The 72,089-nt window shown below is 37.7% G+C and overlaps 2 protein-coding genes, 1 long non-coding RNA gene and 1 pseudogene across 6 annotated transcripts in view; 3 read left to right on the forward strand and 1 right to left on the reverse strand.

The window, feature by feature from the left end:
* The first annotated feature begins 9,769 nt into the window (after window positions 1-9,769).
* On the forward strand, window positions 9,770-28,160 carry LOC110607311. Of its 4 annotated transcripts, none has more exons than XR_006352267.1 (4): window positions 9,770-10,053; window positions 10,163-10,249; window positions 11,264-11,313; window positions 28,139-28,160. It is a non-coding gene; the product is annotated as an uncharacterized LOC110607311 (long non-coding RNA). The 4 variants fall into 4 exon arrangements; XR_006352266.1 differs by lacking the exon at window positions 28,139-28,160 and adding an exon at window positions 12,963-13,023; XR_006352265.1 differs by lacking the exon at window positions 28,139-28,160 and having other exon boundaries at window positions 11,264-11,676.
* Window positions 28,161-33,686: 5,526 nt separating this feature from the next.
* On the reverse strand, window positions 33,687-33,884 carry LOC122724785 (annotated as a pseudogene).
* Window positions 33,885-50,896: 17,012 nt separating this feature from the next.
* On the forward strand, window positions 50,897-60,154 carry LOC110607314 (cyclase-like protein 2). The gene is made up of 7 exons (XM_021746401.2): window positions 50,897-51,412; window positions 51,583-51,627; window positions 52,136-52,208; window positions 52,606-52,703; window positions 59,117-59,187; window positions 59,598-59,735; window positions 59,921-60,154. The coding sequence occupies exons 1-6, from the start codon at window positions 51,001-51,003 to the stop codon at window positions 59,721-59,723; spliced, it is 825 nt and encodes a 274-aa protein (XP_021602093.1). The 5' UTR covers window positions 50,897-51,000; the 3' UTR covers window positions 59,724-59,735; window positions 59,921-60,154.
* A 1,735-nt stretch (window positions 60,155-61,889) lies between these two features.
* The window catches only part of LOC110607309 (DNA-directed RNA polymerases II, IV and V subunit 3), a 10,264-nt gene continuing 64 nt past the window's right edge, over window positions 61,890-72,089 (forward strand). Inside the window, exons 1-3 of the mRNA XM_021746396.2 lie at window positions 61,890-62,384; window positions 62,457-62,694; window positions 71,649-72,089. The exon at window positions 71,649-72,089 is cut by the window's right edge and continues 64 nt beyond it. Coding sequence (XP_021602088.1) covers window positions 61,939-62,384; window positions 62,457-62,694; window positions 71,649-71,921 — 957 coding nt within the window. The 5' untranslated portion in view covers window positions 61,890-61,938 and the 3' untranslated portion in view covers window positions 71,922-72,089. The remainder of the gene's footprint in view (window positions 62,385-62,456; window positions 62,695-71,648) is intronic.

Below are 72,089 nucleotides of genomic sequence, written 5' to 3' on the forward strand. Positions count from 1 at the left end.
ATCCGCGTGTTTGAACACTATAACCAAACAATAGATAATAATATGAAATATTTTTTTTCTAACCAATGATCAACTGCAAAATACCTCAATTTGATTACCTTCAGCTGAAAGTTTTTTTTTTTGTTTCTTCAATTTCAATTGCATTATTTATTAATTTTCTTTTAAGTTTATTTTTTTGGCTTGCCCAAGGCAAAATTACTTTCATCAAAAAACTCTCTTCTTCTCACTTTTTGTATTAAACTACTTTTCCATTCCAAATTGGTCATCTAAATTAAACAGAATTAAGCTCTCTGTGGGATCGATAATCAATTACCCTATCTACAAGTTCTTATCAATTAAGAAAAGGAAAGTAAATTTTAAATTGACGGATTCGGCACCCGTCAGGTTTGCTCCTACTTTATATTTTGTATCTAATTTTTGTATAAGAACTTTGTATATTAATTTTAGTTTTATAGTTGTGTCGCTTTTCCAATCTGTTACTTTTATCACTCTTTTCTTAAACTTTAATTTTTCTACTTTACACACCTTGGTAGGAAAAAAACAATAGAACATTTATTCTGTAACCATTTCTACTTTTATATTCATCGATAAAAATAACACCTAAAAGAGGATTAAATTTTATTCAGCGAGTCATTTGCTAAGAATGTTAATTTGCATAGCAAACAACAACGCTCATTTGCTAAGAATAATTTCATGCATACTACTGATTATACTTTCTTATATACTTTACATTTTTTTTTAAATGGCAAATATCAAAATAAACATTAGTATTGAAATCGATGATTCCCTTAGAGGTATAGATTTTAATTAGTCATTAAATTTTAACAAATCACTTAATTCACATTATAACCAAATTTTTAAAAGTAAGTTATTACGCTGGAGAAATGCCTTGATCCGCTGCATTATCCATTAACAGCGCAAGCACAAGTAGAAAACATTGATATTGCAACCAAATATCTACATCTACATTATTTGTGATGGATTATATCGATGGAGATTTAATAGATATCCTTGTAAGAATTGATTCAACTATGGCAAATATTAATGGAAAGGAAATTCTTTCTACTGATTGTGATTCAAATGCACCGTGTGTCTACACTGATTGGTCCACTACTGGTCTAAAATGAGTGAGTGCATCTCCTTATTATTTTTATTTTTTTAATTTCTTTTGTAATTTTTTTCCTTTTTAATAGGGCACAATTGTCAGCGGCTTGATATTGGACACCCACAACATGTTTGTGTGCATTACGGAGCTTCATTTTGAGAGGTTGAGCGCTTAAATAATAATTTTAGAAATAAGGAATTAGTTTATCCTCTTTGTTATAAGAAAGGAAGAATTAAGTTACCATTACTATAGATCCTCCTTCGTATTTGGCCGACTTTATGAATCCGCAATCAAGTCCAACAAATGGAAAGTTTAAGGAGAACATTCATCTATATAATTCGTTGTTTGCTTTTACCTATATGGGCGAAAAAATAGATCATGATATTAATAAAACTAATGGCCCCTATGTTTTTAAAATAAGTGGTCAATTTATCATGCTATTGGATCTTTATTGCATGTTAAACCGAAAAAACTGAGATTTGCTCAGTTATATGTATATGATACTGAGAATGAGCTACAAAATAGATTATCGTTGTTTTCTGATTATTCTCCTCTTGACCAAAACATAGTTCAAAATATGTTCAATTCTAATAATGCAGTAGTCAAGTCATTTAGAATGGCAAGGGATAGATTTTCTGAGAGTAATTTATTGTATATTAAGTTGAAGTTAAGTGGTAAATGGTCTAGTGACAACTCATAATATGTAAGACCAATTCCTTTCAAAATTATCGAATTAGTTGTTGAAGACTTTGGTATGTACGATAAAAATCGTGACATCTTAGTTGAACACAGGGACGGAAAATTAAAAAGAATAAATATATTGTACCCTAGCTTAATGTCTATGCAATATCTTATTTTATTCCCATATGGAAAAGATGAATATAGAGTGGACATTGAATATGTTAGTGTCGGTTCTACAAAATGAACAAAGAGCTCATATGTAACTATGCAATAATATCATGCTTACCGATTGCAGCAAAGGTCATTGGAGGCAACTACATTATTTGAATATAGGTCAATTATTCCAACAATTTGTTGTCGATGCATTTGTATGTGTGGTGTAACGACTCGAAAACCGGACCGCTACCGGCACTAGGATTCAGATCAACTTAAGGTCGCCGGAACCCGTAGTAAGCCTACTATACATCCTGTGTACCTGATAAAATCCCATACATGATCATACATTTTCATAAAAAATAAAAATTAAACTTTTCATATACTAAGCTCGACCTGTGCATGCATCATAAACTGTATACATAAAACCCACACTAGAGCCCTCATCAAATGCTTTAGTATGGTAAACATCACATGCCTCAAGCTTGGTTCAACATAACTTATCATAAAAACTTTTCCATATAATCATGTTCATAGGGATTTACAAAAACATAAACTAGGGCAAAGCACAAAACTAAACCATTACATAGTACATGTCCACTACTAAACTATTACATAAGATTATACCAGCCTCTAGCCGACTTTCCGAGCTATCTCTGATCCTGCAAGCCTGGGGTTAGGGGAAAGGGATAAGCTACAAGAGCCTAGTGAATAGAACATAAAAATAGTTTAATAAACATGTGCTCTCATTAAATGCATCACAACACAAATAATACACATCAAGGATGGACTTGTCACCAGTAACCCTCTACATATCCAAATAATGCTCGGCCCTCGACGGAGCTCCTCAGGACTTCCTCTTAAACATAACATAACATATCCAACTGTGTCAGGGGCGTAGAATGGGCCTCGACCTGGACTTTCTCTTACATCGTGCCAGGGGCGTAGAATGGGCCTCGACCTGAACTTTCGTATCATATCATATCATATCGAGGGCTAGTGGGTCATCCAATATCCATCCACATTAACAGTAAATTATGCAATGCATCATATTCGTGAATTCTAATGCAACAGCCTATTACATAACATGGGATTCATGATGCATGTACATGCTTAAAAGTTTGATTACTTTAAAAATAATAGATCAATTTAGTTCTACTCACCTCTGGCTGACGCTCGACTGACAAAGACGCAGCTGGCTCACTGAAGGCCTCTACGGTCTCTCTAGTCCGATCCTACACAGGTGGACTCAAATGAAGAACCAACACAACTATTACAAGACTCTAAACATCTCCCCAAAAACCCTCTAAAACATCACAAAACATGCATAAGAAACAAGCAAAGGAAGGCTGGGTAGGGGACTTTTGGCGGTAGGTTCGGCGGCCGAAGATCTACACAGATCCGAAAGACAGCAACCTTTGGGGGCAGTTTCGGCGGCCTAAACCCCCCACAGATTCGAAAGTTCATTCTTTCGAGGGCAGGTTAGGAGGTCAAAGACTGCCTCCACAGGCATGTTTGACGGCCGAACTTTGTTTCGGCGGCCGAACCTGGGTTCTCCAGAATGGCAGAACCCGATTCTGCCTCAAGATCACAGCTACCCAACTCTCCAAAAACTCAAAATCAAACCCTCAAAACATGCATACACACTCATCAAGCATAAGGGGCATAAAACTAGTCTAAACCCTAAAGAAACAACAACTAAAACATCACATAAGCATACATTGAACAAAAACCCAACTCAAAGCCTGATCTAACCATATCATGCATTATAAACCCTTAAACCTCTTAAAACTTACTTAAAACATAATCAAAAGCAAGGATCCACACTTACCTGTTGAAGATCTAAGGTAGATGTAGCTCAAACTTGGAGATGAGGAGGAAAACGGTCTCCGGAGGTCTCCAAGCTTTAAAACTTTGGATTCAAGCTTAAAACTTCAAAAATAAACGAAAGCTCATGAAAATTTGAAAAGCTCATGAAAATTTGAAGGAAAACATAAAATCATCAAAGGGAGGGCAAGAACTCACCTTTGCCCAAAAATAGAGAGAGAAAACTCTCCCATTTTCAGATTGGAGGCCTCTTATAGGTGGCTGGCCAGACCACCTTCGGGGGCCGAAAGAGCTCCCGCAGCAGCACCATGTTCGGCAGCCGAACCTGGGCTTGCCCCTCAAAACATTTTTTGTTTCATTTTAAAACTTTAACTCAAAACCAATCAATAAAATCATAAAAAAAAAAAAACATTTTGTAAAAACATATTTTACCCTACTAAGAGGTTCCGGTATCCGAGATTTCGGATTCCAATGGGGATTCCGCCGGAAAGTTGGAATTCCGACACTGGAGTCTAGCCGGGTATTACATGTGGAAGAAGAACGTCTAGATTTTATTCGACATAATCAATAGTAGTTCCAATCTAAAATTTATTTTGAAATTAAGGAGGCATTTCTTAGAGGAGATTATGATGGAAACAATATTGGTAAGTCTGCTATTTTACCTTCGACTTACATAGGAGGTCCTAGATATATGTTATAATATTACCATAATGCGATGGCTATATGTAAATTTTAGACATTCAGATTTATTTATTATTTTTATATGTAATCCTATTTGGATCGAAATAAAATGCATGTTAAGTAAGATTTTTTGCCAACATCCAGAAGTTAGATCTCATATTGTTACTTGAGTTTTGAGGCTAAACTTGATTGTTTAGTGATTGATATAAAAAATATAGCTATTTTGGTCATATCGTAGCTATTTTATATACAATTGAATTTCAAAAACGAGGTTTACTACATGTGTATTGTTTAGTTTGATTAGAAAAAGATAATAAAATTAAAACGTCTGTAGAGCTCGATTCCATTATATATGCTGAATTACCATGTCAAAAATATGATCGTATTGGTTTTGATATAGTTTCTAACTTTATGATTCATGGACCATGCAGTGAAATGAACCAACGTTCTCCGTGTATGTATAAAGGTGGTTGTTCCAAATTTTATCCCAAAAAATTTGCACCTGAGACAATAATTGATAAAAACATATTTACAATATATAGATGAAGAAATACTAGATCATTTGTAGAGAAGAAAGGTCATAAAATAAATAACAGGTTCGTTGTTCCATATAATATAAATTTAATTGTTAAGTATGTAGTACATATAAATGTTGAATTGTATCGTATTACTACTTTGCTTAAATATTTATTTTAATATATTAACAAAGGATATGATAGAATAAGACAGTTATACAAACTAATAATGAAAATGCTGCAGAGAAATCTTCCACTTAAGTTACATATGAAATTAAAAATTATTTAGATTGTCGGTATATTTTGCCTTGCGAAACTGTATAGAGATTATTCAAATTTTCAATTCACTATAGAGAGCCAGCTGTTGAACATTTATTTGTTCATTTACCTCTTAAATTTACAATTTTTTAATAGACAAAATCAAAACTTAAAACCTATTGTTAATACACCAGATTTAAAAAGAAAAACTATGTTAACGTAATAGATGTATGCTAATTCTATATTTGAAAATGCTAGATTATTAACTTATATTTAATTTCCATTGTAATGGGTATGGAATTGAAAAGATAAAATTTGGACTAGACTAAAACAAGGACGTTGTACAATAGAATGCCTTATGTCCATCCAAATGCAAATGAGTTTTATTATTTGAGAATATTATTGAATGTTATGAAAGGGGCAACAAATTTTGATGAAATAAAAAAAGTGAATGGTATTGTTCATCTAACATATCAGATGCATTACAAGAGGCTACACTTTAAACTACTTCATTTCAGTTGAGACATCTATTTGTAACTATAATTATTTTCTATGAAGTTTCTCTTTGGAGATTTTTTTATGACGACATTAAATATAGTATAAAAAATTTGTTAGGCATTCCTAAAAGCATGATTTCATAAAGACATTTGAAAAATCATGTTCTATTTGAATTAGAAAAATATTTTAATAAAAATTTAACTTCATTATCAGATTATGACTTACCGCAACTAGACCCTTTTTTATTTCCTAATATTAATAATAGACTTTTACTTGAAGAACTAAATTATGATACAGAGAAATTGAAAATTGATCACGATCGAATGATTGCTACTCTTAATTTAGAACAAAAGACAATCTAATATGACGTTTGGGCATCTGTAAATAATAATGATGGCCAACTTTTTTTTGTTTATGGTAATAAAGGGACTAGAAAAAATATACTTATATGAATAATTCTATCATGGCTTATATCAGAAGGGCGTATTGTTTTAATAGTCGCTTCTTTAGGTATTTTCGCTTCGCTTTTATTTGAAGGTCGTACAGCACACTCAAAATTTTAAAATTCCTATAGAAATAGATGAAAACTCAACATGTGATATCAAAAAATGCACTCAATTGGCTACACTTATAAGAGAAATTTTCCTTATAATATGGGATGAAGCATCTATGAGCCATATACATCGTTTTGAAGTTGTTGATAAATCATTAAGAGATATCTTAGCAAATGATTCGATTGAAAATGACAAACCCCTTTGGTGGAAAAATTGTATTGTTTGGTGGAGATTTTAGACAAATATTGAATGTAGTTGTTAATAGAACTAAAGAAGACACTTTGAATGCATCAATAACTAAATCTCATCTTTGGAAATATTTTAAAATTCATCAACTGAAAATAAACATGCGCCTTTCAGAAGAAAATTTTATTATGAATATAAATGGTTGTATGCAAAATTTAGCTACTTGGATTTTATCTATTGGAGATGATATAGCTAAAACTGTTAGTATGCCTTATATAAATGATGAAAATAATTGAATAAAAATACAAGAAGAATTGCTAATTAAAAATGATGGTGATCCTTTTACCGACATTATTTATGCAGTTTATCCGAACTTCTCGAAAAAGTATGGTGATCCTTTGTATTTAAAATAGAGAACAATCGTTACGCCAAAAAAATGAAATAGCATATGAAATTAATTAAAAAATGCTTTCCATGGTGTCATTTGAAGAAAAAACTTATTATAGTTTTGATTCTATTTGTAAAACATCAGCTAACTTAGATGGGCTAGAAATTTTGTATTCTGATGAATTTTTAAATACTTTAGAATTTAATTGTTTTCCTCAGCATGAATTAAATTTAAAAATTAATGCTCCGATAATGTTGCTTAGAAATTTAAACTCTAGTATAAGCCTGTGTAATGGAACTAGATTAATAATTACTGATTTAAGAAGTCGTGTTATTACAGTTATAATTATTACAGGTTCATTTGCATATAATAAAGTTTACATTTCAAAAATAATTTTATCAATAACTAATAGAAAATGGCCATTTATATTGAGGAGAAGATAATTCCCTATTAAAGTTTATTATTGTATGGCTATTAATAAAAACCAAGGTCAAATTTTAAATTAAGTTGGCATTTTTTAAATGAAAATATGTTTTATCATGGTCAATTACATATTGCTTTATCTAGAATAACTTCAAAAAAAGAAATCAAAATAAGATTACCATGTGACTTTGCTAAGGAAAAAAGTATAAATAATATTTATGCAAAAAACATTATATACAAAGAAATTTTTGATGAGTTATTTACTTCTTTTCCATAATAGCTAACATTTTTTTCTTTTGATCACAGAATAATGTCATAAGTATTGTTAACTCCCATCAATCAAAACAACAAAAATATTCGAATTAAAATAAGAATCGCAAGAACATAGGACTTTTATAGCCCCTATACTTATTTGTTCAATTTTGATCTTCTAATGATTGATGAAAAGATATGAACTTAAAAACATTTTCTTTTTTACTCATTATCTCATTACGTTATATAATGTTTAACTTTTACAAGGCGACACAATGCAAGGATTCGTCAAAAAGCAAAACATTGATATTTTTAAACCTTTGCTAGCTAAAGGCAATGCGATGCGTATTACATATTTGGTTTTGTTGTGTTGTCGTCTCAAAGAAATTATAAACTTACCCATCATCTTTTCCGCATAAAATTGATGCGAAATGCATCCATTAAGAAAATAGACTCAGTTAAAACGATCATACCATTTGATCGATTTACTTTTTTAGAATTTGAAAAAATTGGTAAAGTATGTGATAATGATACATTTCTAATAGGTTTAATCTACTGTTTAGTTTATCAATGAATAATAAACTCATCATTTTTTTTATTATTTTTAAAAATAAATTGTGAATACTTATTTATTTCATGTAAATAGATATTTTTAGAAAAATTATTTTTATTGTACATATCCAAACCATTCGCATAGATAGTAAGATCGGTTGAAAAAGAGAGATTAAACTAAAGAATGCAAAGTATAATAATAAAATTATTTAATATTTTCTTACTATTTTATCATCTTTACTTTACTTTTACATTTTGCTTTTTATATAGACAAGAAAAGATGAGTGTTACGCTGTAGGAAAAAATTGGAATTGATTTCCTAGCATCCGAGGTTTTTGAAGAGGAGCAAAATGGTTCTATCATTGCAGCATTCATTGCGATGTCAGTTAAATCTTTTAGATGTATTTAAAAATTTTAATTGCATTTAAATATCTAGAAACTTCTTATAAAATTAATAAATTATTCTTTTTTTTTTGTAGATGATGTTAATATTAATAGCACTTTATCCACAAAAATTCACATTTATCCTAAATCACAGAAGTGGTTGATTTCATAAAAAAGTAATACATCAAATTAGTGTGCTATTATATGGATATATGTTATTCAAATTTTTATTGAATATATTTTTTTTTATGATTTTTCATTGTAGCCTACCTAAAAATATAACAAAGATTGAAAAAGCATGAGCAATTGAAGAACCTCCAATTAATATAGAAGCAGAGAAAAATGCTAATAGAAGAACTATTGAAGAATTGCTTTCATTAAATATTCATACTGAGAAGGTATTTATATATTTTTATTTTCTATCCTTTTAAAAATAATTTGAATATTGATTAATTTATTTTATAAAAAGGTATTAAGTTCACATGCAAGGAACAATAAAAAATATAGATCCAACAACTAGTTAGTGGTATAAAGTCTGTCCTTATTGCAAGAGTAGCACAAAGAATTATATTGATACTATTTGGTGTAACAATAAATGTGAGATGTTGAAGCAATCTCAATGCCTTAGTATTTTATTTTCACTGATTATAGTTTTTTTAAGTTAAAAAAATAATTAAAAATGTTACTTATGTATTCGTTACTATGTAGGTATAAACTAAGTATTGTTGTTTAAGATACAACGAGAATTGCTACATTTATTATATTTGGAAGGCTTGCTATAGATCTCATTGGAGTTCCTGCATCTACATTAATTAATAGCATAAGCAACAGAGCATCAATTTTATCAATTGTGACAAAATATATAATACTGAGAAAATATTTCAAATCGTTTTGAGCTACCGAGTAAAAAGCACCTCTGAAATTATTTTTAGAGTAACTCAAATTTTTTTACTCATGATGATGCATCAATCAGCTTTTAGTCAGTGGTTACTCATTCTCAGTCTTAGAGTCTTGTTTTTGTTCAAACCCATTCCTAAAAAAAAAAAAAAAAAATTGAAAGAACATATTCATAAAATGTTAGACATGTTTGATATTGAAGATTCTATGTAACATCCCAAAAATAAATTAAAAATAAATAAATAAATGAAAAAGAAGAATTAAAAAGAAAAGAGAAAAGAAAAGAAAAGAAGAAAAGAAAAGAAAAAAAAAATTAATTTTTAATTTAAAGCCAAGTGGCACAACCAAAAAAAAAAAATAATAATAAATAAAATAAAATAAAACAAAAAAAAAAGAAAAGAAAAGAAAGAAAGAAAAAAAAAAGAAAAGAAAAGAAAGAAAGAAAATAAAGAAAAGAAAAGGGAAGAGGAAACCCATTCTCCATTTGTTTTCTTCTTCTCCCGTGAACCCAAAACAAAATTCCCAATTCTTCATCTTTTCTCTTCTACACCAAATTTCTTCAAAATTCCACCTCTAATCAACTTTCCATCTTCTCCCAACATATTTTCAAAGAAGAATTTGAAGAAAAGAAGGGAAATCAAAGAGAAAATTCAAGGTTGAGGGAGAGTGAATAGTAACCAAGGGTTTGAAAATTTAAAGGTATGTTAGGGGTTTTGATGTAGAAGTGTCTCTTATCATTTTTATGTATAATATCTATGAGAAATATTATATTAATTTGATTTATTGGTTTATTTTTTTCATGAGGAAGAAGTGGAAAGGAAAAGTGGAAGTTCCAAAGGGAAAGAAAAGGAAGAGTAGAGAATTAAAGCTTGTAGAATATTTTGGAAATTCTAAGGTTTGTGCTCAACTCTATTTTAATAAATTCAAGAAATTGATATTTATGTTCTCTTTGAAATTTTACTACCCTAGTAGAAATAGACAAGTGATTAAGAGATTAATTATATTAGTATAATCAAGGTTGAGAAATAATAGATAGAACATTTTAAAATTAATATGTAATTTCACCAAAAGCTAAGTTATGGATATAATGGAATGATTCTATTTTCTTTGATAGAAAAATAGTTTGGATAGATATAGTGACAATAAAAAAAAAAAAAAAAAAAAAAAGAAGAGATATTAGATTAGATGAAAAAAAAAAGAAATTAAAGGAATAAGAAAAATGAGACATAGTGTAAATCTGATGTGGAAGAATAATAAGAATAATATAAGATAAAAATAGGAATTAAAAAGAAAAATGAAATAAGGTATATTGTGATAAATAAAAAAAAATATTAGATTAGAAAAAATAATAATAATAATAATAAAAAGAATAATAGGTAATTAACAAGTTTTGTCCCCCTGTTTAAATGTATGAATTATTTAAAGTCTGGCCCTAATAAGTTTGGTGGGAATTGTGAGTTAGTTTAAGGGTGTGGCATGCCATATATATTTTGCAGTACTGCACTACAGTTACACTGACTCTTGGGATACAATGAGGTATCCTACAGTTATAGAATCGGCTTTTGAGCCATACAGTTATTTGGCACTTTGTGCTCTACAGTTACAGTTTTCTTATCTGACTTAACAGTCCCATTTAAATTTATAGGGGCCAACCGAAACATAATAAAGAAATAAAAGTATTAAGAGAAAATAAAACCTTTTACATGATTATGAAATGAAAATACGTATATATGTGAAATAAGAGTATGATTTGGATTTATATCAAATTATTTGTTATATAGTTTATTGTCATTTGTTTGGATTACTGTTATTCCATGAATTTTGATTTAAATATTTTATTTATAAAAAAAAAATTGAGCACCGCTAAGCAATTTGCTTAGCGCGTAGGAATTTATTTTTCCTCGCGCAGGTTGTGGATCCAGGTAGCAGCAGATCAAGATCTGCATCAACCCAATCAGAGTTACATCATTAACTACATTGGGGTTTAATTTGTAAAGTTTATATACAGTTACTTTTGGAAATCATGGCATGTACATAAAGTTCTAGAGATAAAGTTGAATATGGTTTGAAATGGATATAGTTAAATATTTTATTTTAATTTTGGTGTAAATGTGGATGATTAGTATAAGTTTCTGTGTTGAGATTAATGAAATGTTATGAAGTGTTTTGATCATTGAAATTGTGTTGATGTTGAAAGAAGTTTAGGGGTTAAGGTTGAAATTAATAGAAGTGTGATATTACTTTTCACAGGTGGAATTAAGTCCATATTTTAGGGAAAACTCTGCCGGATTTTTGGTTTTAAAAAAAAAAAAAAACCATAATGTACATGATAGAAAGGAAAAATAAGCGAATTATTACAGAATGTAATGTCTCCGGCTCAGTTAATCAAATAACCGGGTAGGGGGTGTTACATTCTGTAATACCCGGCTAGACTCCGGTATCGGAATTCCTACCGTCCGGTGGAATCTCGGATGTCGGAAGCCTCTAGTAGGGTAAAATCATGTTTTTGTAAAATGTTTTCATGTTTTAATGGTTTTAAGTATGAAATTAAATGAGTGTTTGCATGAAAAGTCCTTGGAGGAAAACCCACGTTCGGCCGCCGAAAGTCAAGTTCGGCCGCCGAACATGCATGCGTTTTGGAGGCACGTTAGGCCCCCGAAAGCATGAGTGAGGGAAGTCCAGGTTCGGCCGCCGAAACTCAAGTTCGGCCGCCGAACATGGCATGCATGCGGAAGCACTTTCGGCCCCCGAACGTGGCCTGGCCAGCCACCTATAAAAGGGTCACTTGGCCGAAATGGGCGAGCTTTCTCCCATTTTCGGCCACAGCTAGCTTCCGACCTCCCTCTTCCAAATCTAGTGTTCTTCCTTCAAATCCCCACCATTTTTCTTGAGTTTTAAGCTTGCATTGAAGGTTTTGAACGTTTGAAACAAGTTTTTGGAGCTTTGGGAACTCAGGAGCTCATTTTCGTAGATCTCCAAGTTTAGGTCGTCTCCCTCTCGATCTTCAAGAGGTAAGAGCCGATCTTAAGCTCCTTATGTGTTTTAAGTAAGATTTTATGAGTTCTTTGGGTAGAAATGCATGTTAGGATATATGTTGAGTTATGGGTTAATATTGATGTTTTGGACAATGTGTGTTGATTGTGTGTGTTTGAAGTGTTGTAGTTGGGGTATATGATTGTTTGAGACCCCTAGGAACTTGTATGCATGTCCTAGTTGAGCTTTATGCATGATTTGAGGTTTTGGGAGGCAAGAGGCTCATGTGAGCCAAGTTTCTGCCCTTTTGGGAGAAACCAGGTTTGGCAGCCGAAGGAACTTTCGGCCGCCGAACCCCCCTTGTGGAGGCAGCATTCGGCTGCCGAAGCTTGCCCCCGAAAGAAGACTTTCGGATCTGTCTGGGACTTTCGGCCGCCGAAGGTGCCGCCGAAAGTGCCTGACTTTCGGCTCTGGAGGGACTTTCGGCCGCCGAACCTGCCGCCGAAAGTGCCCTGTTCAGCCATTTCTTGCATGTTTTTATGTGATGTTTTCATGATGTTTTAGGGGGTTTTTGGGGGATGTTTTAGAGTCATGTTCAAGTATGTTTGGTCCCTCATTTGAGTCCACCTGTGTAGGTTCGGACCCGAGGAACCGAGGACCCCAGCAGTGAGTTCAGCTGCTTCGGTGTTGTCAGAGTCTGCCAGAGGTGAGTGGAACTAAACTTAATCTTTTAAAATTAAATGTTTTATCATGTTTCATGCATCATGATTATGCAATAGGGTGATTGCATTAGTTTCACGAATATGCCGCATTGCATCATGTGTTGTTGATGTGGGTGAATGTTGGATGACCCAATTAGTCCATGACAGGAAGACCAGGACCCCATTCTACGGCCTGGCACGAAAATGAAAGACCAGGACCCCATTCTACGGCCTGGCACGATTGTGGACTCGAAGACCAGGAGCCCAGAGGAGGCCCTGGAATAATGGTAAGTAATGTATGTATGACAGGAAGACCAGGACCCCATGCTACGGCCTGGCACCATGTTAGCTTGGACTAATTGGTGACAAGTTCACCCAACCCTTATGTGAATTGTCTGTGTTATGATGCATTTCATAGAGTATAGTGTTAATGTGTTTTAATAGCTCTACTCACTGGGCTTTTAGCTCACCCCTCTCCCTTTACCCCCAGGCTTGCAGGTACAGGATAGAGCAGGAGTCCGGATAGAGTAATGAAGTTTTGTTTATGTAATAGCTAGTAATGGACATGATCATATTGTAATGTAAAGTCTTAATCAGTATAGTTATGTAATGAGATGAGGTATATGGATGTTAGTGGTGTGCTTGACCATAGATTGTTGTATCCCTTTTAATACATGATCTTAGAGATTCTTATGATGTTTATGTAACCAACTCAGCATATGTTATGTCACCCATTGGGGACACTGATGAGATCCCACAGAGGGATCAATGTTATGTAAATGTTTATGCACAGGTTGAGTTTGGTTAATGTTCATGGAAAGAAAAGTTTTAATTTTTATGTATGTTGTTGATCATGTATGGGATTAAGCAGGTTTTCAGGATGTATGTCAGGCTTGCTACGGGTCCCGGCGGCCTTAAGTTGACCCGGATCCTAGCGCCGGTAGCGGTCCGATTTTCGGGTCGTTACAGAATGGTATCAGAGCCCTAGGTTCATATGGTCGGACCTAGAGTGTCGGGCTCATAGATGTCATAGAAGGTCAAGCACAATAGGAAAAGATCATGTCCACTAGGATAGGATGTGGAGTCCTGTCTTGCATGATGATGTGAAATGCCATGATAATATGCATGTGCATTAATGATATGCTATGATATGTGATGCATGTGATGCGGGTTCATGTGTGCCCACATGAACCATATGATGCTAATGTTGCTTGTGATGTGCACTGTTTTTCAGAAAACAGGATGAGAGGAACTCGTCGATCAGCAAGATTGACTGGAGTACCACCCGAGGATGAGGGCATGAGCGCCCGTCCTCCAGCATTGCCTAGGGCAATGTCTAGTAGGTCTAACCGAGAAAGAGCAGCAAGAGACCCTAGAAGGTCTTTGGATCTGGGTAGAAGCAGATCAGTCAGAGGAACAGTTCAGGGAGGAATGTCTGAGAGCATGGGGGATGAGATGGATGTAGAGCAGAGGAGGGATGGCAGTCTGGGAGTTAGCATGTCAGAGGAAGGTATGGGAGAGTCCCAAGGAGGCACTCAGGCCTCGGGATTTGTACAGCCACCTCACTACCCACATTTCTCGCAACATCCCGGGTATTCGATGGGAGGTACATCGGATTACCCTAGTTTCACCCCTTATCCCACACAGATGCCATACCCACCATACTACCCACCATACTCTCAGTACCCAATGTATCCACCTCCACCCTACTATCCAAATCCAGAAAACCCTACCTCAGAAAATGTTGCACCACCTCCACCACCTGCAGAACCAGCAGCCCCAGTTGTTCAGCCACCTAGACCTAGCTCAGCCAGTGGGAGCAAGGTTAAGATGACCGACTACATGAAATTGGGTGCTCCTCAGTATGAAAAAGGGGATGACCCATTTGTGTATCTTGAAAGGGTTAAAGTAATCACAAATGAGATTGGGGCTGATGACAGTAGAGCCATTCAGATGGCCGGGTTCACGCTTAAGTGCAAGAAGGCGCGGGAGTGGTTCAAGAATTATGTGAACCCGAGAGTGGACAGCATGACTTGGGAAGAGTTTGCAAATGAGTTTGCAGGATGGGCTTTTCCCGATAGTTCAAGGGAGCTGAAGATGATAGAGTTTGAACAGTTGAGGCAGACGGATGAAATGAGTGTGGAGGAGTACACCGACAGATTTATGGAGCTGTTGCCTTTTTCTGGACAGAGTCTGGACACAGATTCAAAGAGGTCAAGGAGGTATGTCATGAAACTTCATTCCAGGTATTCCTCCTTGATCCAGTCAGTGGATAGGGAGAGCTTCCATGCCATAGTGGATATGGCCAGGAAAATGGAGGCCAGTGCCATCGTTCAGGGGACAGTTAAGCAGTCAGTGGCACAGTCTTCCGGTTCTAAAACTCCGGGTGGGGGAAGATTAGATCCCTCTACCCTGAGTGCAGCAGCTTCAGGCAGTAAGAGATGGGGTAAGCCCAAGGGTAAGAAGAACAAGTTCTGGAATAAAGTCAAGTCCAGTCTGGGATTTGGGAGTGGCTCAAGCTCTGGTGCGGATAATGCAGTTTGTGCGAGGTGTGGTAAGCCACACAGGGGAGTATGTCGGTTTGGGACGAATGCCTGTTTCAGATGTGGTCAGGAGGGACATATGGCTCGAGATTGTTCAAGAGCAGTCCCGATGGCTCAGTCCCAGCAGACAGCTTCAGGCAGTGTGGCGCAGCCAGCAGCTCCAGCCATGACTCAGGCCAGTGGCAGAGGCAGAGGGAGAGGGGCAACCTCTTCTTCAGCGGGTTTCAGAGGTGAAGGTCCATAGCTCCGGCGCGGATCTTCACAATGACACAGCAGGAGGCAGATGCATCTAACACCGTGGTGGCAGGTAACTTAATCATTGGTTGTTCAGATGTGTATGCCTTGATGGACCCTGGTGCATCTCATTCTTTTATCGCTCCGAGAGCCGTGGGGAGGTTGGGTCTGATGACTTCCGGGTTAGAGTGTCCTCTCTGGGTCAGTGGACCCAAGTGTGATCCATCTGTGGCAGAGTCAGTCTGCCAGTGTAGTCCTGTGTTTGTTGAGGGAAGATGCTTGTCCGCCGACCTAGTGGTTCTAGATTTGATAGATTTTGACGTCATTCTAGGGATGGACTGGTTATCTACCCATGGTGCTACCTTGGACTGCAGGGACAAGGTAGTCAGGTTCAGAGGTCAGGATGGGTCTGAGGTTGTCTTCAGAGGAGACAGGAGGGGTACACCTAGAGGTCTGATATCAGCTCTTCAGGCTCGTAGGTTGCTCAGGAGGGGATGTCAGGGGTATTTGGCTCATGTGAGAGAGCTTAGCAGTCAGGTCAGAGAGCCCGCCTCGGTGCCAGTGGTTAGAGAGTTCTTAGATGTGTTCCCAGACGAGCTGCCAGGTCTACCACCTGCTAGGGAGATAGAGTTCGAGATAGAACTGATGCCTGGAACCCGACCGATCTCTATCCCTCCCTACAGGATGGCGCCAGCAGAATTGAAAGAGTTGAAGGAGCAGTTGCAGGAGCTGGTAGACAAGGGCTTCATCCGACCGAGTACCTCACCCTGGGGTGCTCCAGTTTTGTTTGTGAGAAAGAAGGATGGATCCCTTAGACTTTGTATCGACTACAGACAGTTGAACAAAGTCACTACCAAGAACAAGTACCCATTGCCAAGGATCGACGATCTATTCGACCAGCTAACAGGAGCGGATTGTTTCTCCAAAATAGATCTGAGGTCCGGGTATCATCAGTTGAGGATCAGGGAAGAGGACGTACCAAAGATAGTTTTCAGGACCAGATATGGGCATTTTGAGTTCCTTGTGATGCCGTTCGGGTTAACTAATGCCCCTGCAGCATTCATGGATCTCATGAACAGAGTATTTAGCCAGTACCTGGATCACTTCGTTATTGTCTTCATAGATGATATCTTGGTGTATTCTAGGAATGCAGAGGAGCATGCCCATCATCTGAGGTTGGTTCTACGGACCTTGAGGGAACATGGCTTGTATGCCAAGTTCTCCAAGTGTGAGTTCTGGCTAAGGAGCATTTCGTTCTTGGGACATGTAGTATCAGAGAATGGGATTGAGGTGGACCCCAAGAAGACAGAAACTGTGGCTAACTGGCCTAGACCCACTTCAGTGACAGAGATCAGGAGTTTCTTGGGTTTGGCAGGTTACTACAGGAGGTTCGTTCAGGACTTCTCAAAATAGCAGCTCCTCTGACCAGACTAACCAGGAAGAATCAGAAGTTTCTGTGGACCGACCAGTGCGAAGAGAGTTTTGAAGAGCTTAAGAAGAGGTTGACTTCAGCACCAGTGTTAGCTCTGCCATCTAGTGATGAGGACTTTACAGTCTTTTGTGATGCGTCCCGTGTGGGACTGGGTTGTGTGCTTATGCAGAATGAGAGGGTGATTGCTTATGCTTCTAGGCAGCTGAAGAAGCATGAGTTGAATTACCCCACACATGACCTTGAGATGGCAGCAGTAATCTTTGCACTCAAGATGTGGAGGCACTACCTCTATGGGGTTAAATGTGAGATCTTTACAGATCATAAGAGCCTGCAATACATCCTGAGTCAAAGAGATTTGAATTTGAGACAGAGGAGATGGGTAGAGCTGCTGAGTGACTATGATTGCAAGATTCAGTATCATCCGGGTAAGGCGAATGTCGTGGCAGACGCCCTAAGCCGGAAGTCACTAGGCAGTCTATCCCACATCACGGCAGAGAGGAGACCAGTGGTGAAGGAGTTTTACAAGCTCATTGAGGAAGGTCTACAGTTGGAGTTGTCTGGTACAGGTGCCTTGGTTGCTCAGATGAAAGTGACACCCGTGTTTCTGGAGCAGGTGGCTCAGAAACAGCATGAGGACCCAGAGTTAGTGAAGATTGCCAGGACTGTTCAGTCAGGCAAGGACAGTGAGTTCAGATTCGACAATAAGGGGATCCTCCGCTATGGGAGTCGATTGTGTGTACCAGATGACATAGGGCTAAAAGGAGACATTATGAGAGAGGCTCATAATGCAAGATACAGCATTCACCCCGGAGCCACCAAGATGTATCAAGATCTGAAGAAAGTTTATTGGTGGCCAGCTATGAAGAGAGAAGTGGCACAGTTTGTGTCAGCCTGCGAAGTATGTCAGAGGGTGAAGCTGGAACATCAGAAGCCGGCTGGAATGCTTAACCCGCTACCTATTCCAGAGTGGAAATGGGAGAATATAGCTATGGACTTCGTAGTGGGGTTACCGGCGACGTCCAACAGATTGGACTCCATATGGGTGATTGTGGACAGACTCACCAAATCTGCTCACTTCATCCCTGTCAGGAGTGGCTATTCTGTGGACAAGTTGGCGCAGGTGTACGTTGATGAGATAGTCAGACTGCATGGGGTTCCTGTTTCTATAGTGTCAGATAGAGGGCCCCAGTTCACCTCCAGGTTTTGGCGGAGTCTGCAGAATGCCATGGGTACTAGGTTGGATTTCAGCACTGCCTTCCATCCACAGACAGACGGACAGTCAGAGAGGACCATCCAGACCATAGAAGATATGCTGAGAATGTGTGTGCTGGACTTTGGCGGTTCTTGGAGGCAGCATCTACCTTTGGTGGAGTTTGCCTACAATAACAGCCATCATGCTAGCATCGGGATGGCTCCATATGAAGCTTTATATGGAAGGAAGTGCAGGTCACCTGTTTGCTGGGAAGAAGTTGGAGAAAAGGCCTTGGCAGGGCCTGAGCTAGTAGAGATCACCAGCAGGGTGGTACCCTTAATCAGAGAAAGAATCAAGACTGCTGCAAGCAGACAGAAGAGTTATGCAGACATCCGCAGAAGGCTAGTAGAGTTTCAGGAGGGGGATCTGGTATTGCTTAAGGTGTCTCCAATGAAAGGAGTGGTTCGGTTCGGGAAGAAAGGTAAGCTGGCTCCGCGGTACATCGGACCCTTTGAAGTCTTGCAAAAGATTGGGAATGTATCGTACAAGCTGGATTTACCTGCTTCAATGGAGAGAATCCATCCGGTTTTCCATGTTTCTATGTTGAGAAAATTCGTGTCAGATCCGGGCAAGGTTCTTAGTGAGCCTGATGTGGAGATCCAAGAGGATCTCACCTATGTTGAGCAGCCAGTACGGATCCTAGACACCCAGATCAGGAAGCTGAGAAACAAGGAAATCCCGATGGTGAAAGTCCTGTGGAACCACCACAATATGGAAGAATGCACTTGGGAGACACGGGAGTCTATGCTCCGGCAATATCCTCATCTCTTTTAAGGTTAGTCTCTATGTGTTTATGTGTATGTTATGTTGTTTGCTATGCATGTGCTAGTTGAGGAACATTCGGGGACGAATGTTCTTAAGGGGGGAGAATGTAATACCCGGCTAGACTCCGGTATCGGAATTCCTACCGTCCGGTGGAATCTCGGATGTCGGAGACCTCTAGAAGGGTAGAATCATGTTTTATAAAAATGTTTTAATGTTTTTATGTTTTAAGTATGAAATTAAATGAGTTTTTGCATGAAAAGTCCTTGGAGGAAAACCCAGGTTCGGCCGCCGAAAGTCAAGTTCGGCCGCCGAACATGCATGCGTTTTGGAGGCACGTTAGGCCCCCGAAAGCATGAGTGAGGGAAGTCCAGGTTCGGCCGCCGAAACTCAAGTTCGGCCGCCGAACATGGCATGCATGCGGAAGCACTTTCGGCCCCCGAACGTGGCCTGGCCAGCCACCTATAAAAGGGTCACTTGGCCGAAATGGGCGAGCTTTCTCCCATTTTCGGCCACAGCAAGCTTCCGACCTCCCTTTCCAAATCTAGTGTTCTTCCTTCAAATCCCCACCATTTTTCTTGAGTTTTAAGCTTGCATTGAAGGTTTTGAACTTTTGAAACAAGTTTTGGAGCTTTGGGAACTCAGGAGCTCATTTTCGTGGATCTCCAAGTTTAGGTCGTCTCCCTCTCGATCTTCAAGAGGTAAGAGCCGATCTTAAGCTCCTTATGTGTTTTAAGTAAGATTTTATGAGTTCTTTGGGTAGAAATGCATGTTAGGTTATATGTTGAGTTATGGGTTAATATTGATGTTTTGAACAATGTGTGTTGATTGTGTGTGTTTGAAGTGTTGTAGTTGGGGTATATGACTGTTTGAGACCCCTAGGAACTTGTATGCATGTTTTAGTTGAGATTTATGCATGATTTGAGGTTTTGGGAGGCAAGAGGTTCATGTGAACCAAGTTTCTGCCCTTCTGGCAGAAACCAGGTTCGGCCGCCGAAGGAGTTTCGGCCGCCGAACCCCCTTGTGGAGGCAGCATTCGGCTGCCGAAGCTTGCCCCCGAAAGAAGACTTTCGGATCTGTCTGGGAGTTTCGGCCGCCGAAGGTGCCGCCGAACCTGCCTGACTTTCGGCTCTGGAGGGACTTTCGGCCGCCGAACCTGCCGCCGAAAGTGCCCTGTTCAGCCATTTCTTGCATGTTTTTATGTGATGTTTTCATGATGTTTTAGGGGGTTTTTGGGGGATGTTTTAGAGTCATGTTCAAGTATGTTTGGTCCCTCATTTGAGTCCACCTGTGTAGGTTCGGACCCGAGGAACCGAGGACCCCAGCAGTGAGTTCAGCTGCTTCGGTGTTGTCAGAGTCTGCCAGAGGTGAGTGGAACTAAACTTAATCTTTTAAAATTAAATGTTTTATCATGTTTCATGCATCATGATTATGCAATAGGGTGATTGCATTAGTTTCACGAATATGCCGCATTGCATCATGTGTTGTTGATGTGGGTGAATGTTGGATGACCCAATTAGTCCATGACAGGAAGACCAGGACCCCATTCTACGGCCTGGCACGAAAATGAAAGACCAGGACCCCATTCTACGGCCTGGCACGATTGTGGACTCGAAGACCAGGAGCCCAGAGGAGGCCCTGGAATAATGGTAAGTAATGTATGTATGACAGGAAGACCAGGACCCCATGCTACGGCCTGGCACCATGTTAGCTTGGACTAATTGGTGACAAGTTCACCCAACCCTTATGTGAATTGTCTGTGTTATGATGCATTTCATAGAGTATAGTGTTAATGTGTTTTAATAGCTCTACTCACTGGGCTTTTAGCTCACCCCTCTCCCTTTACCCCCAGGCTTGCAGGTACAGGATAGAGCAGGAGTCCGGATAGAGTAATGAAGTTTTGTTTATGTAATAGCTAGTAATGGACATGATCATATTGTAATGTAAAGTCTTAATCAGTATAGTTATGTAATGAGATGAGGTATATGGATGTTAGTGGTGTGCTTGACCATAGATTGTTGTATCCCTTTTAATACATGATCTTAGAGATTCTTATGATGTTTATGTAACCAACTCAGCATATGTTATGTCACCCATTGGGGACACTGATGAGATCCCACAGAGGGATCAATGTTATGTAAATGTTTATGCACAGGTTGAGTTTGGTTAATGTTCATGGAAAGAAAAGTTTTAATTTTTATGTATGTTGTTGATCATGTATGGGATTAAGCAGGTTTTCAGGATGTATGTCAGGCTTGCTACGGGTCCCGGCGGCCTTAAGTTGACCCGGATCCTAGCGCCGGTAGCGGTCCGATTTTCGGGTCGTTACAGAATGGTATCAGAGCCCTAGGTTCATATGGTCGGACCTAGAGTGTCGGGCTCATAGATGTCATAGAAGGTCAAGCACAATAGGAAAAGATCATGTCCACTAGGATAGGATGTGGAGTCCTGTCTTGCATGATGATGTGAAATGCCATGATAATATGCATGTGCATTAATGATATGCTATGATATGTGATGCATGTGATGCGGGTTCATGTGTGCCCACATGAACCATATGATGCTAATGTTGCTTGTGATGTGCACTGTTTTTCAGAAAACAGGATGAGAGGAACTCGTCGATCAGCAAGATTGACTGGAGTACCACCCGAGGATGAGGGCATGAGCGCCCGTCCTCCAGCATTGCCTAGGGCAATGTCTAGTAGGTCTAACCGAGAAAGAGCAGCAAGAGACCCTAGAAGGTCTTTGGATCTGGGTAGAAGCAGATCAGTCAGAGGAACAGTTCAGGGAGGAATGTCTGAGAGCATGGGGGATGAGATGGATGTAGAGCAGAGGAGGGATGGCAGTCTGGGAGTTAGCATGTCAGAGGAAGGTATGGGAGAGTCCCAAGGAGGCACTCAGGCCTCGGGATTTGTACAGCCACCTCACTACCCACATTTCTCGCAACATCCCGGGTATTCGATGGGAGGTACATCGGATTACCCTAGTTTCACCCCTTATCCCACACAGATGCCATACCCACCATACTACCCACCATACTCTCAGTACCCAATGTATCCACCTCCACCCTACTATCCAAATCCAGAAAACCCTACCTCAGAAAATGTTGCACCACCTCCACCACCTGCAGAACCAGCAGCCCCAGTTGTTCAGCCACCTAGACCTAGCTCAGCCAGTGGGAGCAAGGTTAAGATGACCGACTACATGAAATTGGGTGCTCCTCAGTATGAAAAAGGGGATGACCCATTTGTGTATCTTGAAAGGGTTAAAGTAATCACAAATGAGATTGGGGCTGATGACAGTAGAGCCATTCAGATGGCCGGGTTCACGCTTAAGTGCAAGAAGGCGCGGGAGTGGTTCAAGAATTATGTGAACCCGAGAGTGGACAGCATGACTTGGGAAGAGTTTGCAAATGAGTTTGCAGGATGGGCTTTTCCCGATAGTTCAAGGGAGCTGAAGATGATAGAGTTTGAACAGTTGAGGCAGACGGATGAAATGAGTGTGGAGGAGTACACCGACAGATTTATGGAGCTGTTGCCTTTTTCTGGACAGAGTCTGGACACAGATTCAAAGAGGTCAAGGAGGTATGTCATGAAACTTCATTCCAGGTATTCCTCCTTGATCCAGTCAGTGGATAGGGAGAGCTTCCATGCCATAGTGGATATGGCCAGGAAAATGGAGGCCAGTGCCATCGTTCAGGGGACAGTTAAGCAGTCAGTGGCACAGTCTTCCGGTTCTAAAACTCCGGGTGGGGGAAGATTAGATCCCTCTACCCTGAGTGCAGCAGCTTCAGGCAGTAAGAGATGGGGTAAGCCCAAGGGTAAGAAGAACAAGTTCTGGAATAAAGTCAAGTCCAGTCTGGGATTTGGGAGTGGCTCAAGCTCTGGTGCGGATAATGCAGTTTGTGCGAGGTGTGGTAAGCCACACAGGGGAGTATGTCGGTTTGGGACGAATGCCTGTTTCAGATGTGGTCAGGAGGGACATATGGCTCGAGATTGTTCAAGAGCAGTCCCGATGGCTCAGTCCCAGCAGACAGCTTCAGGCAGTGTGGCGCAGCCAGCAGCTCCAGCCATGACTCAGGCCAGTGGCAGAGGCAGAGGGAGAGGGGCAACCTCTTCTTCAGCGGGTTTCAGAGGTGAAGGTCCATAGCTCCGGCGCGGATCTTCACAATGACACAGCAGGAGGCAGATGCATCTAACACCGTGGTGGCAGGTAACTTAATCATTGGTTGTTCAGATGTGTATGCCTTGATGGACCCTGGTGCATCTCATTCTTTTATCGCTCCGAGAGCCGTGGGGAGGTTGGGTCTGATGACTTCCGGGTTAGAGTGTCCTCTCTGGGTCAGTGGACCCAAGTGTGATCCATCTGTGGCAGAGTCAGTCTGCCAGTGTAGTCCTGTGTTTGTTGAGGGAAGATGCTTGTCCGCCGACCTAGTGGTTCTAGATTTGATAGATTTTGACGTCATTCTAGGGATGGACTGGTTATCTACCCATGGTGCTACCTTGGACTGCAGGGACAAGGTAGTCAGGTTCAGAGGTCAGGATGGGTCTGAGGTTGTCTTCAGAGGAGACAGGAGGGGTACACCTAGAGGTCTGATATCAGCTCTTCAGGCTCGTAGGTTGCTCAGGAGGGGATGTCAGGGGTATTTGGCTCATGTGAGAGAGCTTAGCAGTCAGGTCAGAGAGCCCGCCTCGGTGCCAGTGGTTAGAGAGTTCTTAGATGTGTTCCCAGACGAGCTGCCAGGTCTACCACCTGCTAGGGAGATAGAGTTCGAGATAGAACTGATGCCTGGAACCCGACCGATCTCTATCCCTCCCTACAGGATGGCGCCAGCAGAATTGAAAGAGTTGAAGGAGCAGTTGCAGGAGCTGGTAGACAAGGGCTTCATCCGACCGAGTACCTCACCCTGGGGTGCTCCAGTTTTGTTTGTGAGAAAGAAGGATGGATCCCTTAGACTTTGTATCGACTACAGACAGTTGAACAAAGTCACTACCAAGAACAAGTACCCATTGCCAAGGATCGACGATCTATTCGACCAGCTAACAGGAGCGGATTGTTTCTCCAAAATAGATCTGAGGTCCGGGTATCATCAGTTGAGGATCAGGGAAGAGGACGTACCAAAGATAGTTTTCAGGACCAGATATGGGCATTTTGAGTTCCTTGTGATGCCGTTCGGGTTAACTAATGCCCCTGCAGCATTCATGGATCTCATGAACAGAGTATTTAGCCAGTACCTGGATCACTTCGTTATTGTCTTCATAGATGATATCTTGGTGTATTCTAGGAATGCAGAGGAGCATGCCCATCATCTGAGGTTGGTTCTACGGACCTTGAGGGAACATGGCTTGTATGCCAAGTTCTCCAAGTGTGAGTTCTGGCTAAGGAGCATTTCGTTCTTGGGACATGTAGTATCAGAGAATGGGATTGAGGTGGACCCCAAGAAGACAGAAACTGTGGCTAACTGGCCTAGACCCACTTCAGTGACAGAGATCAGGAGTTTCTTGGGTTTGGCAGGTTACTACAGGAGGCTCGTTCAGGACTTCTCAAAGATAGCAGCTCCTCTGACCAGACTAACCAAGAAGAATCAGAAGTTTCTGTGGACCGAACAGTGCGAAGAGAGTTTTGAAGAGCTTAAGAAGAGGTTGACTTCAGCACCAGTGTTAGCTCTGCCATCTAGTGATGCAGACTTTGTAGTCTTTTGTAATGCATCCCGTGTGGGACTGGGTTGTGTGCTTATGCAGAATGAGAGGGTGATTGCTTATGCTTCTAGACAGCTGAAGAAGCATGATTTGAATTACCCCACACATGACCTGGAGATGGCAGCAGTAATCTTTGCACTCAAGATGTGGAGACACTACCTCTATGGGGTTAAATGTGAGATCTTTACAGATCATAAGAGCCTGCAATACATCCTGAGTCAAAGAGATTTGAACTTGAGACAGAGGAGATGGGTAGAGCTGCTGAGTGACTATGATTGCAAGATTCAGTATCATCCAGGTAAGGAGAATGTTGTGGCAGACGCCCTAAGTCGGAAGTCACTAGGCAGTCTATCCCACATCACGGCAGAGAGGAGACCAGTGGTGAAGGAGTTTTACAAGCTCATTGATGAAGGTCTACAGTTGGAGTTGTCTGGTACAGGTGCCTTGGTTGCTCAGATGAAAGTGACACCCGTGTTTCTGGAGCAGGTGGCTCAGAAACATCATGAGGACCCAGAGTTAGTGAAGATTGCCAGGACTGTTCAGTCAGGCAGGGATAGTGAGTTCAGATTTGACAATAGGGGGATCCTCCGCTATGGGAGTCGATTGTGTGTACCAGATGACATAGGGCTAAAAGGAGACATTATGAGAGAGGCTCATAATGCAAGATACAGCATTCACCCCGGAGCAACCAAGATGTATCAAGATCTGAAGAAAGTTTATTGGTGGCCAGCTATGAAGAGAGAAGTGGCACAGTTTGTGTCAGCCTGCGAGATATGTCATAGGGTGAAGCTGGAACATCAGAAGCCGGCTGGAATGCTTAACCCGCTACCTATTCCAGAGTGGAAATGGGAGAATATAGCTATGGACTTCGTAGTGGGGTTACCGGCAACGTCCAACAGATTGGACTCCATATGGGTGATTGTGGACAGACTCACCAAATCTGCTCACTTCATCCCTGTCAGGAGTGGCTATTCTGTGGACAAGTTGGCGCAGGTGTACGTTGATGAGATAGTCAAACTGCATGGGGTTCCTGTTTCTATAGTGTCAGATAGAGGGCCCCAGTTCACCTCCAGGTTTTGGCGGAGTCTGCAGAATGCTATGGGTACTAGGTTGGATTTCAGCACTGCCTTCCACCCACAGACAGACGGACAGTCAGAGAGGACCATCCAGACCATAGAAGATATGCTAAGGATGTGTGTGCTGGACTTTGGCGGTTCTTGGAGGCAGCATCTACCTTTGGTGGAGTTTGCCTACAATAACAGTCATCATGCTAGCATCGGGATGGCTCCATATGAAGCTTTATATGGGAGGAAGTGCAGGTCACCTGTTTGCTGGGAAGAAGTTGGGGAAAAGGCCTTGGCAGGGCCTGAGCTAGTAGAGATCACCAGCAGGGTAGTACCCTTAATCAGAGAGAGAATCAAGACTGCTGCAAGCAGACAGAAGAGTTATGCAGACATCCGCAGAAGGCAAGTAGAGTTTCAGGAGGGGGATCTGGTATTGCTTAAGGTGTCTCCAATGAAAGGAGTGATTCGGTTCGGGAAGAAAGGTAAGCTGGCTCCGCGGTACATCGAACCCTTTGAAGTCTTGCAAAAGATTGGGAACGTATCGTACAAGCTGGATTTACCTGCTTCAATGGAGAGAATCCATCCGGTTTTCCATGTTTCTATGTTGAGAAAATTCGTGTCAGATCCGGGCAAGGTTCTTAGTGAGCCTGATGTGGAGATCCAAGAGGATCTCACCTATGTTGAGCAGCCAGTACGGATCCTAGACACCCAGATCAGGAAGCTGAGAAACAAGGAAATCCCGATGGTGAAAGTCCAGTGGAACCACCCCAATATGGAAGAATGCACCTGGGAGACACGGGAGTCCATGCTCCAGCAGTACCCTTATCTTTTCTAAGGTTAGTTTATTGTGAGTTTATGTGTTTTTGTAAGTATGTTATGTTGTTTGCTATGCATGTGCTAGTTGAGGAACATTCGGGGACGAATGTTCTTAAGGGGGGGAGAATGTAATACCTGGCTAAACTCCGGTATCGGAATTCCTACCGTCCGGTGGAATCTCGGATGTCGGAAGCCTCTAGTAGGGTAAAATCATGTTTTTGTAAAATGTTTTCATGTTTTAATGGTTTTAAGTATGAAATTAAATGAGTGTTTGCATGAAAAGTCCTTGGAGGAAAACCCAGGTTCGGCCGTCGAAAGTCAAGTTCGGCCGCCGAACATGCATGCGTTTTGGAGGCACGTTAGGCCCCCGAAAGAATGAGTGAGGGAAGTCCAGGTTCGGCCACCGAAACTCAAGTTCGGCCGCCGAACATGGCATGCATGCGGAAGCACTTTCGGCCCCCGAACGTGGTCTGGCCAGCCACCTATAAAAGGGTCACTTGGCCGAAATGGGCGAGCTTTCTCCCATTTTCGGCCACAGCTAGCTTCCGACCTCCCTCTTCCAAATCTAGTGTTCTTCCTTCAAATCCCCACCATTTTTCTTGAGTTTTAAGCTTGCATTGAAGGTTTTGAACGTTTGAAACAAGTTTTTGGAGCTTTGGGAACTCAGGAGCTCATTTTCGTAGATCTCCAAGTTTAGGTCGTCTCCCTCTCGATCTTCAAGAGGTAAGAGCCGATCTTAAGCTCCTTATGTGTTTTAAGTAAGATTTTATGAGTTCTTTGGGTAGAAATGCATGTTAGGATATATGTTGAGTTATGGGTTAATATTGATGTTTTGGACAATGTGTGTTGATTGTGTGTGTTTGAAGTGTTGTAGTTGGGGTATATGATTGTTTGAGACCTCTAGGAACTTGTATGCATGTCCTAGTTGAGCTTTATGCATGATTTGAGGTTTTGGGAGGCAAGAGGCTCATGTGAGCCAAGTTTCTGCCCTTTTGGGAGAAACCAGGTTCGGCAGCCGAAGGAACTTTCGGCCGCTGAACCCCCCTTGTGGAGGCAGCATTCGGCTGCCGAAGCTTGCCCCCGAAAGAAGACTTTCGGATCTGTCTGGGACTTTCGGCCGCCGAAAGTGCCTGACTTTCGGCTCTGGAGGGACTTTCGGCCGCCGAACCTGCCGCCGAAAGTGCCCTGTTCAGCCATTTCTTGCATGTTTTTATGTGATGTTTTCATGATGTTTTAGGGGGTTTTTGGGGGATGTTTTAGAGTCATGTTCAAGTATGTTTGGTCCCTCATTTGAGTCCACCTGTGTAGGTTCGGACCCGAGGAATCGAGGACCCCAGCAGTGAGTTCAGCTGCTTCGGTGTTGTCAGAGTCTGCCAGAGGTGAGTGGAACTAAACTCAATCTTTTAAAATTAAATGTTTTATCATGTTTCATGCATCATGATTATGCAATAGGGTGATTGCATTAGTTTCACGAATATGCCGCATTGCATCATGTGTTGTTGATGTGGGTGAATGTTGGATGACCAATTAGTCCATGACAGGAAGACCAGGACCCCATTCTACGGCCTGGCACGAAAATGAAAGACCAGGACCCCATTCTACGGCCTGGCACGAAAATGAAAGACCAGGACCCCATTCTACGGCCTGGCACGATTGTGGACTCGAAGACTAGGAGCCCAAAGGAGGCCCTGGAATAATGGTAAGTAATGTATGTATGACAGGAAGACCAGGACCCCATGCTACGGCCTGGCACCATGTTAGCTTGGACTAATTGGTGACAAGTTCACCCAACCCTTATGTGAATTGTCTGTGTTATGATGCATTTCATAGAGCATAGTGTTAATGTGTTTTAATAGCTTTACTCACTGGGCTTTTAGCTCACCCCTCTCCCTTTACCCCCAGGCTTGCAGGTACAGGATAGAGCAGGAGTCTGGATAGAGTAATGAAGTTTTGTTTATGTAATAGCTAGTAATGGACATGATCATATTATAATGTAAAGTCTTAATCAGTATAGTTATGTAATGAGATGAGGTATATGGATGTTAGTGGTGTGCTTGACCATAGATTGTTGTATCCCTTTTAATACATGATCTTAGAGATTCTTATGATGTTTATGTAACCAACTCAGCATATGTTATGTCACCCATTGGGGACACTGATGAGATCCCACAGAGGGGTCAATGTTATGTAAATGTTTATGCACAGGTTGAGTTTGGTTAATGTTCATGGAAAGAAAAGTTTTAATTTTTATGTATGTTGTTGATCATGTATGGGATTAAGCAGGTTTTCAGGATGCATGTCAGGCTTGCTACGGGTCTCGGCGGCCTTAAGTCGACCCGAATCCTAGCGCCGGTAGCGGTCCGATTTTCGAATCGTTACACATTCTACTACTTGTCCTTCAGCATTGACCATTGACTCTTCTCAATTTCAACCTGATTTAGTTGACGATTTAATGTTAGCTAGAATCAACTATCAAAAAAGCAAGATTAGAGTATGTCTTCAACTTTTTCCATTGGTTGAATATTTTTCGAAGTCGTCTAATCATAATAATTTTTTGTCATTGCAGGAAAAAAAATGCAAAAAGAATCTCTCTCAGATGATATTTTAAATGATACAACTAAAGCGAGTGCTACATTACAATATATGAAAATTTTAATTCATATTTATTTTTTATTTTTACCGTATTTTTTTTAGGATGAATAAGAAGAAAAAGAAAAGAGTAATAATATATTTATAAATTTTTGTTCAGTGCATTGCATAAATAAACATTATATGTAAATTTTCTCCAACTTCCAGTGTAATATGTAAATTTTCTCCAACTTCCAGTGTAATATATAAATTTAATTATTTTTATTTTAAATTTAGTAATGTCAAGAATAATTCTTAATTTTCTTTTATATTAAATTATAATTTTGCATAATGTTGAGTTTTTAAATTATTCAAACTAAAATAAAAAAATTCTAAGGGAAATATATAATTAAAGCTAATTTGAACTTAAAATATTTGTGAATCAATAATATGGATGATTGGGGTCAAATTGACTAACCAATCCGCAGAGTTTAGTGTCAGGTTAGTCGGTTTGGTTTTAAAAAATTGTATCTACTAGAAAATTATTTGGATTGGATCGGTTTGAAGGAAAAACAGTTTTATTTTGAGGGTGTTTAGAGTATTATAATTATTTCTCTTAATTATGATAGTTAAACTGTATTGACCAATAAAGAATGGATTTTTGAATGAAATGATGTCTTTATTCCTTACTTATTTATATTTTTTTGAAAGGACAAGAAAACTTCATTAATTCAAATAAAGAAATTAAATTATAAAAGCTTTTTAAAATTAGTTTCATTATACAGTGATAATTTATGGTATATGTACTAACTTCTTATTTACTGGATTTTGCACATTTTTATAAAAAACTTTCATATCTATAATATAATATATCTTAGTTTTCAATAATCAATAGAAAAAGTAAAAACATTCTTATCTAGGTAAACAATGAAACTAAAATATTTTATTTAAAATAGAATTAAAAAATAAATTTAAAATATAATATAATTTTATTTAAAACAAATAAAGTAAATTTAAAAATTTATCGTATATTATCCACGTAATTATTTTTTTAAATTTATTTATATTTTGCTTTTTAAAAAAAAATTTCAAAATTTTCCAAAAGAATCTATTATTATGTAAAGTAAATTATTTATTGATTCTGTTTTATAATTTTTGTCTATTTTACTTTTTCCTACATATTAACAGATATAATTTCTTTTATTAATTTTAAATTATACTCATTTTAAATGTTTTATAATATATTAAATTTTATTAAATACTAAAAAATATTTTAAAAGTTTTTTTAAAATAAAATAAAATTAAATAGAATTATAATAATCAATTTATATATTTTTATAATTTAAAAAAAGAAAGTGAATAATAATTTGGGACAATTAAAAAGAAAAAGATAAACAAAAATATAAAAAAAAAAGTTTTATATTAAACGTTTTTAGCAATTTTTTGATTTTTAAAACTCTAATTACTTTCATTGTCATTAATGTAAGCTCAAAATTTTCTTAGCTTTATTTTTCAAAGTTTGAATTTCTTGCTTTACTTTGGATTTTTTTTTTCTCAAGATAATTTCTTTCGACTATAAAAAATATCATTGTTGTCTATGTAATTTTTAATTTATTTATGAAAAATAATTAAATGAATAATATATATTAACAGTTGAATTTTGTAAATAATGTTAGATTTTTGAAAGTTATTATTATTTTTTTTGAAATGGAAAGTTATTATTTATTTGTAGATATAATTTTTTTTCCCGTGATACAGTTCTACATATAATTTGATGTGCATGAAATTTTTTATTTTAATATTAATTAAAAAATTTTTCAAATAAAATTTTATCACTAATTACCTAATTATTAAGATGTCCTTTTTCAAATTATATTTGAACTAACTTAAAATAATTTAACGAATTTTATCTTTTGAGAATTGAGTTCTACTTTTTCTTATCCTTTTAATTTTATTTTTTAAATATTTAAGTTTTTTTTTACAATAAAAAATATAAAAAAATATCAAATAGTTTCACTTATTTTTATTTTAGAGTCTATAATTCAATTTATGTTAAAATAATAATCATGGTATCATGCCGTTAATAAATAGTGACAGTTTTATGATATCGTTAAGAAATGCTATGTAATAATTAATATATAATTATTAATTAAAAAATAAATATATAAAAAATATACTATGGTTTCACTCACCTAAAATTTAGAGTTTATAATTTAATTTGTATTAAATTAATACTATGTGATATGAATATTTTTAATGGCGTCTAAAAATTATTTTTTTTTACTAAAAGCGTGATTATGGAGATATTACTTTGATACAAATTAAACTATATATTCTGAAATGAAAAATAAAAATTGATAAAGCCATCTGATATTTTTTTATACTTTTTCTATTATAAATAATTTAAAAATAAATATATTAACAAATTTCTATTTATTTTAAGATACATTAGAAAATGAAAGAAAATAAAAATCTATCAGCAAAGAAGTCCATTTTTTAATTTGATTTTATCTCAATATGTTTTCTTTAAAAAAAACATACTTCATCAATCCAACAATTGTGTATGTTGTTATATAAAAAGTAAGATAAAAAATGAATTAGTTATCTTGAATGAAGATAGATTTTGATGTATATATTCTAATAAAGAATATATAGCAAATATATGACATTTTAAATAAACATCCGAAAAATAGAATCAAAATAAAAGTACAAACTTTGAAAATTTTGTTTAATTATATTATGAGTAAATCATACGTATTGGTTATTTATAATAGAAGGAATAGGGAAAATATATTTCTACTTTAATAATAATACTAAAATGTCATATGAGATTTAAATTTTGTTTATATAATAACCCAATATCAATTAAGTTTAGTTGTAAGTATTATGTTATATGTCATAGCTAGATAATCACAAATTTACTTTAATAATTAATTTAATTTAATTTAAATATTATAATATAAAAAAGCTATTTATTTGAAAATTTTAAAATTTTTTGTTATTTTACAATTTAATTTAAAAATTTATAAAATTATTTAAAATTGCAAACTTCAAGTTTAGAATTTGAATATGAAAGAATGTGTCTTATTAACAGTGGTAAGATGCCGTAGATTATTTTATTATATTCATATATCACATAGATAAATGTTATTAATACAAAAAATTCAAAACTTTTATCTATTTTGCAATTTAATTCAAAACTTTAAAAATTAATATAATTCAACTTAAAATCCCTAATTTTATTCTCTTTCACTACTAAATCTCTAGGATCCTAATATTATACTTCATTTCTATCTATTTGGTACAAGAAATTATAATAGGACTTCTTTCTATATTTTAGTTTTGATTCTCTTAATTCTTTTGAATTTTAGTCGTATCTACTTTTAATATAATATCTCTGCTTGTATTTCTAAGTACTGATTTATAATATTAAACTGTAAGAGAATATTAATAGCACAACTGTTAACAATAAGACTATAATTTCTACTTTTTATTATATTGACATGTTTTTTTATAACAAATATAGTGAAATTTATTATGAAGAACACCTAACAAGAGATTATTTTAGATATTTAGAAAATAAGAAGTCAATAAATATGATATTTGTTGCAATTTTTATTGGAATATTGACAAATAAAAAAGTTAAAGTTATGATGTTTTACACCATGTCAAACAGGAATGAAAATAAATACATTTAGAGATTTTAAGTCGAATTACATCAAATTTTAAATTTTAAACTAAATTACAAAATATCTATAAATTTTAAATTTTTTATCAATAGTATTTATCTAGGTGATATATGAATATAATAAAATAATTCATATCATCTTGCCACGTCACCAAAACACGCTCTCCCAATTCAAGTTTTAAGTTTAGATATAATTGCAACAAAATTTGCAATTTTGAATTAAATTATAAAATAATAAAAATTTTTGAGTTTTTCATACAAATAGATTCATAAAAAATAGTTATATTTTTTTTATGAAAAATATAAATATAGAAATAGCACATAGTTTATATGCATTTTAATTACTATAATATACGTATGTAAATATATATTCGGCAATTTATTATAGAACATCGATATGGAAATTGGGCAAACAGGTAAAAGTTAAAAATCATGGAACATCCATTTAGAATTTTCATAAGCAAAATTATAAATTGTAAGCAGCGTTGGAACTTGAAAAAAAAAACTAACACTCTATTTTAATAGTAAAAAGCAAAAGTAAGAGTGTTATAGAGATTATAGTCTCACATGAGAATGAATTTTATCACCTATTATAATTTATCAACGAAGCCTCCTTGCCTCCCTTTCAGATTCAAGCAAGGTAAGGACATCACCACCTTTGACGGGACCTTTTACATTTCTTGTAATTTAATGCTTGAAATGATCCATAAATTCAATTCTCACTTGAATCACCTGCCCTCTTGATCATGTTCTTCCGATCACCTTTATCACTGTTGCATTCTTTATTCCTGAATTCATTTCTAACTGCAATATTAATTTTTACAATATGCTCAATGGCTTCTCATCTATAAAACAAAAAAAACAAAATGATAGGGTGAGATTGTAGAGAGTATGACCTGATATGAAAATGCACTTCATTCAGCCATACATTAAATATTTGCAAATGATTTATATATTATTATATACATTTTAAGTAATTATGCATAAATTTTAATATAAAATATTTAATCCAATAGTTAGTAAATTCGTTCTCATATGAGATCGTACTTTTTATAGTTTCATCCAAAATGGTATTTTGATATAATCAACACCACGTAATCATATGTATATACACATATAATTCTCCAAATGAGAGTTTTAACAAGAAATGATAAAAAAAAAAAAAAAAGAAGCTTTTATATGAAACATTAAAATTGTGGTGAAAGAAACATACCTATTGCTTTTTGAGAGTAGGAAACTGAATATGAAGCCATATAATATCTAATGTTTATATTGAGTTTGTTATTTTCAAAATTGACCATTCTCCCATAGTATTCTCCCTTTGTTTTATATTCTAAAAATTACCTAAACGCGATTATGGCCAAATTTTGGCCGACTTCTGTTGGCTTGAGCGTTCTTGTCAGGTTTGACGTATAACTTATAAGAAAAAGTTTAACTAGACTCCATCAATTATGGATTTAAGATACAAATATGTGGGTCTCATATAGTTTTTATATTTGTGTTTTGGATTTATAATAGATTAAATTTAGACAGTAATTGTGCATAACTTATATAGGAATTAACTTATAAGTTAGACTAATCATATAAATTATATATTGTTTATATCAATAAAATGTACAGAATAAAAATAAAAGAAATAAAACAAAATAACATGTATGTATGAAGTAAGCCAATTCAATACAAAATTTATTCTAACTCTAAAAAATAAAAATAGTAAAATGAAATATAATAATAGGAATCTGTATTTTTTTAGAATGCTTCACCCATATTGAGAAAACATAAAAAGAACGACAATATATAACTAGCTTTTTTTCTAATTTTGCTTTCTTGAAGATTGAAGATGTATTCTATTAATAAGTCCATGGGCTAAAGTATAAATTACATCACAAATAAAAATTTTGACGAAAAAAGATACGAGGTTACCTAAGGCCTATATCTAAAAAAGCAACAAACAAACAGATCTCAGGCCCAAATGTCACACCTCCACAATTTTCCCCGTATAACATTAAATTTTTTTTTTTGGTTTAAGTTGGTGCAGATTTTGGTGCTGAGTAGGTGACACAAGGATTAAACATTAAAATTTTTTTTGGTTTAAGTTGGTGCAGAATTTGGTGCCGAGTAGGTGACACAAGGATGGGTTAAGTCATTTTGGGCCATTGGAGAGGTTTTAGAAATTTGCAGGACTATTTTGGATATTTTTCCAAGAGACAGCTTGGTCAAGGCTTTTTGAAGGCAGGATGAGCTGTTGGTAGGGACAAGTTGCTAGGAGGGACGACTTGCCTAGCGGGACGAGCTGCTGGAAGGATGACCTGCCAAGCGAAACGAGCTGCTGAGAAAGTGAGTGAAGTCTGCGAGGAAACACCCGAATGCTCAGCAGGGCTGGAGAGTACTCGGATCAGTAGGACTGGAGAGAACTTGAGTGCTCACCAAGGCTAGAGAATGCCCAGATGCTCACCTGGGCTGGGGAATGCCCAGGAGCTCGGAAGGGCTGAAGGATGCCCAGGAGCTCGCAAGACTGAAGAGCCTAGAAGCTCGCCAAGGCTGGAGAAGGCCTGAAAGCCCGCCAAGGTGATACTATGTCGCCCAAGTCTTCGAGAATCGTTTTGGCTAGGTGCTGGACAAGTACTTAGACCAGATTGGTCTACAGGGGGTGTAAGAAGAAAGCAAGCATCGCGCTCGGCCAGCCCGAGTAGAAGCTGGACTTAGCCCGGATTTTCTAAAGGCTGCTAGGGGAGTCTAGCACCGAAGTTGGAGGGACACGAAAGTAGCTTCTAGAGGAGAAGTTCGATGGGGACTACAACTTTCTAGAATTGTCTTTTAATTTATGTGGCTCTCATTTATTTGTACTTTTCTTTTATTTAGGAGATTCTAGAACTTCTCCTTGCAAACTATAAATACCCATCTTGTATTCATTTGTACAGAAGATAGAATAAAAAAAACAAGAAAGAGAGGAGAGAACCCTTATAAGCTAGTTGATATCCACTCTCTTGTAAAGCACACTGTAAATTATTTGTTTGTAAACAATATAAGGCACTTCTTCCTTCTATCTTTCTTAGCACTATTATTTCTTTCAACTCTCTCCCAACTTAGTTTCTGCTGGTAATTACTCTTTGCTAGTTCTGTGTGTTGAACTACGGTGAGGCTAACTTAGTTCGACGGACTGAGCTAAGTGCCGCACAGTTTCACAGCATTTTAAGGCTGTTTATGTGATTGACCATAACAAGTGGTATCAGAGCACCAAAGGTTGGAGAGATGGTAGATCCAGTGGAGCAAATTGTCCAAGATAGACATAGTAGTGGTGAAGAGCATCCTTCTATGGCGTCACAACCTTCTGCTCATTGGAAGGGAAGAAGAGGTAAGCCTCGTGAACCTTCTCATATTACTAGAGAGGAGTTAGGAATTATGGAAGTTAGGCTAGCCAAGGTGGAGCTTAAGCTTATTGATGGCAAGAAGAAGTTTGAAGAGCTTGATATGCACTTGGAGGAACTATCCGCGGGTATGGATGAGTTCCATGGTGAGGTGCAAGGCGTTTTGAACACTGCCATTGATAAGTTGGCTAGTGGCAATGAGACGACCCTCCATAGTTTGGAAGATGAGCTTGCCACTATGAAGGAAGAAAATCGAGCCTTGAAAGAGGAGCTGGACTAAGTGCTTGCAAGAGTGAGGGATGCCATAGACGAGGTGACCTTATTGAAGAAGGCAGTGGCACAAGGGAGTGTGTCAAATCCTTCGACGTCCATGGGCATGGTTGGCATTTCCCACAAGGGTGAGGTGCCAAGAGCAAGTATGTTCAAGGATGATAGGAGTGCTAAGGAGATTGATAATTTTCGATGGAGCCTGAACAGTACTTTAGGGCATTGGGGGTTATGGATGATGCTTCAAGGATTGACCATGCGTCCATGTTCTTGGCCGATTTTGCCATGGTTTGGTGGAGGAGAAGATATGTTGATTTTGAGAAGGGACTCTACAGCATTGCCATGTGGGATGATTTTAAGGAGTTGAAGAAGCAATTCTATCTCGAGAATGCTGCTCATGAGGCAAGGGCGAGATTGAGGCGAATCACTCAATGAGGGAGCATTCGTGAGTACGTGAAGGAATTTTTCGAGGTAATTCTTGAAATCCTTAACTATCATGATGGAGAAGCCTTGTTTGCTTTTATGGATTGTTTGCAGTCTTGGGTACGCATGGAGATTGAGAGGTGTGGAGTTAAAGATCTTGCCATAGCAATCTCTATAGTTGAGTCCCTGGTGGATTTCCAAAGAAGAGTGGATTGGGAGAAGTCGAGGCAACCCAAGGAGAAGAATGGTGCCAATGGTAGTCATAGTGTCTATGACGAGAGGTCGAAGGTCCATAAAGGCAAGGTTGACTTCATGGGTGAGAAGAAGGGGAAAGAGAAGGGAGATATTCCTTCCATCAAATGCTTCTTATGTGAAGGCCCACATAGAGTGAGGGATTGCCTAAAGAGAAATAAGCTTTTTGCTTGTGAAGGATAAAGATGTGAGTTGCGTTGGTGGAGTCCAACAATCCGTCAGTGCTCTTCGTATAATAGTCATTAAAGAGGTGAAGGCCGACCAACCAAAGGAAGGGAGGAAGGGTCAATTGTTCGCGGACTTAAAGCATGGAATGTGTGAGGTTTGTGCTTTGGTGGATACGGGTGATTCATATAACTTCCTGAGGTTAGAAGAAGCTCATCGGTTGGGTATTGAGTTTGAGAAGACCAAGAGCTGATTGAAGGCCGTGAACTCCAAGCCTACTTTGGTGCATGGTGAGGCGAAGGATGTTCCCATGAGGATAGGTGAGTGGCGTGGTACTCTCTCCTTTGTTGTTGTGAGTATGGATGATTATGAGTGTGTGTTGGGGGTAGAGTTCTTTGATAGTGTAAAGGCTATCCTATTCCTATGTGACAACTCAATGTGCATTGTGGGAGATGGGAGACCCTACTCAATTCCCTTAGAGAAAGACAAGGTGAAAGAAGCAATGCTCTTCGGCCTTTGTGTGATGGAGTTGCCCGTGGATCCATGTATGGCGAAGCATGATGGTGATGAAGTGGGTGGTACCGTGTGAGAGGATGTGGTTATGCCAGGGCCTAAGAGGAAAAGGCAGTGTCGCTCGAGGAGGAGCAATAAGAGGTGTGGATTTGAGGGGAAAGTCGACACACCTAGCCATATCATGAAGGAGCATAAAGGTAGACATGCTCGAAGGACCATGTTGTGTGAAGGCAAGTTACCGCGTGTAGGTGGATAAATGAGTGGAAATGGAGTTGATGCTAGCATAAAGCCAAAAGGAGCACCAAGTCGGAGATGGAGACCGTGGAAGTCGAGGTGGCGTTATGAGGTCAAAGACGCGATGAGGTTGTCGTGAGATTGAGTGGGGAGAATGACACACCTCCATAATTTTCCTTGTAAATATCTAATTTTTTTTAGTTTGAGTTGGCACAGATTTTGGTGCCGAGTAGGTGGCATAAGGATGGGCTATCATTTTGGGCCATTAGAGAGGTTTTAGAAATTTGCAGGGACTATTTTGGACATTTCTCTGGAGACAGCTTGGTCGAGGCTTTTTTAAGGCAGGATGAGATGCTAGGAGGGAAGAACTGTCAAGCAGGACGAGCTGCTAGGCGGGATGATTTGCCAAGCAGGATGAGCTACTGAGCAAGCGAGTGAAGTCCGCGAGGAAACACTCGGATGCTCGGCAGGACTGAAGTGTAATGACCCGGAAACCAGACCGCTATCAGCGCTAGGATTCAGATCGACTTAAGATCGCCGGGACCCGTAGCAAGCTTAACATACATCCTGTACATCTGGTATAATCCCATACATGATCAAACATAAACATAAAAACTTTAACTTTTCTATCTACCAGGCTTAACCTGCATGCTCTATAACTGTAAACATAAAAACCCCTTACTGGAGCCCTCATCAAATGCTCCAGTTGGGTCAACATAACATATGTTAAGCCTGATTCATCATATCTCATCATAAAACATACATAAAGATCATGTGTAAAAAGGGATTTAACCAAACACTAGGGCCAAGCACAACTCTATCCATTACATAACATTACATGACTTCACTTTACATTACATCATAATACATGTCCACTACTACTAAACTATTACATATACATAACCATAGCCATGAACTTTACCCTTGCAACTTCCCGCTATCTCTAACCCTGCAAACCTAGGGGTTAGGGGAAAGGGGTGAGCTACTAGAGCCCAGTGAGCAGAACAGTAAAACAATTTATAAAAATATGCCATCATAAAATGCATCACATCACAAACATTTCACATCAAGGATAGACTTGTCACCAATAGCCCTCTACATATCCAATAGTGCCAGGATATAGAATGGGTCTCTAGTCTTTTCCTTACATAGCATATCATAACATTCCAATGTGCCAGGGACGTAGAATGGGTCTTCCTGGACTTTCTCTTACATTGTGCCAGGGACGTAGAATGGGTCTTCCTGGACTTCCATACCGTATCATCGTCATATCATATCATTTCATACGAGGGCTAAGGGATCATCCAATGTCCATCCACATCAACATCATATTATGCAATGCAACATATTCGTGAATTCTAATGCAAACAACCTAAAATATATCATGGCATTCATGATGCATGAATATGCTCAAAACATTTCAGTTCTTTAATATAAAAAGAGTTATGTTCTACTCACCTATGGCTAGCTCTGGACTAACTCTGAAGCAGCTATCTCACTGCTGATCACCTCGGTTCCTCAAGTCCGATCCTACACAGGTGGACTCAAATGAGGGACCAAACATACACTAACATAACTCTAAACAACTCTCCAAAAATCCCCCCTAAATCACCACAAAACATGCACTGCAAAACATGCAAAGGAAGGCTGGACAGAGCACCTTCGGCGGCAGATTCAGCGGCCGAACGTTCCCACAGATCCGAAAGTCAGGCACTTTCGGAAGCAGGTTCGGCGGCCGCAAGTCTCCTCCAGAGACGAAAGCCAGGCACTTTCGGCGGCACCTTCGGCGACCGAAAGTCCCTTCCAGAGCCGAAAGTCCATGTTCGGGGGCAAGGTTAGGCGGCCAAAGATTGCTTCCACAGGCAGGTTCAGAAGCCGAAACCACCTTCGGCGGCCTAACTTGGATTCCCCAGCAAGGCAGAACCCATTTCCGCCTCTTGCAATCCGCCTCCAAAACCTTCCACACTAACATCCAACACTTCCAAAACATGCACAACTCATACATCAAGCATATAGGGGTCTCAAACTAGCTAAACCCCCCAACAAACAACACATCTAGCATGCATTAATATACTTTATCATAAAGGGTATCAAAACCCTAACATGCACATCCATCCAACTCATGCATTCCTAGCCCTTAACCCTCATAAAACTCACTTAAAACATTGTGAAAGATGAAGATCTACACTTACCTCTTGAAGATCGAGGGTTGGTGCGACCCAAACTTGAAGATATGGAGAATCCAAGTTCCAAAAGTCTCCAAGCTCTCAAAACCTTGATCAAAACTTAAAAATCTTCAAAACAAAGATAAAACTCATAAAAACTTGAGGGATTTGAAGAAAAAGCATAAAAACAACCAAAGGAGAGCATGAACTCACCTATGCCCGAAAAGAGAGAGAAAACTCGCCCATTTTCTGGACAAAGGGCCTTTTATAGGTGGCCGGTCAAACCATCTTCGGCGGCCAAAGTTGCTCCCGCAACTCCTCCACGTTCGGCAGCCACTTCGGAAGCCTAACGTGCCTCCTAAACAACCCTATGTTCGGCGGCCAAACTTGAGGTTCGGCGGCCGAACCTGGGTTCTTCCCTCCTTGGTCTTTTCTTTCAAAACTCAAATCCTTTCTTCTTAAAACCATAAAAACATGTAAAAACGTTTTAGAAAACCTTTACTTTACCCTTATAGAGAGCTCTGACATCTAAGATTCCACCGGACGGTAGGAATTTCGATGCCAGAGTCTAGCCGGGTATTACATGAAGAGTGCGCAGATACTTGCCAGGGCTGGAGAATGCTCGGATGTTCGCCAGGGCTAAGGAACGCCTAGGAGCTCGGAAGGTCTAGAGGATGCTTAAGAGCTCGCAGGACTGAAGAGCGCTCAGAAGCTCAGAAGCTTGCCAGGGCTGGAAAAGGCCTAGGGGCGCCAGGCTGATACTATGTTGCCCGAGTCTTCGAGAACGGCTTTGGCCAGGCACTAGACAAGAAGTTAGTCTGGGCTGGTCTGTAGGGTGTGTAAGAAGGAAGGAAGCACAACGCACGGCCAGCCCGAGTAGAAGCTGGACTTAGCCTGGATTTTCTAGAAGTTGCTGGAGGAGTCTAGTGCCGAAGTTGGAAGGACGCGGAAGAAGCTTCTGGAGGAGAAGTTCAGTGGGGACTACAACTTTCTAAAATTGTCTTTTAATTTATGTGGCTCCCATTTATTTGTACTTTTTTTTTTATTTAGGAGATTCTAGAACTTCTCCTTATAAACTATAAATACCCATATTGTATTTATTTGTACAAAAGATATAATAAAGAATAACAGAGAAAGAAAGCATAGAACTCCTGTGTGAAGGCTATCCTATTCCTGTGTGACAACTCAATGTGCATTGTGGGAGATGGGAGACCCTACTCCATTCCTTTAGAGAAAGACAAGGTGAAAGAAGCAATGCTCTTCGGCCTTTGTGTGATGGAGTTGCCCGTGGATCAATGTATGGCGAAGCATGATGGTGATGAAGTGGGTGGTACCGTGTGAGAGGATGTGGTTAAGCCAGGGCCTAAGAGGAAAAGGCAGTGTCTCTCGAGGAGGAGTAAGAAGAGATGTGGATTTGAGGGGAAAGTCGACATATCTAGCCACATCATGAAGGAGCGTAAATGTGGACATGCTCGAGGGACCATGGTGTTGTGTGAAGGCAAGTTACCGCATGTAGGTGGACAAGTGGGTGGAAATGGAGTTGATGCTAGCACAAAGCCAAAAGGAGCACCAAGTCGGAGATGGAGACCGTGGAAGTCAAGGTGGCGTTATGAGGCCAAAGACGCGACGAGATTGTCGTGAGATTGAGTGGGGAGAATGCCACACCTCCATAATTTTCCTTATAAATATCTAAATTTTTTTTAGTTTGAGTTGGCACAGATTTTGGTGCCAAGTAGGTGGCATAAGGATGGGCTATCATTTTGGGCCATTAGAGAGGTTTTAAAAATTTACAGGGACCATTTTGGACATTTTCTCTAGAGACAGCTTGGTCGAGGCTTTTTTAAGGCAGGATGAGCTGCTAGGAGGGAAGAACTGTCAAGCGGGACGAGCTGCTAGGCGGGATGATCTGCCAAGCGGGACGAGCTACTGAGCAAGCGAGTGAAGTCCTCGAGGAAACACTCGGATGCTCGGCAGGACTGAAGAGTGCGCAGATACTTGCCAAGGCTGGAGAATGCTTGGATGTTAGCCAGGGCTAGGGAACGCTTAGGAGCTCGGAAGGGCTGGAGGATGCTTAAGAGCTCGTAGGATTGAAGAGCGCTCGGAAGCTCAGAAGCTTGCCAGGGCTGGAAAAGGCCTAGGGGCGCCAGGCTGATACTATGTTGCCCGAGTCTTCGAGAACGGCTTTGGCCAAGCGCTAGACAAAAAGTTAGACCGGGCTGGTCTGTAGGGTGCATAAGAAGGAAGGAAGCACAACGCATGGCCAGCCCGAGTAGAAGCTGGACTTAGCCTGGATTTTCTAGAAGTTGCTGGAGGAGTCTAGTGCCGAAGTTGGAAGGACGCGGAAGAAGCTTCTGGAGGAGAAGTTCAGTGGGGACTACAACTTTCTAAAATTATCTTTTAATTTATGTGGCTCCCATTTATTTGTACTTTTTTTTTTATTTAGGAGATTCTAGAACTTCTCATTGTAAACTATAAATACCCATATTGTATTTATTTGTACAAAAGATAGAATAAAGAAGAACAGAGAAAGAGAGCATAGAACCCCTGTGTGAAGGCTATCCTATTCCTGTGTGACAACTCAATGTGCATTGTGGGAGATGGGAGACCCTACTCTATTCGCTTAGAGAAAGACAAGGTGAAAGAAGCAATACTCTTCGGCCTTTGTGTGATGGAGTTGCCCGTGGATCCATGTATGACGAAGCATGATGCTGATGAAGTGGGTGGTACCGTGTGAGAGGATGTGGTTACTGTAATACCCGGCTAGACTCCGGTATCGGAATTTCTACCGCCCGGTGGAATCTTGGATGTCGGAAGCCTCTAGTAGGGTAGAAACATGTTTTCATAAAACGTTTTAAGGTATTCCATGGTTTTAAGTATGAAAATTAAATGAGTTTTTGCATGAAAAGTCTTTGGAGGAAAACCCAGGTTCGGCCGCCGAAGGTCAAGTTCGGCCGCCGAACATGCATGCGTTTTGGAGGCACGTTAGGCCCCCGAAAGCATGAGTGAGGGAAGTCCAGGTTCAGCCGCCGAAAGTCAAGTTCGGCCGCCGAACATGGCATGCATGCGGAGGCACTTTCGGCCCCCGAACGTGGCCTGGCCAGTCACCTATAAAAGGGTCCCTTAGGTCCCACGGGCGAGCTTTTTCTTCCCCGTTGTCGGCCAAGGTGAGTCTCCGCCACCCCTCCCTCGATCTTGAGTGTTTTCCTTAGATCTTCCATGATTTTCACGGGTTTTAACTTCTGTTTTGAAGATCTGTGAGTAAAGAGCAAGTTTTGGGTACTTGGAGGTTCAAAGAGCTCAATCTCTCCATCTCCAAGCTAGGATCGCCCTTCCTCTCGTTTCTTCAAGAGGTAAGCTCGGATCCACCCTTGTTATGTGTTTTAAACAAGCATTAAGTTGTTTTATGGGTAGAGATGCATGTTTAGGCTTGTTGATGAGTTTATGGGTTTTGATGTTTTGATGAACAATGTATGTTGATTTTTGTGTGTTTGAAGTGTTGTAGTTGGGGTATATGTTTGTTTGAGGCCCCTAGGAGCTTGTATGCATGTTTTAGAACAAGTTTATGCATGATTGGTGAGTTTGGAGGCAAAAAATGCATAAAGGAGCCAAGTTTCTGCCCTTTGGCAGAAACCAGGTTCGGCAGCCGAAGGCACTTTCGGCCGCCGAACATGGCTGGGGAGGCAGGCCTTTCGGCTGCCGAAGTTGCCCCCGAAAGGAGACTTTCGTCTCTGTCTGGGACTTTCGGCCGCCGAAGGTGCCGCCGAACTTGCATGAGTTTTGCCTCTGTCTGGGAGTTTCGGCCGCCGAAGGTGCCGCCGAACCTGCCTGACTTTCGGCTCTGGAGGGACTTTCGGCCGCCGAACCTGCTGCCGAAAGTGCCCTGTCCAGCCATTTCTTACATGTTTTTATGTGATTATTCCATGATGTTTAGGGGGTTTTTGGGGAGTATATTAGAGTTATGTTTATGTATGTTTGGTCCCTCATTGGAGTCCACCTGTGTAGGTTCGGACCCGAGGAACCGAGGACCCCAGCAGTGAGCCAGCTGCTACAGAGTTTGTCAGAGCTAGCCAGAGGTGAGTGGAATAAACCTTAAGTTTTAAAATAAATGAAATATGAATTTTGAGCATGATCCATGCATCATGAATTGCCATGAGATATAGTAGGTTGTTTGCATTAGTATTCACGAATATGTTGCATTGCATTTATGATGTTGATGTGGATTGGTCATTGGATGATCCTTTAGTCCTCATATGATATGATGATGTTATGGCATGATATGGTATGGAAGTCCAGGTTGTACCCATTCTACGTCCCTGGCACGATGTAAGAGGAAGTCCAGGTTGTACCCATTCTACGTCCCTGGCACAGTTGGACTGTATGATATGTTATGTTAAGAGAAAGACCGGTTGTACCCATTCTACGTCCCGGCACAGTTGGACTATGTAGAGGACTATTGGTGACAATACCATCCGAGATGTGATTTGTTGTGATGTGTTGCATTACATAATGGCACGAGATTTCAGTATGTTATGTAATGAGGTATATTGAGGTTATAGATGTGCTTGACCCTATGAGTATTGTAATCCCTTTTGTTACATGATCTATAGAAATGTTTTATAATGTTCATGAAAGCCAACTCATCTCATGTTGTATCGCCCGTTGGGGCATTGATGAGATCCCACAGAGGGATCATGATTATGATCATGACTATGTACGTGTATGTTCAGGTTGAGTTGGATGTTTAAAGGAAAAGTTTTAAATTTTTATGTATGTTCTTGATCATGTATGGGATTAAACAGGTTTCCAGGATGTATGTTTGGCTTGCTACGGGTCCCGGCGGCCTTAAGTCGACCCGGATCCTAGCGCCGGTAGCGGTCCGATTTTCGGGTCGTTACAGTTACGCCAGGGCCTAAGAGGAAAAGGCAGTGTCGCTCGAGGAGGAGTAAGAAGAGGTGTGGATTTGAGGGGAAAGTCGACATACCTAGCCACATCATGAAGGAGCGTAAAGGTGGACATGCTCGAAGGACCATGGTGTTGTGTGAAGGCAAGTTACCGCGTGTAGGTGGACAAGTGGGTGGAAATGGAGTTGATGCTAGCATAAAGCTAAAAGGAGCACCAAGTCGGAGATGGAGACCGTGGAAATCAAGGTGGCATTATGAGGCCAAAGACGCGACGAGGTTGTCGTGAGATTGAGTGGGGAGAATGCCACACCTCCATAATTTTTCTTATAAATATCTAAATTTTTTTTAGTTTGAGTTGGTACAGATTTTGGTGCCGAGTAGGTAGCATAAGGATGGGCTATCATTTTGGGCCATTAGAGAGATTTTAGAAATTTGCAGGGACCATTTTGGACATTTTCTCTAGAGACAGCTTGGTCGAGGCTTTTTTAAGGCAGGATGAGCTGCTAGAAGGGAAGAACTGTCAAGCGGGACGAGCTGCTAGGCGGGATGATCTGCCAAGCGGGACGAGCTACTAAGCAAGCGAGTGAAGTCCGCGAGGAAACACTCGGATGCTCGGCAGGACTGAAGAGTGCGCATATACTTGCCAAGGCTGGAGAATGCTCGGATGTTCACCAGGGCTGGGGAACGCTTAGGAGCTCGGAAGGGCTGGAGGATGCTTAAGAGCTCGCAGGACTGAAGAGCGCTCAGAAGCTCAGAAGCTTGCCAGGGCTGGAAAAGGCCTAGGGGTGTCAGGTTGATACTATGTTGCCCGAGTCTTCGAGAACGGCTTTGGCCAGGCGCTAGACAAGAAGTTAGACTGGGCTGGTCTATAGGGTGCGTAAGAAGGAAGGAAGCACAAAGCACGGCCAGCCCGAGTAGAAGCTGGACTTAGCCTGGATTTTCTAGAAGTTGCTGGAGGATTCTAGTGCCGAAGTTGGAAGGACGCGAAAGAAGCTTCTGGAGGAGAAGTTCAGTGGGGACTACAACTTTCTAAAATTGTCTTTTAATTTATGTGGCTCCCATTTATTTGTACTTTTTTTTTATTTAGGAGATTCTAGAACTTCTCCTTGTAAACTATAAATACTCATATTGTATTTATTTGTACAAAAGATAGAATAAAGAAGAACAAAGAAAAAGAGCATAGAACCCCTGTAAGCTAGCCGATACCCACTTTCTTGTAAAGCACATTGTAAATTATTTTTTTGTAAATAATACAAGGCACTTCTTCCTTCCATCTTTCTTTATCACTATTATTTCGTTCAACCCTCTTCCAACTTAGCTTCCGCTAGTAATTACTCTTTGATAGTTCTATGTATTAAACTACGGTGAGATTGACTTAATTCGACGGACTGAGCTAAGTGCCGCACGGTTCCACAACATTTTAGGGCTGTTTGTGTGATTGACACTTAAGGATCGTGGCACAAAAGTTAGAAACCCTAGAGCCGCATGAAGAGGGAAATCAATCTTGTTGCTGCCACCGTGGATCCTCTATGCTCCTTTCATCAATAGAGTCGACTGAGTCGTACCAACAAAGAACACAAAACTAAAGAGCAAAATCCAAGATCAATCCAACTTAAAACTAGAAAGAAAGCACCCCAAGCCTAATAAAACCCAATATAAACTATAGTGAGGCGCAGATGAATGACTCTCAAACATAAGCTTCAGATCAACACTTTTAGAAGGCATATAGAGCCAAGAAAGAGCTCCTCTTCAAGATCCAAATCCAAAGGTTGCCCCTGCAAAGAGCAATACATGTCAAGATTGCAGTCACCTCAGTGAGCATTGCAAATTGACCTCAAAAAGCCAAAGCAATAATAGGGAATAACAGTGTCACCCTCATAAGCAACCTCACCTTGTACAAAACAGTTATACAATAGTAATGCAATCACCTCAGCATCATCAACTCATTATCAGCAAGCAATTTTGCAATATCCAATAGCAGAGAATCATCTTACTACTCGAACGTCCTATTAACAACATATTCTCCAGATTTTGTAGCAACCATAAACTGAAGGTAGCTTCACAATGCAATTTTCACTAGTAATTTATACATCCCAAGTGGTTAGGTGATAAACATATTCTGCAAGAGAGCAGATTAGTTCCAACAGCTCCCGCCAATATCAAGGTTATTAGCATTCTCCTTCATTACTTTCATTTTAATATAATACCCAATTTGTTGGACTACTCTATTAGCATTTGCAGGAATTTGCTTGAAAATTACAGTGTAGTACACTGCGACGTTGAATGCCACCCTTCACATAGTTGTTTTCAGGCCTTTACCTGCAGTCCTTCTAGAAAACCAATTGACTTCTCTCCTCCAATTAAGTGTTAGATCTTCTTATATAATAACTGAGAATCACATTTTGCCAGACGAGCTAGAGAAAAGGCAAGCAAACAACAAATGTTGCATTGTTTCATCATCTATTGTCTTGACTGCCAATTTGTTCAGCAATGCTAACTAGGAGATGAACCTATGCCTCAAAATCACAGATTTGCCCCAGATTAGTTTCCACCAAATTACCATCTCGCCCATGTTCCTCAAGTTGTGCCAAGCACTAGCAATTGTGTACGTGCCAGAGGGTGATAATTTCCATATGCTAGAGTCATCTTGCCCATCAATTACTACAAGATTCCTCAGGTTATTCCCAGCGGCTTTAGTTATGGGATCTACAGGGTTTGGTAGCCTCTAACTACCGTTTCTCTATACATCTCTTATTTTTACTTTTCTATAGGTTTTAGATTTTTAATGTTAAAAAAATATTTAGAATTTTAGGTTTCACTCAATAATATTTACCAAATAAGAGTTTAACCGCCTGACGTTCATTATTTCTTTTTAATTAAAAAAAAAATTGAGGACCTCTTAAAGTATTTTTTTATATAATAATAATAATGTTATATTAAATTAAATTGATAATAATATTTTATTATATTAAAATAATAATATTTATAATATAAATAATATTTTATTTTGTATATATTAATATTTTAACATTAAATTAAATAATACTAGTGACATGTTTATTGATAACATTAAAATTTTTTCCTATAATAATATAGAATCTCCATCTATGCAGGATTCAGAGCAAATAAAATAGAAATTCATATACTAATGACGGAGAAAAATACAGCTGAATCTTTTGAAGTAGTTACATTATATGGATGATTAGTTAAATATTTTTTTATTGTACCTTTTATGAGTTGAAATATTTTGCTCATTCTATTATTAACTCCCTCTTCATCAAAAAAAAAAAAAAAAAAATTTCATCACAAAAAATAAAGAATATTGTTAAAAATTATAACAACAGTTTATTAGTAAATATTTTTTAGTTAAATTAAATAATGCCAGTATTACAAACTAATTTTTAAAAATAATAAAATATACTTTTATAATAAAATATATTGTGAAATTGTCTAAATAATTTATATGATAAAATTTAAATTGAATAAATTATATTTTAATTTTTAAATTTTAATATGATTAACGCATCGATCTTATATTTTTAAAATTAAATATTTAAATTTTTTTATAATCAATCGATTTAAATTAAAAGTTTCTTTTATCTATTTTTACTATTAAAATTATAGAAATATCTTTATTACTCTTTTTAAATGAATATACTATACTTAAATTTTTAAGTTTTAACATAATTAATAGATTAATTTCTTATATTTAAAATCATATACTTAAATTTTTTTATAATCAATTCGTTATCATTTATTATAATTTAAACATTTTGATTATCTATTTTTTTATTTGAAAAAATACTTAAATTCTCATTAACTTTTATCTATAATATTTAATTTAACTAATTTTTAACACTTTTTATTCTTCAATTTCCATTAATTAAAATATTTTAATACTTACAACTTTAAAATTTTAAAAAATATTTATAATTTTAACTATTTTTAAATGATACCAAATAATTTTTAAGTAGATTATAAATTTTTATAAAAAGTATTTTAAAAATAAAATTATAATTTCAGAATAAGTTTCATCATCCACTAATTTAAACTAATGTCTATAATGGATAAAAAAATTATAATTTTAGACGAATTAAATATAGAGCAATTTAAAAATTTAGTTTTCAAAATATAAAAATTAATTCGTTAATTATGCTAAAACTTAAAAATCAAAGTGTAATTTATACGATATAAAATTTTTACCTATATTAAAAAGAATTTAAGTGTTTATCAAGATATTTTAAGTATTTGAAATGTTTATTCTCAACTGGTTGATTAACAGAATTATGGATGAAATGACTTTTAATTTGAATAAAATAATTATATAAAAATTTAAGCGTTCAATTTTAAAAATATAAAAATTAATTTGTTAATTATATTAAAATTTTTTAAATAAAAATTGAGAATCAGAGAAGTAGAATTTAAAATCTCTTGTTCAGATACATTTATTAGTTTGAAAAGTAAAACCTGAGATCTCTTATTCAGATATATTTGTTACCAAACTAAATCTATGAATACATAATTTATCGATTTAAATTTTATAAATTTTATGTTGATATCAATAAAAAATAAAAAAATGAATGTCATTTACTAATAATATTTTTTAACCGTTATCATTTATTTTTTTATTTATTAATATTAAATTATTTTGTAATAAGTTATAGTGAAAAGATATTTTTTTAACTGAAATTAATTTATGTCACCGAAATTATACAGTATTAGTAACATATTCTTTTATTTTTTTATAATATAACATTAAGAGTATTTTAAAAAATTAAATATAATAAATTTATATTTTATAATATAATATTAAATATATTTTATATGAAATTTAATTTGAATAAAAAATATATTTAATTTAGTATATATAAATATATTTTATTATATTTATTATAAAAATATTTAACTATATTATAATAATACATTGTAATTTATTAATTTAAAATTTTAAAAAATTAATATATATATATATATAATATTAACAAAAGCCGGCCACGTGGCAGGCTTTTGCAGGCTGCCTATTACTTTGTTCGGACGTAGGGGATGTTGGTTGAATCCTAAAATTTGATATATATATATATTTTTATCACTAAAAACCTAAAAACCCTTTTCTTCGGATCTCTGTATCTTGTACATTCAATGTAGGCATCTATCTTTCGGGGTCAAACCATGCTAATATATTTATTTAGATATTTTGTATTATAATTTTATTAAAATAAAAATACATCATTTTGTTAATAGTTACTCTAAATTATAACAAATAAATATATTACGAGTAGAAAATAAAATAAAATATTAAAATAATTCAAAAAAAATGTATTTATACTCTATAAATATTCTATTGAGTTTTTTTTTTTAAAAAAAAAAAAATTTCGGAGTTCACAGCTTTAAGATGAGTCCAATACTTCTGCAAATAAAATTAGTTCAATTGATTTGAGCTTTAATTAATCTGTATCAGTGGTAAATAAAAATTAAAAATTATAATTACGTGACACAATAATCAATCTACTTGAAAATAAATATCATCGACAACTTCTGATCAATTACGCTATTTATTATCAGTACTCGCCTTCTCCCGTCTGTGTCGTTTTCTCAGGAGTCATTGAGTTCACTCCTCAATTCAACAATGGCAGAAACCACAACCATGACCTTTCTGCTGCTCCTATTGCTTCTCTCACCCTTGTCCTCCACCGCCTCGATGGGAGCCTACCCCATAATCCCTGGCACATCGGATACCTGTGTCTTCGCTTCCCTTTTCGATGACCTGAAACCAGTTCGTCGCGAAGTCTATGGCGACGGAAGAATCATTGACATCACTCACCGGTACACGACCGACATGCCGTCATGGGGATCGGAGAACGGGCTGGGGCAGTTCCTTTGGCTCCCATCGAGCATGAAAAACGGCTCTCTCGCTAACAATTCCCAGATGAAGCTTCCCACCCACACTGGTACCCATGTCGACGCTCCTGGACACGTTTACGATCAATATTTCGATGCAGGATTCGATGTTGATACTCTTGACCTTGAAGTGCTTAATGGTATTAATAATAATAGCAATTGTTAATCGGGATTTGTGGTTTTACTCATTTATGAATGCTATTTGTTCGATGAAAGTACTCAGTTTATTAGTACCACATCAGTTCTTTGCTTTGTTCCATTTTACTGCAATTATATGCTGGGTTTTATTTATTTTTGTTTATTTCAACAGGTCCTGGGCTGTTAGTTGATGTTCCAAGGAATTCCAACATAACTGGTACGTTCTTTTCTTTTTTCTTTTTTTTTTTTTTTTTTTCTCTAGACAAAAAAAATCACTTTATTGTTACCAGTGAAGGGTAACCCAGTTGGCTTGTCGTTGCAGCTCAGTGTGAGTGCTGATTTTTGTGCTAGTAGAAAGATTGCCTCGGTTGACGTGTTTGTTATTAGTAATTATAGACGCTGGAACTACCAAGAATACGACTAGCAGATGTGTGATATGTTTTAGTATTTATTTCCTTGCAAGTCTCTGCCTCAGCTTAGATTTGTTGCTGGTTAGCTCACTTATTATGACATAAATATGAATAATTGCCATTAGTTTTTCTTAGTAATCATCCTTTGTTGTTGTTGCTGTTTTTCCTTTTTCTGCCCTTTTCTTTTGTTCTCTTGTCGGGTTCATGTGCTTTGTCAGTGTACTCTTGTTGGGTTAATTCGCTTTGTCAGTGTCACTATTTTTGTTTTCCACTTCATCTTCTTGGAAATTCAATAATACAGTCTGTGTCATACAGCGGAAGTTATGAAGTCCTTAAACATTCCCAGGGGAGTACGCCGTGTGCTTTTCAGAACACTAAACACTGACAGGTAAAAAATCTTCCACACGTTGACTTGTTGAGTTCATTAATGACTTGTGCAAATTTACTGCAATTAGTCCTACCATTATATGGGAACGTAATAAGTTAACAATTTATTGAAATATGTAAGACTGAACATTAAGTTTTTGGAATTATCATAAAGTTCTGAATGAGGATGAGGCTGACCAGGTTTTGTAAGTGGCAACAGCCGAGGGTGATGTTCTGGTTTTCCACAATAAACTTACTCTTGAGGAAAATTTTATGATGATATCACAATTTTTAATTATCCACTTGTAGACTGCTTTTTTTTTTTTTTGTCTTTCTATTGATTTTTTTTTTTCAATTCAAAGAATGGATGCAACTTGTCAACATGAACCCTGTCTGAACAAAATTTAATTTAATCTCAGGAAGCTTATGTTTAAAAATCAGTTTGATACAAGCTATGTGGGATTCACAAAGGATGGAGCACAATGGTTAGTAGAGAACACTGACATCAAGTTGGTTGGTAAGCTATATTAACCTTCAACAATTTTTATCTATGTATGAATATATTTCAGCCTTTTTTTTTCCTGCACTGCATAGATGCCTAAAATACTTGTATGACAAAGGCATTAATTCTTTCCTAGCTGAATATTTTGTAAACTTGTTTGATCATTTCCTTTGAAACAATGTACTAACTTTTGGATTCTGGCATCATCATTATGAAAATACTCATGATAGATTGTAGAACCTAAAGTGGTTTTTTGTACGAAGTTATCATATGTGAAATCTTTGATGAAAAGAAGAAAAAGAGAGCAGAAGATTTGAGAGAAAATACTTGATTATTCCCCTCAAGCCAATTGGGGTATATATACTACTTACAAGAGTACATACTAGGTAAAAAAATAATTTAATTCTCTAATTATAGCCTAATTATATCCCAATCATATCACACAATTATCAATACAAATCTAGGCTATTTACAGAAATAATCTCAACACTCCCCCTCAAGCTGGAGCGTACATATCATATGCTCCAAGCTTGTTACAAATATACTCGATTCGTGGTCCTCGAAGTGATTTTGTGAAAATATCAGCTAGTTGATAATTTGAGTTGACAAAGCTAGTAGAAATGCATCCAGACTCAATCTTTTGCCTAATAAAGTGGCAATCCACCTCTATATGCTTTGTCCTCTCATGAAAAATTGGATTTGATGCAATATGGAGGGCAGCTTGATTATCACATATCAACTTCATTTGGTCAGTATCTCTATATTTCAATTCCTGAAGGAGTTGCTTCAACCAGATGAGTTTGCATGTTGCTAAAGCCATAGCTCGATATTCTGCTTCTGCACTTGATTTTGCAACCACACTCTGTTTTTTACTTTTCTAGGATACGAGATTCCCTCCAATCATAATACAATATCCTGAAGTAGATTGTCTATCTGAAGGGGAACCTGCTCAATCTGCATTAGAATAGCCAACAATTTATGAGTGACCCTTGTCCTCATAGAGTAGACTTTGTCCTGAAGCTCTTTTGATATATCTAAGAATGCGAATGACTGCATCCCAGTGACTACTGTATGGAGTTTGAAGAAATTGACTAACCATAATTACAGCAAAGGAAATATCTGATCGTGTGATAGTGAGATAATTGAGCTTGCCGACTAATCTTTTGTATCTAGCAGGATATTTAAGTGGCTCCCCCTGTTCAGGAACAAGCTTAACATTTGGATTCATGGGAGTGTCCACAGGTCTACAGTCTAACATGCCTATTTCTTCCAATATATCCAAAGCATATTTCCGTTGAGAAATTGCAATACCTATTTTAGACTGTGCCACTTCAATTCCCAAGAAATATTTCAGTTTCCCCAGATCTTTAGTTTGGAAATGACTAAACAAATGTTGTTTAAGCTGAGAGATTCCATCATGATCATTTCCTATAATGACAATATCATCAACATAGATCACCAAGTAGATGCATCTATCACCAGTATAACGAAAAAATACGTAATGATTAGAATTACTTCGAGACATTCTAAACTGTTGATCTACAGTGCTAAATCGTCCAAACCATGCTCTTGGAGACTGTTTTAGCCCATACAAAGAGCGTCGAAGACGATATACTAAGCCTGACTCCCCCTGAGCAACAAACCCTGGAGGTTGCTCCATATAAACTTCTTCAGCGAGCTCTCCATGAAGAAAGACATTTTTAATGTCCAGTTGATGCAGGGTCCAGTGATTAATTGCAGCCAATGAGATAAGGAGGCGAATAGAAGCTATTTTGGCTACAGGAGAGAAAGTATCACTGTAATCAAGTCCAAAAATCTGTGTGTAACCTTTAGCTACAAGGCGAGCTTTAAGGCGATCAATTTTGCCTTCAGGTCCCACCTTAACTGTGTAAACTTATCGACAACTAACAGTAGAGTTACCAGGTGGTAAGGATACTAGTTCCCAAGTTCCATTGTTATGCGGAGCAGTCATTTCCTCAACCATGGCATTACACTAATCAGGATGATCCAATGCTTCTCTAATTGTCTTGGGTATGGAGACAGCAGACACAGCAGAGACAAAAGTATAATAGGAAGGAGACAAATAATGGTAACTCACAAAATTATAAATGGGATGAGAATTTCGAGAAGAGCGAATACCTTTACGAAGAGCAAGAGGAGGAGTAGCTACTATTGTTGAAGGCATGACCGAAGTAGGTGATGACAGAACAGGAGGTGAGTCATTAGGAGTACCTGCATTAGGGAGAGAAATGTCATTGTTATTAGCATATGGGTGAGACCGACGTGTATAGACCTGAAGAGGTGGCATAGGAGTGGGAGATGTACACACTTGCGGCAAAGAAGAAATAGGAGTCGGAGGTACAGGCAAAGCGCTATGGACAAAAGTTTTGTGTGTTGGACTAGAAGAAAAGTAAGGAGAGGTTTCAAAAAAGATGACATCTACAGACACAAAATATTTATTAGTAGTACGATCATAGAATTTGTAACCTTTTTGAAGCCGTGAATAGCCGAGAAAGACACATTTAACTGATTTGGGTTGGAGTTTGTCTTTGCCAGGAGTATGATCATGAACAAAGCATATACATCCGAAAATATGCAGAGACAACTGGGTGGAATTTTGGTTAGGAAATAGGACAGAATGAGGACTTTGATGCTGCAAAACAGAGGAAGGCATTCGGTTAATCAAGTAACAGGCGGTGAGGACAGCTTCCCCCCAAAAACGCAACGGAACATTGTGATGTAGGAGTAAAGTGTGAGCTGTTTCAATTAAATGCTGATTTTTCCGCTCGGCAACTTCATTTTATTGTGGGGTATAAGAGCAAGAAGTTTGGTGAGTAATATCCTGAGTAGACAAGAAATGAGTGAATGAGGAAGACAAATATTCTCATGTATTATCATTTCGCAGTATCTTAATGCGAATTGATTATGGATTTCAGTATAAAACTTTCGAAAAATGGGGAACAAATCAGAATGATTCTTCATTAGAAAAAGCCAAGTGCAACGAGAATAGTTATCAATAAAGGTAACAAAATATTGAAATCCCAGAGTTGTACTAACCCGACTTGGACCCCAAATATTCGAATGAACAATGTCAAATATAGAACTGGCCCTATTATTGATTCGCTTGGGAAAAGAAGCTCGAGTTTGCTTCCCGAGTTGACAAGACTCACATTCTAAAGAAGGCAAGGAAAAGAGGCTAGAAATCAATTTTTGTAACTTGTTCAGACTTGGATGTCCCCAACGACTATGAATGAGTTCAGCGGAGGTGGAAGACACAAAAGCAATTGGAGAGTTAGAAGTAGAAAAATAGTACAATCCTTGTGACTCATATTCTGCTTCAATCATCTTTCCAGTACTCCTGTCCATACAACCTAATCTTTGTTAGCAAATTGACTAAAGATCTTTACTTTCAGGGGTAAATAAAACATTAGTCAAGGGGATAGAAGGAAGGAGATATACGTTACCGATCCCTTTAACTTGAGTTTGTGAACCATTAGCTAAGAAGGTGAAACAAGAGTAGAGAAAAGAGAGGAATTACTAGAGATATGATCAGAAGCACCAGAGTCGAGGATCCATGAACCAATGGGTAAAGACTTGGTTAGATAAGTAAAAGAATTACCAGAATGGGCAATATTTGATTGGGCCATGGAGACTGAATCTGAATCTGCCAAAAAAGAAGGATCTACGCCTGTGAACAGTAAATCCGACATTAGATGGGCTGGGCAAGCGATCGGACCTACTGGGCTAGAGTCGCTGGTGCAAGGCGATGCTAGAGGAAGAGTCGCTGGCGTGAAACGGTCGCCGGAGGATGGTGCACGCGTTCGTGCGTGGCTGGAGGGCGTGTGAAGGCGGGCTGAACAAGCGATCGGACCTGCTGGGCTGGAGTCGCCGGCACCGGGCGATGTTGGAGGAAGAATCGCCAGCATGGAGAATGGGCTGCGTGTGGCCGGAGACAGGCTGCTTGAGGTGGCACGTGGGGCTGGATCTGGAGACGGTGCTTCACCAGAAAGCAGATTGGAAGCCGGCGTGGAGAATGGGCTGCGTGTGGCTGGAGACAGGCTGCTTGGGGAGGCGCATGGGGCCGGATCTGGAGACAGTGCTTCACCGGAAAGCAGATCGGAAGCCGGCGTGGAGAATGGGCTGGGTATGATACCATGAAATCTTTGATGAAAAAAGAAAAAAAGAGCAGAAGATTTGAGAGAAAATACTTGATTATTCCCCTCAATCCAATTGGGGTATGTATACTACTTACAAGAGTACATACTAGATAAGAAAATAAATTAATTTCCTAATTATAGTCTAATTATATCCCAATCATATCACACAGTTATTAGTACAAATCTAGGCTATTTACAGAAATAATCTCAACAATATGCAACCATTCGAAATTATGTTTTTTGATGAATTATATTGATCATTGTATTGTTTAGGAATTTGTACAAAATCCAAATGAAAAGAACAGAGAAATTCTTCTATTAACTTCTTGAGTGAAAGCAAATGCTAACCAATTAGCTAAAGGCATCAGCAAGAACAAACAAAATAAAATGTATAAGGAACATAATAAAGAAACTAACCAATTCGGCAGGAGCAACACTCTGCTCCCGAGGCCTCAATGCAGAATTTCAGGATACAAGTTATAACCCCCCCCCCTCCCCCCCAATATTCCTAATTCCCTTTTTCATTTATATTGCATTTTGTTTCCCTAACAAACAATATTTCTATCTTTTGTATTATCTAACAAACTGAAGTTAATCCTCTTTAACCAACAAATTCCTCTTCCTTTGTTGTTATTTTTAGCTGATCCTCCTGCTGGTGATTGGTTGGTATCTCTTCTTTTCTTCTTCTGTAATATACTTTGACTTGCCTCGGCCATTACCTTCTGCTGATTCTTTGTCTTGATCTATAACAATCACAAACCAAAAAAATAAAAGGCTCTAAGCTGTCTTGAATACAACAGATTGGGATGAATAATATTTTGGTACAAAAAGCAATATATTTGTGTGACTTGATTCCAACCAATGGAGCAGGTTGAATAATTTACTCCACATTTTATATGTATTTGTATAATTGAGCATTTACTAACACTTCAATAGTTAACCAATTATTGGGTTAACAACGTTATGAAAGCTGTGTGATTATAGAAGTTCGTTGATAGAGAGTGGAGATCTGTAACAGAATCAATCATTAATGTCTTTTCACTCCCATTGAGGCTTAAAACTCATACAACATCATAGAGTGTAATATATGGGACTTCATGTTTTATGGTTTTTAATATTTATTGGTCTATTTTCTATGCATTTCACGTTTTCTTCAGTTTAACATCTAAGCAAGGTGAAAAGATTGTGATTTAGAGTGACAACATGATGAGAACAATAATTCACATAAGCACCACTGCTGTGTAGCTGATGACCTGGCTTGTTAACCACTTGAAGTTGACATGGTTATTGCATTTAGGCAATGGTGAAGTAGACAACTTTGCAAGATCTTTTGTCATTGTAAGGGATGACCTTGATTCATTAGCATCTTAAACTCTTTAGACATGGATGGTCTACCTGATCCCATGTCCTGATGGAAGCTTTTGACAGAAATTGCAAGATAAATTGTTTATTAATAATCCATCTTCTTTTTTCACTGCACATGCCCTTGTGGCGTTTCTAAGAAATACCATTTAGTCTCAATTGGTTATGGCTACACAAAAAAGCCATATCATTAGAATGTTCCTTCCCCTGGCAGGGTACGTCTTCCTATTTTTCTCTTTTGCACCCCAGCTCCAAGCCAAGAGTAGATATCTGCTCTAACCTGTGGATGTTATAGCTTTCAACCATGCCTGGCGGTTGAAAGCACATGCAGTATTTTGTTTGGCAAGTTAATGTATACAAGCAATATCAACTGTGCTTTTCATTTGCATTTGATCAAAATTGGTGCGTAAAGTTATTATTTTTGTTTACTAGAGAAGCATAATTTGTGCACTCATTTAGTCATTAAGTGTTTATTGGAGAAAAAATTATGAAGAGCTGGAAGCTGAAAGACATGACTACTGCTTTTGATTTCCTGGCTGTCCACTGCTGACATATGATCTACATCTTCAAAGACGTAAAAAAAATTGAATAGACTGTTCTTCGTGCCAAGAAGCCAAGGGTGCTCTGTTGTAGTACCCATTGGTGCATTATTAGTGGTGGCTGGCTTGGTCCTATGTTCAGTTCATTTTCTCAACAGAATTTTTAGACCTATAGATTGCCAAACCATATTGTAACCTGAATTTCTTTCTAAATACATCAAAGTCGTAATAGTTCTGTCCCATCTCTAGTAGTAGGGTTTTTTAGTGTATATGGTATTTACATTTATGGTATTCTCATTTTCAGTTTATATGTGAGTGTATTGCAAACTTAATTTGGCATTAACAATTTTTTATCTGTTGTCAATTGTAGGAATTGATTACTTATCTGTTGCTGCCTGGACTGATTTGATTCCATCTCACCTTGTCTTTCTAGAGAGCAGGGTAAGAATTCTTGTCCAGTGATTAGAGGATCTGTATCTTTGAGTATTTTATAGTCTTTTAATCATTGCCTGTTCTCTTTTTATGAGTTCAATAAACAGCATAATCAAATGATGCTTCAACTTTCAGTTTCGCTGAGTAGGATTCTTCTGCTGGACCAATTATAAACTTAAAATGAGTGCAACCAATTTAGCTTATTTGTATAGAAGAGAACTAAGGTGGGATTTTTCGTAGTTGAGATTGAGATGGAGCTATGGTCACGTGGTTTAACTTTTTCTACTCAAAAGTGACTGACACTGTCAGCCGAATGAAATTTCTATTGAAATTCCAATACAAGTATTTGTATTCAGTGAGAAGTAAAATATGCATAGACAAAGGCTACATTCAACACTGACAATGCTTGTATGCTTCAGGAAATCATTCTTGTGGAAGCCTTAAAACTTGATAACGTTCAACCTGGAATATATTCTATCCATTGCTTACCTCTAAGGTTGCTTGGTGCTGAGGGATCTCCAATAAGATGTATTCTCATCAAATAATTATTTTTCACTGTGAGTGTTTTTTTTTTTTTTTTTCTGTAAATATCTTTAAGTTGCATATTTTTGTTGGAGCCACATTAATTTTACAGGATGCAAATCCAGGATTCAAGCCAAATAATTTTTTTTTTTTTTTCAATTTCTGTTTTAACTTCTGCTGTGATTGCTGTTGTTGAGTGACGCTGGTTAATTTCTTGCAGGCACAATGATGCCCCTAGGAGTGAAGAGCAGAATAAGACGGTGTAAAATGGGACTATAAATTATCACAAGGAGAGATGCTATTTGAATGTGTTGTTATGGTGTGTGAGCTTATTAGCAACCTGGTACTTGAGAATTATCTTAAATTTGGCCTTTAGATTGGATCCAAGCTGCGGATGCAAAAGTATCGTAATAAGCAATATTTTATTTTTGAGTAAAATTTTTTTGCCATCAAACTTGCTTTATGTTTATCAATTTATTTGGAATTATATTTTCTTATAAAAATCATTTACAATCAATATGTTTAGTTAAACAAGCCAAAATTTAAGCTACGTTTTATGTAATATAATTAATTTAAATTTTCTTTTTCTAAAAAGGAGTTTTAGAAGAGCAATAATATCATAAACCTTTTATTTAATATGATTCATTTTATAAGATTATGAAAAAAATTCAAATGAATTTTTAGAAAATTATTTAATGAATTTCAGTTTATTGAAATTTAACAAATTTTAATTAACTTTTAAGATTCAAAATAAACAAATAAACTTTTTAAAATAACTAATATAATTTACATTAATGTTATTAAAGTTTTCTCTTATATTCAAATAGAATTTTCCATCTTTTTGTAGCATGAATGCAAAGAAAAAATATTACATGATAAAAGTATTTTTAAAATTTTAGGTTGAAAAGTTTGTTCTTCGATTTTGTGTTGGAAAGTTCGGTCTTCGGTTTTGTGATCAAACGTATATTTAATTTATTTAGATGTCTATTTTTAAATATTCACTCTTTTATTTCACTCGATAAAAATATCAAGAGAATAAAATCATAATATATCATTTATTTTATATATAAATATATATTTTTTAAGTAAGGACAATTAAATATTTCATCGATAAACAATTGTAATTGAGTTGAAGAGGTTTACCCTGCATATGGGAGCATAGATTTTACTGAGTAGAAGTGAATGTGAATTTTGGATTAGTATTATTAGATTTATTAACTCAAGAAATGGTTTTGAATTATTGGTAGATTTTACCGAGTAGAAGTGAATGTGAATTTTGGATTAGTATTATTAGATTTATTAACTCAAGAAATGGTTTTGAATTATTGGTTGAGTGGGTTGCTTTTGCAATTTCAGACATTATTGATTAGATTTTAAAGTATTTTATTGCCCTATAAATTGTGTGACCTATTATTTTATAAATTTTATTATTTTTATAGATGTTGAGGGTTATTTTCTGTATTTTCTATTTAGAGAGATTTTTGATTTTTTATGTTGATATGAAAAAAAATAAAATGGGTTGGAGTGATATTCTTGTCAAGTTAGTGTTTTCTATTTTTTTTTTAAAATTTTCTCCCCTATGTATTAAAAAGAAAAAAAATATATTTTTCATTATCATTTGTAAGGTATAAAAAGTGGAGTCTCAAATCCTCCGCCTCTCTATTTACTGTTTTAATATTATTCACTCCTATAATGAAAACGGAAAAGAATTCTCGAGCCTTCATTGATAAAAACTATTAAATACTTAATTCATAATATAAAATATTAGCCTTTATTTTTTTAACGTTTAGAACTTTTAGAAAAATTAGTGATTATAAAATATTTTCTAAATAAAAAAATGAATTATTTAATTTTTTTTAAAAGTTTTTTTTTAAATTTTAAAAATATTATTAATATTTTTATATATATAAATTTATTAATATTTTTTAAAATTATAATTAAATAATAGAAAATAATTATTTATTTTATAAAAATATTATTCATAAAAAATATTTTAATATTTTTTGAAGTACAAATATTTTTTGTACAAATATTCGATGGTTAGTATTTAAATCAGTATAATCTTATTTTATTTATTTATTTGCTTAGATTCTCAATGACTGAAATAATTATTAATTTGATATGTGAAATATAATTATATCAGAAAGCGAAACGACTACGTTTCTCTGCCTCCCTAAACCCCACCTTCGGGGTTTTAGAGTCGCAAACCCCTGACGTTCCCTTCACCTTCACACAGAAATGGAAGGAGTATCATACCAGCGCTTCCCCAGGGTGAAAATCCGAGAGCTCAAAGATGACTATGCCAAATTCGAGCTCCGAGACACCGACGCCTCCATAGCCAACGCTCTTCGCCGCGTCATGATTGCTGAGGTTCCCACCATTGCCATCGACCTTGTCGAAATCGAAGTTAACTCCTCTGTCCTCAACGACGAGTTCATAGCTCACCGCCTTGGCCTCATTCCTCTCACCAGCGAACGTGCCATGAGCATGCGCTTCTCCCGTGACTGTGACGCATGCGACGGGGACGGCCAGTGCGAGTATTGCTCAGTCGAGTTTCACCTGCGTGCTAAATGTATCACCGACCAAACCTTAGACGTCACGAGCAAGGACTTATACAGCTCTGATCACACTGTAGTTCCTGTCGATTTCTCCGATCCTGCAGGCTATGATTCACCCGATCAGAAGTAATTTCTGAATTTTTTTTCCTTTTTTCTTTGCATGTTCTAGAATTTTTTTGTTTGGTTCTTTGTGTGTAGGGGAATCATCATTGTGAAGCTTCGCCGCGGGCAAGAACTGAGGCTGAGAGCCATCGCCAGAAAAGGGATTGGAAAGGATCACGCAAAATGGTCTCCTGCGGCAACTGTAACTTTCATGTATGAGCCGGATATTCATATCAATGAGGATTTAATGGAAACTTTGACACTTGAGGAAAAACAAAGTTGGGTCGAAAGTAGTCCTACCAAAGTGTTTGACATCGATCCCGTTACCCAACAGGTTGGTTATGTCCATTTTGTGTCCGTTTCATTTAGTCTATTTTCTGTAAATGTTGCATTCTGGGCTTGAATTTGTAGTGTTATAATGTATTTAGGCTTGGAGACAATTTTTTTTTAATTTTTTTTTGAGGAGCTTATTTAGAGGATAATTTTCACCTTAATCACGAGGTAATTTTCACTGTTCGTGCTGAGATAAAAAGGAACAAGCTGGGAAGCAGTTGTTTACTTGAGTATGCGTATGCTTGGAGGGTACTTTTACACCTTTTTAATGTTCTTGTTGAAACCTTGATGGGACTGATGACCACATCATTTCTGTTTAGCAATTTTGATGACCCAACTTGGAAAGTATCATCTCCTTATTGGGTTTTCCTACATCAGTAGAGTCTATATTTTCATACATGATGTGATATGATGCTATTTTATTATTAGTTCATATGTTGGTACCAATGACTTGCCAAGAGAGGTGTTCATTTGGTTTTTTAGAGGTGATTGTCACAAACTTGCTTATCCTATATTACATTAGGATAGTGTGAATACCTCTCAGTGGATGTTTAACTTGTGTTTGGAACATTTTGCACCATCAGATCTTTAGGAATGTTTGATTTCGGGTTAGGCTTGAATTTTGAGCATGTAGCTTCCTGACAGAGCTGCAATAACATTAGATTTACAGAGTTGAATTCATATAGCCTGCTGCAAACCAAGCGAGGAAATTATCTCGAGCACGTGGAGGGCCATTGTTAAGAAGACTGGTAAAGCTAGATTAGAATGATAGAATAGAATAGGATGAGAAGAAGAAGAAGAAAGTGAATGGGATGAGAGATCAGATCAGAATTGAGAGAGAGAGAAAGACAGAGAGAGAATTGAGAGGGAAAGTTGTTATTTAGTAATTCCATGCCAAACAGCTTTACAACTCAATCCTGTATACCCGAATATCTCCAGCTGTCATTTAAGAGAATGTGTCTAGAATCCCTATACTATCCTCCCAACAAATTCTAACAGACTCTAGAATCCCTGTACTATCCTCCCAACAGATTCTAACAGGCTCCTTCCTCCAATTATTCTTATTTCTTCTAGAATATGTAACAATAACCTTCCTAAGAGATTCTTCTTGTCTCCAAGAAGATCTAAATTCAGGAAATTGCTTAAAAATGAAGTGTTGATCTTTCCAGATAGCTTCCTCTAGTATTATACCACCATTATGCCATAGGTAACCATTTCAACTAGTATTGAGGCTTCTGGAAAGAAAGATACCTCAAGTACCCTTCCAAACATTGGTTAAGCCTCTCAGATTGCCCATCTGTTTATGGATGGTATGCAGAGCTGTATGACAGAGAAGTACTCATTTTCCTGAATAATTCCTTCCAAAAGAGGCCGGTGAAAATCTTGTCCCTCTGAAATTATTACAGCAGAATCTCATGTAGCTTGCAAATGGAATCTGTTGAATCCCACGTCGGTTGTGGAAAGGGGTAATATGCCCCTTATATGGGCCATAGGCACTCCTTCCTCTTGAGCTAGCTTTTAGGGTGAGTTAGGCCTGGCTCAAATTTAACATGGTATCAAAGCCTCCCCATCCGATGTTGGGCCTCCTGTGAATATGTCATGCACTAGTAAAATTCTGGGCGTGAGGGGGTGTGTTGAATTCCACATCGGTTGTGGAAAGGGGTAATGTGCCCCTTATATGGGCCATATGCACTCCTCCCCCTTGAGCTAGCTTTTGGGGTGAGTTAGGCTTGGCCCAAATTTAACAGAATCCATAAAAACTTAAGTCACACTAGAAGCAAAAAATGGTTGTTGAAGGGGTAAAAAGTGAGCATATTTTGTGTATCTGCAAATTACAACCAGGATAGTGCCATTCCCTGTACACTTAGAAAGTTGCTCAATGAAGTCCATGGCAATAGTTTCCTTACATGGATTGAGAGTGCCTTGACTCTAGGAACAAAGGCTTGAGAGATAAAAGCAATGGGATGATTCTTCTGTTGCAACACAGCTTCCATTCCTATTCCACTTGCATCAGTTTCCACTACAAAGGGCTTGGAGAAGTCTGGCATGGCCAACACTGGAGCTTGACGCATAGCCTCCCTCAGCTGGTAAAAGGCTTGCAGGGAAGATTCAGACCATTGGAAACCATCTTTTTTAAAAATATCATTGAGGGGCCTACTGATAATGCCATAATTTCTAATAAATTTTCTGTAGTAACCAATCAACCCAAGAAAACTACTTAATTCCTTCACTAATTTAGGCTGTGGTCAAGTGAGCATTGCTTGCACTTGCAACTTAGAAGGATCAATAGGAACACTTTGCTTGGAGATTATGTGACCCAAATAATCAATTTCAGATTGCCAAATGAACACTTACTGAGCTTAGCTAGTAGCTTTTGTTGCTGTAATACTTTAAAAACTTGTTCCAACTGTTGTAAATGTTCCTTCCAAGAGGAGTTGTATACTAGAATATCATAAAAAAAGAACACCAAACAAATTTCCTCAAAAATGGCTAAAATATATGATTCATCAAAGCTTGGAAAGTAGATGGTGTATTTGTCAAACCAAAGGACATGACTGTGAATTCATGATGGCCATGGTGTGTTCCAAAGGCTGTTTTGTGGACATGTTGTGGGGATTTGACGGTGTACCCTGTTTTCAAGTCAATTTTGGAAAATATTATTACCCTATGAAGTTCATCTAACAAGTCATGAATAATTGGGATAGAGAATTTATTTTTTATTGTCACATCATTCAGTATTCTATAATCAATGCAAAATCTCTGTGTGCCATCTTTCTTCTTTACTAACAACACACGGGATGCATAAAGGCTTGTGCTAGGCTATATTATGTTATTTTGTAGCATCTCATCAACCAATTTCTCAATCTCCTCCTTTTGAAAGTGGGGGTACCATATGGTCTTGTATTAACAGGCTGAGCATTAGGTAAAAGGGGAATGGAATGGTTGTGAGACCTAAAGAGAGGCAAAACTTTAGGTTCTTCAAACAAACTGCTGTACTTGAGTAACGACTTCTGTAATTCCTGCTGAAAAGCTTCCAGTTTGACTATCTTAGCATTTAAAGTCTCCTTGTGTTCTTCTCCTCCCAACACCTCGGTGGCCTTAATGCAGAACATAGGGAATTCAAAATCCTCTCCTTTTTTACTGCCCAGTTGTTCCCTTGAAACAAAACTCAGTCCTTCAATTACCATGTCTCCCTCCCCCACTCCTTGCAGCATAACAGCCTTCTCTTACCATTGAACACTTACTGTGGAGTGTTCAAAATCAAACAAGATTGGATTATGCACCTTCATCCAATCAACTCCTAAAATCAGCTTAAATTTCATTCATTATCCCTAAACTTAAAAGGGTTGTAACAGTATTGTCCTTAAATTTTAATTTGTAACATAAAACTCCATGGACTTTACCAACTAGTTTATTGGTATTTTTCTTATACGAGATATTATGTATGAAAAATAATTAATAAAAATGACTTAAATGCCCCCAACTACATTTTCTTTTCCCTTTCTTCATCTCTCTTAGGCGCGATACTACCCACCATCCTTTATCTCATTCATTGCCCTCCCTGGCTCTATTGAGATCAACGCTCTGCTCCTTGTAGTTGGCTGTTTTGGCTAAGTCTACAAGGGTGAATTTGACGGTGGACAGTATGGCAATCCCTGAAATGCTCTCAAAACTTCGTTACTGCCACCTCGTTTCGTTGATTGGGTATTTGCCTGTCATCATTGGGATAAAGTTTCTAGAATTAGTATACAAGCCCATCCAAAATCATTTCTGTTCTCAATTCTAGAATTAGTATACAAGCCCATCCAAAATCATTTCCGTTCTCAATTCTTTCTCCTCTCTTATCCAAAGGAATTAAAAACCTCATAAATTGCTTCCAAGACGAGCCTGGTAGGATCCACACAATCAACCAAAATTTTGCTTTCAATTTTTCTCATCATTTTCAGATTCTAAGGGCTTCTTTCTTCTAAAGAAATGAAGGATCAAACAAAAAATAATGAGAATTAGAATCTTAAAAATTTGCCCAAATAGCAATTGAATCCCCCTATGTAGGATCCTTACATTGGTCAACGGAGAGATTAATAGAGGCAATAAAGTGAGAGATGAATAGAGGCAGCGAGAAACTAGAGGAGGGAAGATGATTGAATTGAAGGTTGATGGTATTTTGGTCATTTTCTCATAGTACAACCAACTAACTTGTTATTATAGGTTAAATGGACTTTTATGTTGATTAAAGCAAAGTTCATGGAGTTTTATATTACAAATTAAACTCTAGAGACGATACTGTTACAACTCCCTAAGTTTAGGGATGATGAATGAAATTTATCCCCTAAAATCATAGCAAAACTTCCCAACGGCAACGGTCTCACATCAAAAGTGAATGAGTGGTTCTAGATTTTCCAACTAAATCCACGAGACATGCTGGTGCTTAGTACTTCACTCCTATTATAGGAGCATAAATTATTGGAATCTTCATTTCCTTGCCCACTTTTTTATCCAAGAAGCTATGGGTGCTACTACTGTCCATTAGAATCAATAATTTCCTATTTCTATGTTGTCCCAACACCTTGATAGTGTTTGATTCTTGGCCCCCTCTAAGGCGTGCACAGATAAATTAGCCTCCTTATGTTCTCCTAGGTAAATTTCACTGGTTGTCCTTTTATTTAGAGGTTGTAACTATGCCGCCTGTAAACTTTGATTTGTAATATAAAACTTCTTAAACTTTAATGTAGTTAACATAAAACTCATTATGACCTGTAATAGCCGGTTTACCCATTTGAATATGATAAAATTACTTAAATACCCTTAGTCTGCTATGTTCTTTCCCCTTTTCTTACATACTCTCTTAGTCTCTTTTTTCTCTACTATTAACCAACCTTGCAGAAGTTAAACAACCAAGCTCACATTCTACAATCGCCCTCTACAAGCAAATACAAAAATGATAAAAGGCTCAAATGGAAAATAAAAAAAATACGGTAAAACAACACTCATTTCCTTTACAATTTGGCCATTGCTCATGCTCTTGAATGACCCACTCTTGCCACCGAGTGGTTACCCAAGTGTGAGAAGCCTCCTAGAAAGGATTACTCCATACCGATGATGATTTTTGACACTCACACCTTCGAGAATGAGCCCAACTACCTTGTGCTTGCTTATGTCTAGCTTTCTCTCGATGATGCCAAGAATGATGCCCGCCAATTCGAACGACAATTGCACTTTTCAAATCTACTCAGTAATAGTAGGAATCACATGGTGAGTAATGAACTGGATACATTGTGCATATTGAATTGAAACCAAAATGGTGGAGGAACTGTTGGCTCGATGAATTTGGCAATAAAGATGTGGGTTAGAGGTACACCTAGCTACCTGCATGATGAGATGGTTGTAGATGAAAATTTTGCACGTGGAACAGTAGGTGAAAGCTATGGCAATGGAAGTTGACGGCTATGAGGATGTCCCTAAGAAAAGTGTAAGAGACAAGGCTTGGTCAAAGTAAAGTGGTAGAGATGAGACTATACCATTGCATTTGTGGGGTAAGGATGGAGGTGGTGTGTAAAGGTAGAGTAAGCTTAGTGGAGATGGTTACTGTAACGGTCAGCTACTTGCTTGGATGCGGGAGACGTCCCACAATGGCAGAATATGACAATTTCGAATTGTATATAATAGCTAGCACGAAACTATTAAATAACTTGAGTTAACAATCTTGGGCTAAGTGGAAAGTGGGTCTAAAAGTTATTTGGGCCAATTTGGACCGAGCTGTTTCAATTGGTATTAGAGCCACCCTGGGTCAGACAAATTGTGCGGAGCTAGTGGGCCTGTGAGGAAAGAGTTACCCGTGTGAGACGAGGTGGAGCCACCCGAGATATTAGCGAACTACAATACCCAAGGGTCCGGTCTTGGTTTAGCAATTGTATTCGATTCAGTTGCGACGAGAACGTCACAAATTTAGCTGAACCGAGTGTAACGGTCAGCTGCTTACTTGGATGCAGGAGACGTCCCACATCGGCGGAATATGACAATTTCGAATTGTATATAATAGCTAGCACGAAACTACTAAATAACTTGGTTAACCATTTTGGACCAAGTAGAAAGTGGGTCCAAAAGTTATTTAGGCCGGACTGTTTCAGTTACAAAATTGGTGATAGGGTTAGTAAGGTTTATTGGGAGAATTCTAGTTCCTCTACACCCTGACCTTAGTTTAGGAACGATCAATGAAATTTACTTCTGTTCTCTCCCAACAGCCCCTCCCTCCAACACATCATGCCATTCCTCCTCTCCTTCCTCTACACCCTGACCTTGCTCTATGTCCCCTTTCTTCCATCTGCAAAGCCATCATAGACTTTGCCTTGCACACATGGTTTGGAAAATACGTCTCTCCACATTTGTAGCAAGGTTAGTAAGGTTAGTAAGGTTTATTGGGAGAATTTTGGTTTCAGAAGTTTGACTGGTGGTTGGTGAGAGCTTTTGTAGGTTGTTGGTTTTGCTTGGAAGGGTAGTGAACTCAGTGTTTGGTGGTTTGGAAGCATGAGGAAAATTTTGTTGCAACTGCAAGGGTGCAGTCTTAAAAGGATTACTGGCGGTAGGGATTGTATTGTTTGGTTTAAAGCTTGTAGAAACAGATCTAAGTATTGGTTTTTTTGGTGCTGATAAGGAACTAATAGCGGTTGTCGAATCCGTCAAAAATAAACCTATTGATAATCAACAATTGAGAACTGCAGATAGATAGTGGCAATAGGGTCGAATCCACAGGGCTTTGACACTAAGGACTTTCCTAACAATGACTTGGGCAAATCAACAATAAAAGGAAAAGAGGGGGGGGGGGTGGTTTTTGATGATGGTAAACTAAGATTAAAACTAAAGTAGCAAAAAAAAGCAATGATTAAAAGATGAGTAAATCAATAATAAAGAGACTCTAGTTGGAACATAGGATCCATTTCAGTTTGGAATTGATCATTGATACTTTGATTCTTCTATTTATTTCAATAAATTAGTTTAGGTTGTGGAAGACGCTCCTCACAACCAAATTCCTCCTTAGGTTTAGTTTGATTAGGAAACGTTCGCTAATCAAACACTAGTTAACAAGTTGCCAAGGAACGTCCTTGGGTTATTAACTTTTTAATTGTTAACTGCTTTAAGAAATAGAGAAACCTAATTCTAACCTTGCCAACCGCGTGATTAACTTATATCATGCAACTAATTGTTACTTATGTTCAAATAATTTAAGCAACTACAGACCTAAATCATTCAAACTAACAATATATTGCTTATGCAATTAAAAGCAATGGGGCTTTATTAATTCTAATAGCAAGGCAATAATAACATGAAGAACAAGTTGCATAAATATTGAAAAGATAGAAGTTTAATAATGGAGCTTCAGATCTCCCAATTCATAACAAAACTGAAACTTCTCCTACTTCAACTAGAGGAAAAGGTTTTTAGCCACTCTTGGTGGACAAGAATACATAAAAGAGAAAAGGAAGAAGAAAGGGAGAGAGAGGTGTTGCTATTGCTGCTGATTGCTACCCTTTTAATAATTGAAAACCCTAGATTAATCCTTCTTGGAGTTGAAATCCTAATTTGACTTGGTCTTTTATTTCTTATTTGCTTGTATTTTATCATAAATAGATCTCCTTGGGTGAAGGACCTCTTTTTGCATGGTTTGGAAGTGTCTTGGATGAGTTTTGGCGTGTTTGAGGTTGAATAGAACTCTTAAACTCTTAGAATTTTGAATTTCTGCAATTTCCCGCATTTCAGCACTTTCTGCTGGAGACGGTCGATTTGGGCAAATCACTTGCCCCAATCGTTCCTTCCAGACACTTTCGGGTTTCAGCTGCCACTGTTCTTCAGATGATTTGGTCAGCGATCTGAGCAAATTTACTTGGGCATATCAAGGCTTGAATTTTGGCCTCTTCTTCCTGCAGCTTCTTTGGTCATTCTTTGAGGCTGATTTGGCCAAATCAATTCTTCAGTATTTTTGAGCTATTTTTCACCAAGTTTTCATTTTTTACCTATTCTACAAAAAGTATCATAAAAACACAAATTAAGCTAGGAAAATACATGATTTTACAGTAATAATAATAGTAAAAATGTGGCTAAATTATACTTGATCATGAACTTTTTGTGGAATTTGGCTATTTGGAAGGTGTTATAGATTATAGGAAGTAAATATATTAATATAGAAAGTAAATATTGATAGATGGGCTAGTTGCTTAATCTTAAAGATTGTATAATCATAGACTTGATTTTAATCAATGCAGCAGTCTTCGGAACCAGTGCCCTGATACCAAATTGTTAAGAAGATTGGTAAGCTAGATTAGAATGATAGAATAGAATAGGATGAGAAGAAGAAGAAAGTGAATGGGGATGAGAGATCAGATCAGAATTGTGAGAGAGAATTGAGAGGGAAAGTTGTTATTTAGTAATTCCATGCCAAAATAGCTTTACAACTTAATCCTATATACCCAAATACCTCCAGCTGTCATTTAACAGAAAGTGTCTAGAATCCCTATACTATCCTCCCAACAGATTCTAACAGACTCCTTCCTCCAATTATTTCTTATTTCTTCTAGAATATGTAACAGCCAACTTGCACCAGATTGAATAAAATCAGACTAGCAAGTAGTTGAATTGCTATCCATTCTCCACAATAATGTCAGTACTTTCTTTTATCAATTGTATATGATTGATCCCATGAACTTATTTGATTTCATTTCTTGGATGACAATTGAATGAATTGTTATGTTGTGGCATTGGTGGATTGGTGTACATGGTGCATCTTTGTAAACTATGCTCAGCACTATTGTGAATGATTTTAGAACAATGTAGGCTAGATATCTAGGACATATTATTTTCAGATCTTATATTTATGACATTGCTGCTTTTGTTTTTCCCAGTTAGGCTGCTACTATCTGTCCTTTGAACGGATGTGCTTACGTTTGAGCAATTATTTTCTAGGTTGTTGTGGTTGATCCGGAAGCATACACATATGACGATGAAGTGATTAAGAAAGCAGAAGCTATGGGGAAGCTCGGGCTTGTTGATATCAGTGCAAAGGAAGACAGTTTTATATTCACAGTTGAATCAACTGGTGCAATTAAAGCTTCTCAGTTGGTGCTCAATGCCATAGAAGTCCTAAAACAAAAGCTGGATGCTGTTCGCTTGTCAGAAGATACAGTGGAAGCTGATGATCAGTTTGGTGAACTGGGTGCTCATATGCGTGGAGGATGATCCAGTTTGCAAATGGAGTTATCAGTTTGATTAGATCTATCTTTTTTGGCCTCTAAGATAGTGATAACCTTCCTTCTATTTTTCTCTAACATACTGTATCCTATGCTAACTGCATCTCTTTCCTGCTTTGTACATACATGCATCTCAATGAGACATTAACTTCTACAT

The sequence above is a fragment of the Manihot esculenta genome, chromosome 10, assembly GCF_001659605.2.
Source record: "Manihot esculenta cultivar AM560-2 chromosome 10, M.esculenta_v8, whole genome shotgun sequence".
Taxonomy (NCBI): Eukaryota; Viridiplantae; Streptophyta; class Magnoliopsida; order Malpighiales; family Euphorbiaceae; genus Manihot; species Manihot esculenta.

Excerpts from the sequence above, each read along its gene's own strand:
- LOC110607314 (XM_021746401.2), top strand. The coding sequence starts at position 51,001 with ATGGCAGAAACCACAACCATGACCTTTCTGCTGCTCCTATTGCTTCTC. Across the intron at positions 51,413-51,582 it reads TGACCTTGAAGTGCTTAATG|GTCCTGGGCTGTTAGTTGAT; the intron begins GTATTAATAATA and ends TTATTTCAACAG. Across the intron at positions 52,209-52,605 it reads AGAACACTAAACACTGACAG|GAAGCTTATGTTTAAAAATC; the intron begins GTAAAAAATCTT and ends ATTTAATCTCAG.